The sequence below is a fragment of the Lissotriton vulgaris genome, chromosome 12 (genome assembly GCF_964263255.1).
Source record: "Lissotriton vulgaris chromosome 12, aLisVul1.2, whole genome shotgun sequence".
In the NCBI taxonomy this organism is placed as follows: domain Eukaryota; kingdom Metazoa; phylum Chordata; class Amphibia; order Caudata; family Salamandridae; genus Lissotriton; species Lissotriton vulgaris.
Window position 1 is genome coordinate 752836283 of NC_141700.1, and position 72089 is coordinate 752908371.

Consider the following 72089-nt stretch of genomic DNA (forward strand, 5'->3'; position numbering starts at 1 on the left):
TTTCAAGCATTACGCTCTTCATCAGGGGAATATACATCTGAAATCATAATACATATGTTTAAGTACTGAGGTCTATTCTTACCCAACAATCTAAAACTAAATTTAGTACATGTATGCCTTATCTCGATATACACATTGTTTGTGGCTCGTGTACTCATGCGCTTTTTACACCTTATAACCCGTGGTTGCATATTCATTTAAATCACATTATTCTGAAATGTCTCACTTGGTGTTTCAACCTTGTAAACCCGCTAGTTCTTATTGACCGGAAAGACCGTGCATTAATTGCACTTTGTACCCATAACCACATTGTTTCATAGATCTCACTAACCTTAGAGCTTTCTCATAGCGTTTCAACACTGCAAAATCAAAAAACGGTAGAACGTAAGTTTCTCAATATTTTAAATATATGTGTTACGCGCTGACTTGTTTTATATTCTGAACCCGTGTTCTTACCCGGTGTGTGGTTCTGCTCGTCTCCCCTCGCTACTCTGGCGTGCGTCGCTCTAGCGCTACCTCGGCTTACTACTCTATGTTCCTGTTCCGATCACGTGACCAAGTCTACGTCCATGTTTACAATGAAATTTAAAGTGGCATCCTCACGAAAAAAGGATTATATACAACGTGTAAGGCGACGGTACTGTACCTCAATTACTGTGTGATCATTTCTTAATTGACAGATGAATACTGCATATCAAAATAAATGTATACATATCAAAAAAAATTTTTTATACATATCAAAGAATGCGGATCTCAAAGTCTTAATGTCGATTATAGGAAGCAATTAAGGTCCATCCTTTCATTGAGGCCCTTTGGCTGTGTGGTGCATAGAAAGTTTATCCAGAAGACTTCTCTCCTTAGTAACTGGTTATTGTTGTCTCTTCCTGGGATACTTTTCACAATCTCCAAAATGCAAAATTTAAGCTGGCTTACATTATGGTTGGCTTGGTTGAAGCGAGCAGCTACAGTCGATTTCAAGTTCTTCAATCGTATATTGCTCTTGTGCTCTATTACACGCGTTTTTATTTTTCTTTGCGTTTTTCCTACATAGGACAATCCACATGGGCACCGTAGCAAGTATATTACGTTTTCTGAGTCACATGTTCCAGATACCTTCAAATTGATAGGGGTGCCTTTAGTTGGATGGTTAATGACATTGCCCTTGATAATGGCTGAACAATTTCCACAATTGTGACATGGTAGTGTACCACTATATTTAGTAGATTTTTGCATTTTTGATTGTTTTAGCATTTCTTTCAGATTTCGAGTTCTTTCATACGCAAAGATTGGAGGTTTGGAAAAAATTCCTTTGAAGTCTTCCTCTAGTGCAAGTAGAGGCCAGTGATTGCGGATAATCTTTTTTATTTTTCCACTTCTTGTGGAAAATTTTGACACGAATACACTTCTCTTTTCATCCTGTTTTGTAGTAGATCTCAGTAGATGTTGACGTTGTAGTTTATCTGCTCTGTTAGCTGCAGATTCCAAAATGGGATCTGGATAGCCCCTATTTTTTAAACTTCTGTAGTGTTTCCTGTTTGTGTTTTGTGTATAGTTCATCCGTCGATGCTATCCTTTTTATGCGCAGAATTTGCGAAAATGGTAGATGATGTTTCAATGAAGGTTGGTGAAAGCTATTATAGTGTAACAAATTGTTTCTGTCCGTGTTTTTGATGTATACACTTGTTATGATTTTACCTTCAGTGTTAGTTAACAATACGTCCAAGAATGACAATTCTTTGTTGCTCATGGTACTTGTGAACTGTATTCTCTCATTTTTTTCATTTAGTTCCTGTATGGCTGCTTTCAACGTGGTTTCATTTCCTTTCCAAAGAACAAAGATGTCGTCAATGTATCTTTTGTATACAATTAGATTCTTCTTCCATGTTTCATTCTCTAGTATATGCTCCACCTCAAATTTATGCATAAAGATGTTCGCATAAGTCGGTGCGGCACAATTGCCCATAGAAGTTCCAGAGGCTTGTATGTAGAATTTTTCTTCCCATTTGAAATAGCTGTGAAACAGCGTAAAGTGTAACAACTCCATTATAAATATTTTCAAATCTTCTGTTTTGTCTTCCTGTATTAGCAAGCTTTCCACTGCTGATATACCTTGGTCATGCGGAATTGAAGTATATAAAGACTTTACGTCTATGCTTGCCATAATCATCTCTTTCGTGAACTTGTCTTTTTCTTCTTCCTAAATATTTAAAAAGTGTGTTGTATCCTTCAAATAGGTGCTTGTGTTTTGAACAATGTTCTGTAGATGTTTATCAATATACTTTCCAATGGGTTCATGTATCTATCCGATTGTGGATACAATTGGTCTTATAGGAGGATGATACAGATCTTTATGAATTTTTGGAGTCATATATATATAAGGGACCGTGGGATTCTCTTTAATAAGATATTCTTTTTCTTTTTGACCAATGGTTCCTTTGCTGATTGCATTCTCTATTATGTTCTTCAAAACTTTCATAAATTCTTTAGTTGGGTCTGTAGTCATGATGGTATAGGTGTTTGGATCTTGGACGTGTTCTTCCACCTTAGAAAGATAATAACCGGTATCCATAATAACAAGCGCTCCACCCTTATCTGCTTGCCTGATTGTGATTGATTGGTTGTTCGCTAATTTTTGCAAGATATTCTTCTCTTGATTGGTCAGATTTGAGTGTTTAGTCTTGGGTGATTTGAATGTTTCTTCAATTTCTTTAACTACCACCTTTTCAAATGCGTCTAATACTTTATGGCTCACTGGAGCCATGTATTTGCTTTTGCTTCTTAGACCTAACAATGTATTTTCTTTAGTCGGAGTGGTCATAGGTTCGATTACATTGTCAAAAAATGCCTTAGTCTCAAAGATCTTAAAAACTTGTATAGGCTAACTTTAGTCTCCAGAAAGTTTGAATGGTACGTTGGAGATTGTGAAAAGTATCCCAGGAAGAGACAACAATAACCAGTTACTAAGGAGAGAAGTCTTCTAGATAAACTTTCTATGCACCACACAGCCAAAGGGCCTCAATGAAAGGATGGACCTTAATTGCTTCCTATAATAGACATTAAGACTTTGAGATCCGCATTCTTTGATATGTATAAACAATTTTTTTTTGATATGTATACATTTATTTTGATATGCAGTATTCATCTGTCAATTAAGAAATGATCACACAGTAATTGAGGTACAGTACCGTCGCCTTACACGTTGTATATAATCCTTTTTTCGTGGGGATGCCACTTTAAATTTCATTGTAAACATGGATGTAGACTTGGTCACGTGATCGGAACAGGAACATAGAGTAGTAAGCCGAGGTAGCGCTAGAGCGACGCACGCCAGAGTAGCGAGGGGAGACGAGCAGAACCACACACCGGGTAAGAACACGGTTCAGAATATAAAACAAGTCAGCGCGTAACGCATATATTTAAAATATTGAGAAACTTACGTTCTACCGTTTTTTGATTTTGCAGTGTTGAAACGCTATGAGAAAGCTCTAAGGTTAGTGAGATCTATGAAACAATGTGGTTATAGGTACAAAGTGCAATTAATGCACGGTCTTTCCGGTCAATAAGAACTAGCGGGTTTACAAGGTTGAAACACCAAGTGAGACATTTCAGAATAATGTGATTTAAATGAATATGCAACCACAGGTTATAAGGTGTAAAAAGCGCATGAGTACACGAGCCACAAACAATGTGTATATCGAGATAAGGCATACATGTACTAAATTATTTTTAGATTGTTGGGTAAGAATAGACCTCAGTACTTAAACATATGTATTATGATTTCAGATGTATATTCCCCTGATGAAGAGCGTAATGCTTGAAATGCATTGGGAATAATTACAAGCATGTTAACGTCAATGAATGAAATATAAGCTATATGGATGAAAGACTCGCTACAATAATTAAGTTTGAAATGAATAAAATTTACAAACTGATATTTACACGCATGGAGTAAAATTTGTACGAAAATCAAAAGGAGTGCAAGGAAGGAGTGGGTCCTATGAACGCAGAACGCACATGTCAGTATTGTTTATGCATACCCTAAACTGCTCAGTAGGGTACCGACCTTTTGCACCAACGACAGTTATAAAAACAGTATAATACATACAAAAACTACCAAATATAAGAGTGCAATACCACATCTCCTGGGTAGAACTGATATCCCATAATCCATCCTTCATAACTCTTTTCCCTAATACTTTATTGATCAATTGTATTGGTAAATTTAATTGATCTGTTAACACGCTCCACCAATCGATTACTTTTGGAATGGTATGAGGAGGTTCTAACATACCTAATTCCTTGACACTATAGAAATTGTTCAATTTCTAGTGAAGTTAATTGTGTAACATTATCCGTCAGAGCAAATGTTTTTTTTGTCCACATTTTATCAACTAAGATGGAACACCCTCTCTCCTAAACAGTTCATCCAAAAAGTGAATAACAACATTGGTATTCATACTATTGGAAATCTTAATTTCAGGCCACTTGGATATACAGTCAATCAATTCAAAGGTTTGGGGTTTACTACCCAATACACCAAAAGGTACAGTAATATCAAAACCTAATCTATTCCATGGAATCATAGGCACTTTAAATTGAGTAATAGGAGATGGATGGACAACTTGTGGTCCATCACTTAAGAAGAGGAAATCACAATCGCCTACAATTCTTTCTACAGCTGTATGAATACTGGGCCATCAAAACTTCTTGTTTAACTCTATGTCTCATGGCCTAAATACCAATATGGCCTTCATGATCATGGTTTAGTACTCTATTTCTCAATGACTGTGGCACAACTAGTAAGTCATCACAATGTAACTATCCATTAGAATGACTTATCACTTGAGAAATTTGAGCAAGAGGTTAAACATCAGTAGACAATTTCTTGGAACTTGGCCACTCACCTTAAGCATACTGTTTTTCTTTTTTTGTGAAACAACATCTTCATCCAAAGCTTTTTTCCACTCAACTTCCTGTAAGGCACCATCAAACAACATCAAATGAACTTATACAGCTAACTTTTCCAACAAACTCAATATAATCTTCTGTGTTTAATATATCCAAATTATTACTGAGTGGCTGACTAGAAAGAAAATCAGCAGCAAATTTCTTCTTTCCTAGAATATATTTCAGATCCTATCCATATACAATATTACCGCTATACACGGAGTAGATCTGCTGGTATTACAGATCTTAAACAAATCTACTAAAGGTATATGATCTGTATGTAACTCAACTTACAGCCCCACACAAAATACTGGGTTCTCCACCACTAGTCTAAAGACTCTTTATCAATGGTTAAATAAGCTGGCTCTGCCTCAATAGTGCTCTAGACGCAAAAGCCACAATCTCTTCTTTGCCATTTGTTCTCTTTTTAAGTAAAATAGCTCCTAATCTATGGCAACTAGCATCAGTGATGATAAATGTATGGATCTTGTTATTACATGGTTTCAAGGAAAAGGCATTACCAATATCACGTTTCACATTCCTAAAGCATAAGTCACACTCTTCAGTCCATATTAACTTTTAATTGTTTTTTTAATAACTTCTGCATAAACACAGTTCTTTCTGAGACTCGTGACACAAATTTGGAATAATAATCTCTCTCCCTCTTTCTACCTTTCTCTCACTCTGTAGTAGACAACTCTGCAGAGAAAAAATAGGAGAGGAAGGTGCAGAGGTCTCTGCTGTAGGTTAATGAATAGCATTTGTTAATAAGTAAATAGTATTACTTTAGTACTTCTTCAGCTACTAAAAAATGCAGTTTGTTAATAGGACCCACTTTTTATCTGTAGGCTATTGGCTTTGTTATACTCCTGCAAGCACTTTAATTGTCTTTGTCAGCCCAATTGAGCCATGGATAAGACAATGGAATCGTCCACATATGATAAGTGACTAACCCCTTCAGCACCAAGCTTTGGGGCTAAGTTGTAAAGCTTATCTAGAAAGTCATTCAAGTCACTCATGTTAAAAGAAAAAAACACTGGAGCCAAAGCGCACCCCTATTTAAGACCCTTCGCCTTATCTTTACTTGCACTAAAGTTTCAGAATCGTGTTCAATTTAAAAATGAAATAGAGTGTCATTAATGCCTCGTAAATTAAATTCGGCCTGCAGATGATTCCTATTGACTTTATCAAAAGCTGTGGTGGAATAATTGATGAAACAAATAAAAAGGGGTATTCCTTTTCCTTACATGGCTTTCACTACCATGAGATTCAGAGTCACTAAGTTATCAACATTTGAGCAATTTACCTTGAGACCCAGTTGAGAAAATTGTAGTAGTTTCCTTTCTGATACTCACAAATAAATTGTTTTTGCTTACCATTTGAGTCCAGGAGAGAAATTAAGTGATAACTTCGGGGACCAGATGCCGGGCTTCATTTATATATGGGCTGTTGAACTGAAAATATTTATGTTAACAGAATACTCTCTGTGTAGTATATATTCGGAGATATTTTTAAGAGAAAGACTCAAAACCAAAAACAATTTGATGGAATGCATTTTAGTAAGGCATGGATTCTGGGGAGCAAGAGTATCAAGAGTATTTGATTAGTACCAAGACCTCCTGGGTAGGGATACAGGTTTCGTTAACTTCCCATTTCAAATTATCAAAAATGGGAGTGTGTCCAATCAAACAAGCTTTTATTACAATGCATTATAAACCCCACAATGTTCCAGAATCTTTGGATATGCCTAGGCTTGAGAGACTCAAATGATTCACACTGGATCTCTTCATGTTTATATAGCCAAATTTCAAAACCTTTTTTAACCATTCAGTTTCAATCACTTAATTAACACATCTTTAAGTTCAACATGCTCTAATTTTTCCCTGTGACACACAGATTTTCTGTATAGCCTTTTCTTTGCTGGATTTATTGTGTCATTTTCAAAATAGAATGCAGTAGATCCATAGACATGTTTACCATTTCTATCAAAAGATGTCAAAAAAAGTACGTTCAGCCAAAACATTTCACATATTTGGGAGCGAGATTGAGTAAATGAACAGCAGCTACCCTATGACATGTTTAAATATGCAAAAATCCCCCGAGAGCAAAATAATTCAGTTGAATCGATGACTAGGTGTTCTAACTGATTTCTTTGTATTAGTTATTACTACTGATTCATACATAGTCAAATGTATTCTCATGTGATATGTGTTCCCATTTTATTTTAATAGATTGTGGATGATGGTCGCTTTCAGGCCTAGATAATATTTTATAATCTTTACAAAAGCAAAAATCTGTAATGAGCACAAAGGTGTAATGAGCTACCAAGCTATGGCCCAGTGAAAAACGAGGATGCAGTGCTGGTCCATCTCGTTTTAACCTCTCAATGAAACACAAAATACCTAGTTTGTACTGAAATCCATAGCTTCGCCAGTAGCGCTGCATCCTTGACTTTGGTACGTCATTTGCAGAAAGCTATAATACAAATCCGGTGAATCATAGTACGACAATTGATCTATTTCATAAAACAAATTTGCATTAAATCACTAGTCATTGTCATAAAGATTTTTGGATGACTTTCTAACAGGTGTCCAATCTCCCTTAAAATTGAATCCAACATTAGATAAGGCCTCCTTCACCTTCGACCCACCATGAGATACTACCTGACTAATGTGATACTAGTTTTTCCTTGGGGAGCCTACTACACAGATTGTACTGGGTAGGATCCATACTACATGGGCATAATAACTTTAGACGTAAGACGCAGGTGTGACGAGGTGTCGCATGGTGATACATGGCTGGAATTGTGTAAAACAGTAATAATGCAAGAATAATGCAAGGATGATGCATTAGTGTTTATTACTTTGTTATCACCTGTTTTTTTTACAGATCAGGAATGATGTTTATTTTATTGTTTCGTTTACTTTACTTTCCTTATTTCATGTATCGTTTTATAAGTGCTTAACCATGCTTGATTTGGCATATCTCCAACATACTTGTACAATTACTGATGCTTTATTGCCGTTCCCATTTTTGTTATTGCTCAATAAAAAAGATTTGAACACAAAAAAAAATAGAATCCAACATCAGTTTGCACTTAAGGACTGTTGGACGCATGTAGCCATCATTTATTACTAGCCGGAAAGTTAAGCAGTGCTTACTATCCATCCTGATCAGTATTTAAGGTGAATAGGTTGAGTTATTTTTCCCTTTAAATCCTAGTTTAATACTGACCAGGGGAAGTAGCCTCCCACTTGGCTTACCCGTCAAACGTTTAGAAGCAAATGTTTCATAAGGGATCAAGTTACTAAGATGGAAATTGGTGAGTTTACATGATGCTCAAAGTATTAAAGAAACATGTCAAGTCATTATACCACAACCATAATTGTTTTCCAATGCTAACTATATACCAAGATAATAGGCACTTCTTAATCCCGTCTGCATCATCCCAAGCTATGAATTCCTGGATTTCTCCAACCCTACAAGCTTTAACATGTCTTTTGTTGTTCCATTATGCATAATTGTAATTCGTTCTGGTGTTAGCCAATACTTTTTGATTGAAAAAATATATATATAATATACTTATTGAAAGGGGTTTTCAGCCAGTTGTCGTCATCCATTCTTCTGTTGGTGTGTCTTTCACATTATGCTTCTGCCCACTAAGCTTACAGCATGGGGCAAGGGGTCTGCCCACTTCAGCCAGTGAACAACTTCCCTTGAAGTGTCTGCAATCGACTCTTTCACAAAGAGGACATCTACACCCAAGCTAATTCTCTTTAGTGCAAGTGCTTCCTTTCTTGACTTTATTGCTTTGGTGTTGCCTGTGTGCTTAGAGTCTGATGGAATAGCAGGAGGCTTTCTACCAGCTCTCCATAATGATCATACAGGGCACATTCCAGCTTTATCAGTCCCTGTCTCCTGCTGCTTGTGTTGTAAATTCCATTTGAAGTGGCATTTTAATTTGACTGCTGTTATTTCACAACATACCAAATTGTGCCCATTTGAAACTGTTCTTCATGAGGTTGGCATTTATTGTTTTATTATGCACACAGTAAAATGTGTTTCTAACTGCACTCATTATGTCATTCTGCAATGTTTTCCTTGAGGGCCAGGGTAATATTTATGAACTAATTCAGCCTGTATGTCCTTCTTCTATGGCTTTCTAAGTGCTCTTGTATGTCGTGTCTATATAGACAGTTAATTTTCATATTACTAATTTTAGCTCTGCCGTTTATCCCAGTTTTTGGACCTATCTATCTATCTATCTATCTAAATTCAATCTATCTATCTATCTATCTATCTATCTATCTATCTATCTATCTATCTATCTATCTTTGCAATTCTATGTACCTCTCTATCTGTCTACCTACCTACTGGTCTGTCTGTCTTCCTATCTACCTATCTACCCATCTAATCATCTACTGGTCAGTCTTTCTGTCTGTCCAGGTGCCTGACCTTTTTTATCTATCTATCTATCTATCTATCTATCTATCTATCTATCTATCTATCTATCTATCTATCTATCTATCTATCTATATTTGCAACCCTATCTGTCGATCTATATACCTGTCTATCTGTCTACCTATCTACTGGTCTGTCCATAAAATCACAAGGGCGGACAGGGGCGATGGCAGAGGTGGTGGGATTGCAGTGGTGCTCAGGGAATCGTGGCGCTTCACTAGTGAAGCCAATAGAGATGGGACGGGAGGAGAGGCCCTGGATTTCGCGTTAACCATCTCTCCCCACTGTACATTAGGGGGAACTCTGGTGTATCGCCCCCCAGGTCCTCCGGGAGCTTTCCTAAAAACCCTGGAAGACATTATTGTACCACGTTCCCTCCGCTACCCCAAATACCTTTTATTAGGCAATTTTAACATTCACCTTGACACGCCGTCTACCCCGGAGGCCAGGTCCCTTGCGGAGGCCCTGCTCCTCGCCCAGCTTACCCAACATGTGTCACTCCCGACCCATTCGGGAGGCCATCTCATCGATCTGGTTTGTTCCAATTTCCCTATTTCAATCTTAGACCCTGAGCCCACACCCTGGACAGACCACTTCCTGATCAGGTTCTCCTGGGAGGATACTTGATCTGATAGAGATGCTACACTGCCTTCTGGCCTATTGGCCAAGAAGGTTAATCTCCCTGCTTTCTCTGAGTTCCTGGGTCAGTCCCCCCCCCCCCTACTACATATCTAGAGGTGGCTGTGGCTAGCTTTGACCACTGGATTAGCCAGGGAGTTAAGTCCTGTGCCAATGGTAAACGGAGCCGCACTCAGCACTCCCTTTCCTCGCAGTCATGGTACTCCTCCACTCTTAGGGATCTGAAACTGGGCTGCAAAAGGTTGGAGCGCTGCTGGCGACAGAACTATGGTGCTTCTGCTAAGATGAAAAAGGAGCGATTCCCTTGAGCAGAACTAAATTAACTGAGCTAAAAAGTCAAAAACAATAACAAGATTCACATGGTTAAAAAGAATTCTTACAATTTATTGGTAATACAAACATTAAAAGAGTGGACAATTAAAGAACCACTCAACATAGGTTAAAACAAGTGAGTGACAGTAAAAAATAATTGACATTCAATATTGGCCAGCAAAATTGAAACACAAAGACAGAAAACAGTAAGACATTGAACTCGTACAATACTGGGTGTATGTTCATACTCTATTTCTGACACCTGAATTATGTACACCATAATACAGTATATCAACAAAGATGTCTGAGTCGTGAATTATACTAAATGGTGCGTCGACGCGTTTCGGGGGTTTTCCACAATATTATCCACCTTTGTCAAGACTATGTTTGATATCTGTCGTGGTATAGGTAAACCGAGAAGCAAGCAGTTCTTCGCGTTATATCAGGGAAACATCCCTTCACATCGCAAGAATATGATGCAAGCGCCCCAGGCTTTTTAATTAAAAGGGCTTTATGCAACCAGAGAAGCAAGCAGTCCTCTGCGCTTGAATAGTGAAACACGAGTTCACACCGCAAGGACATGGCACAGGCGCCTCTGGTTTTTTAACAAGTAAAGAAAAGAAGAAAAAACGCTTTATAGGGCTTAAATACTTCGGATTGCCCACATTCGACGTTTTCACGTCCTAGCACCAGGACTATTTTACCTTTAGCCAGATTTATATATACGATTTCAAAATGGACATATAAAGTCAGCATCTCTTTGTACATCGCATTCTGATATGGAAAACAATTGAAACCTAACTACGTCTAAAAGCGGATCCTAAGGGTGATTATATTGACCCCTATACCACGACAGATATCAAACATAGTTTTGACAAAGGTGGATAATATTGTTGAAAACCACCGAAACGCGTCGACGCACCATTTAGTATAATTCACGACTCAGACATCTTTGTTGATATACTGTATTATGGTGTACATAATTCAGGTGTCAGAAATAGAGTACGAATATACACCCAGTATTGTACGAGTTCAATGTCTTACTGTTTTCTGTCTTTGTGTTTCAATTTTGCTGGCCAATATTGAATGTCAATTATTTTTTACTGTCACTCACTTGTTTTAACCTATGTTGAGTGGTTCTTTAATCGGCCACTCTTTTAATTTTTGTATTACCAATAAATTGTAAGAATTCTTTTTATACACGTGAATCTTGTTATTGTTTTTGACTTTTTAGCTCAGTTAATTTAGTTCTGCTCAAGGGAATCTCTCCTTTTTCTTCGGTTGGCTAACCCTACTTCCCTTGACTGTTGTTAAGGGGTACCTCCCACATTTACCTCCGCTTCTGCTAAGATGGCCCTACGATCAGCACAGACTGAATACTACACAGCCATTCGTAAGGCTAAGAGCGAGTACGTCACCGGGAGGATTATGATGGCCCGGAACAATAGCAAGGAAATCTTTGCAATTGTGCGGAGCTTTCTCTCCCCCTGTGCGGAACAAAGCACACTACCATTATCGAACGAGTGGTGTGAAGAGCGCTCACCTTTTTTTATCGACAAAATTGCTAAGATTCAAGAGAGTGTAGGTTCGGTGGCGAGGCCCAAAGTGATCTCCCCCCTGAATCCCCTGTCAACTCCCCGAGTCGGCTCGGAGATGTTTTCATCTTTTTTACCTACCACTGAAGCAGATATACTGGCCCTATTACAGGCCCTCAAGTCGGGCTCCCCAGCGGACCCTTGCCCGGCGCGGGTCCTAGCGGGTGTAGCTGATGTAGTCTGCCCAATAGTAGTGAATCTGGTCACTTCCTCACTTCAGCTAGGTCACGTTCCCTCTAAATGGAAACGTGCTAAACTTCTGGCCCTCCTGAAGAAACCTACCCTTGACCCCTTGCAGCCAGTTAACTATCGACCAATATCACTGCTGCCGGCACTTGCTAAGGTATGTGAAAAGGTGGTATTCCGGCAGCTTGAGGCTTTTGTTGAGACTTCGGGAGCTCTCCACCCAGCGCAGTCAGGCTTTAGAGCCTCCTATAGTATGGAGACCGCCCTGGTGGAGATATCGGAGGCTATTAGAGAGTGCCTGGACGGGGGCGGCAGAGCGGCCTTGATTTTACTGGACCTCTCTGCCGCCTTCGATACGGTACCCCACCAGAGGCTGCTTGAAAAACTCTCCGCTATAGGAGTTTCGGGTCTGGTCTGGCAATGGATTAAATCCTTTTAGGACTCCCGCTCTCAACAGGTCTGCTTGGCCCCATGCTCCTCTTCAGTCAGGAATCTGGAGACAGGGGTGCCACAGGGCTCGACCCTCAGCCCCCTTCTTTTTAATATCTACCTGACGCCACTTGTCTACCTGGCTGAGGAATTGGGGGCCAAGGTAATTGCGTACGCAGATGATACGCAATTACTCTTTACCTGGAATGATGCCGCCCTGAACACCGGCATGGCTCAACGGTGCTTAGCCTCGGTCTTTCAAAGGATGACCGAGGCTTCCCTCAAATGCAATGAGGATAAGTCAGAAGTCCTTCTCTACGGCCAGTTTCCGGAGGACTTTAGGACTTGATTGTGGCCTCCAGGCTTCCCTTGCCCGGTTGCTAAACCTGGGCCAGCAAAGAACCTGGGCATTTGGTTAAGTGAGGATCTTGGCTTCTCCGACCATATAAAAAAGCTCACAGGCACATGTTTCGGGACCCTCAAAATGCTCAGGAAGCTTTTCCCTCTGCTTCCGAGGGCAGCAAAAGAGATGGTAACCCACGCCCTGATTGTTTCCAGATTAGATTATGCTAATGCTCTGTTTCTGGGGCTGCCAGCCTGTCTGCTGCACAGGCTTCAAATTATTCAAAATGCGGCAGCTAGGCTCCTGTTCAATGCCCCTGGGCGCTCTAGTGCGCGCACATATCTGCGGGAGCTACATTGGCTTCCAGTAGTTCAGAGGGTGCAATTTAAAGTGCTTATACTGGCCCACAGACCGCTGCATGGTGTAGGCCCTCTCTACCTTAGGAAGCGCTTTGTCTTCCATGTCCCCAAACACCTCATGCGTTCAGCGGCCCAACGCCGGATGGTGATTTCTCGCTTCCGCAGAGTCCGACTGGGTGGCAGCTCTCTCTCGGTCAAAGCGTCAGTTGCCTGGAACTCACTTCCCGTTGCTCTCCAACACAGCATTTTGTCTAACGCACTTTCATTATCTATCAGTTGTGTTCTTCCGCCTCCAAAAGAATTAATGAAAGACTATTTCACATGTGAAATCAGTCAGTGATTGGCCCTTTAACACTAGTGAGGAAGTGAAGACAAAAGCACCTGAAAATTGGTTGCTACAGATAATAAAGGGATGTTTTATTTTCTGTAGTATCTGTTTTTCAGATTCTTTTGTCTGAATATGAATATACATCTGTAGTCTGCGTGCATGCCTGAGCAAACGACATCCAAACGTCAAATCTCCTGGCTTTGCCAGTGCTTGTTTCTGATGTTTCCCACTTTTAATTTATAGCATAAAGGGAGGGCCAGAGCTTTGGAGGGTTTGATTTCTTGTCTTTTAGACCTTCTGGATCCCGGGTGTCCATGACTGATTTGATGTCAGGTAGAATGAGTTCAAGGATGTCTTTGACTGATTTCAGATTGGTCCAGCTTTAGTAACCTAAACTTGGGAGAGGATGTTGGGCAGCGGCCAGAGTTGCCAACTCAGAAGCTGGACATCTGGGTTCGCGTTTCGGCGTCGGCTCAACATCCAGTGATTCTGGGGAAATCGCTTCATCTCCCCCCTGCTCATGGACAGGGCCTGAATATCCTCACAGGTGATAAGCTTTGATTTATTCATCTTCTAATTATTAACCATGGAGAGAGATTTCCTTTCAACAGATTTTTACAGTCTTTTTCAATGAAATGTAGTTATTGTTTTTTTCTTTAGAGACAAGTATTGAAGTTGGGGTGTGCCAGGGGTTCCTGGGAACTCGGGGTAGGTACCAATATGGCCAGATAAATCTTGAATTATGGGAGAGCTGGGTCGGCCTTCATTGAGTTTCACCTGGGAGGGAACAGGGTCCTTTTACAACCTTGTAATGATCCATTCTTTGGAACACATGATCCGGGGGTGGGGGGTATGGGTTCTATATCTGCTTCACCAAACCAGAGGAGATAGGCTGAGCAGGCGTCAAGCAGCCCCTCTCCATGCCCGCTATAAAACATGCCTGCAACCTCCAATGTCACAATATTATTATGCAATAAGCTGTGAGTCGCTAAAGAAGCTGACTTATTATTGTCATCTCCAGCACTGGCAGCAGCATATGAACCATATAATATTCCACATACATCTGAGTCTTTGAGGGCTCTGGCAGCGCTGTGGAAGACTGTCTACTGTACTGTGATGGGTTTTCATGGTTCCCAATACAAATCTTCCCTCCCCTGGGATGCTGCTCATGTGGATTGACGGACGACAGAAGAAACCCCGGGGCATCCCAGGCCGGTGGGCCATGTAAATGGTAGACTTTTCCCTTTACAAGACACGTGTCAGTTACATGCACATTGCACTCACGCGATGATATCGGCCTAGGGGTCCTGTGGGAGATATGAAGACAGCTCATTGGCTGTGTGAGGAAAGCAAGGCTCGGGAGGGGGTAGGAGGGCGGTGGTGAAAGAGTGTCGTGCGGGGTCCTGAGAAGGGGATCACTCACACCCAGCCCTATCGGCCTCCCAGAGGCGCCAAACATTCTTTTTTTCTGAAGCATGAGATGGAGGGGGGGGGGTGAAGATCGCGGGGCCCTTCTCGAGGGGCGGGTGTGATCGATTGACTGAAGTCTTTGATGTCGCCACTGCTCTTTCAGGCTTTATCGGGCTCCGCCGTCGAGGGATGGGAGCTCGGAGGTGACCTTCAGCGTCCTCCTGAAGTAGCTTCAGCCTCCTGTCCTACAGAAGGTGGACGGGGGTGGAGGTCCAGGCCCGGGGTACTCAGAGGGGCTGCAACAATAAAAAGGAGCGAGCTCCTTGTCGTGCAGCCAGAAGTATAGAGGAGCTGGAGTGCTCTGGAAGCGCGCAGCAGCCAGCCACCGTTCAGGAGGATCCCCTGCAGAACGAGTGAGTGGGGGATTCTCCATTTGTGCCAATGAAGGCACAGTGTCAATGTTTATTTCCTGAGCGGACACGCCATTGCGGGCTGCTCCAATGATGGGAGGAAAGTGAAACTGCATGCTGGCTTGCGAGGACGGACGTGGGGCAGGAGATGTGCACACCGCGTGGCTGTATAAAAGCCCTGCGCGTGGCCATCCCTGTCCCACTTCCTAGGCAAGTCAGCAACAATAGTTTCGCTGGCAACAGCGCTTTCGCGCTGCATCGCCAGGCGAGACCTAAAAAAGACAGGTACCTAGACAGACAGAAAGACTAACAAGTAAATGATTAGACAGGTAGATAGGAAGACAGACAGGCCAGTAGACAGGTAGACTGATTGACAGCTACATAGCTCGACAGATAGGGTTATGATAGTTAGATAGATAGATAGATAGATAGATAGATAGATAGATAGATAGATAGATAGATAGATAGATAGATAGATAGATAGATAGATAGATAGATAGATAGATAGATAGATAGATAGATAGATAGATAGATAGAGATAGATAGATGGATGGATGGATGGATGGATGGATAGATAGATAGATAGATAGATAGACAGACGGACGGACGGACGGACGGACGGACGGACGGACGGACGGACGGACGGACGGACGGACGGACGGACGGACAGACAGACAGACAGACAGACAGACAGACAGACAGACAGACAGACAGACAGACAGACAGACAATGCTTTTTTCATGGTTTGTAAATGTCACCAGTGTCCTGAGATGGGTTTTTTGGGCCATGGTACACATGTTGCACCTTTTGTGTTTTTATATGATTTACTTTATTTTTCTGCTGTCACCAAGAAAAATAGTTTGAAACTGAAAAATAGGGGGTATTGAGAGACCTTGGAATCCCCACTTTCTTTTGGACATGTTGAGAAGACTGCATGATGGCAACTATGCCCAAATTACGTATGGGAGACTTGGGGAACTTACCCCACCTATCCCAATCAACAGGGGAGTCAGAAAGGGCTGTGTGTTCGCCACTACCTTGTTCTGTATTTACATTAACTGACTGGTAGGTACGTTGAGTGGACTGAAAGACAACAGATGCCCCCAAGTTAGCACATAAATTAATTCCTGTAATGATGTTTGCAGATGATACCCTTCTGCTTTCTAAATCTCCGAAGGGTATTCAGAGAATCCATGACGGGTTCTGTTAGGTTTGTAGACTCAGGGGGTTGAAGAGCCACATTCAAAAGACAAAGTACATGGTTTTCAACCCCGCTAGCTCTACCCACCCCATCCCACACATGAATGGTATCCAACTGGAGCGGGTATCTGTTTTTGACTACCTAGGCCTTACCCTAAAGAAAAAATTGACTAGGGGCCACAAATAGACAAGTCAAGCCTCAAGCTGGCTCAGACCACTGGTGATCCGGCCAGGCTGTCCAGAAACTCTTTTCACAAGCCTGTGGGCCCGGCCATTGAGATTTACAAAACCCAAGTAAGGAGTGTTGCCTTGTATGGGGCCAAACTCTGGGGCCATCGTCAACCTAAGACCATCCCCAAAACCGAGAACAGTTCCTCAGACAGTTGTTTGTTCTACCAGTAGGCTCCACAGTACTTCCACTTCGACTGGGTTTAGGGGTGAGACCGATTGCAGAGGAAATTGGATGTAGACCCCTACTATTCTGGCGGCGCCTATGGGTGACCCCTGAACTGGCAGAATATAGGTCCGTGCTTCAAGAAATGCTAGGTCTCCATGACACTGGTAAATTGGCTTGGTTCGCACATATCAAGGAAGGCCTCTGTATCATAAGTAGAGACAATCTATGGAACAACCCGAAGTCGGCTTGTGCGGCAATTTCGCGCAATCAACTAGTCAGCAGCTACAGGGAGGGAAAACTCGCCCCACTTTATGAAAATTCTGTCATTGACTACCTCACAGCTAATTTTTTTGCAATAAAGATTATGTACAATCTAGAGCCATGCCTAGATGAAATACAACCGGCTCTAGCCAGGAAACTGTACGTACAATTTAGGCACAGCTCCCCTGCACGCATTTACAAACAAATGGTTCTGCAGCTCTGCTCTGGGCTGCCAAGCCTGCAACAGGGGAGAGGAGAACAAACTGCATGCTTTTTTAATGTCACAGGTATCAACAAAATAGACGCATATGGCTGTTTCACTGATGCAGAAATCTAGGTACACAACACAGTGAAGAAGCATTTAGGCTCCTAAATTATAACACTCAAATGTCAATTGTTTATGCTGTATCCCGTTTTTTAAGTTCTATGTGGTGGGTGAGAAAGGTGTTTTTAGGAACCAGCAATAAATCTAATGTTGACTGATTTTTAACTTTTATGTATAATCATATTTTGTCTTATCTGTGTTTTAGCTTTGCAACCTGTTTTTATGCATTGTTTACATCTGTGGATGTTCTTTTATGGTTTAAGGACCGAAAAAAAGAAAGAAAGAAAGAAAAATGTATACTGAAAACAAACAGGTAAATACAGAAGTTATTGTTTGGCTGTCTGTAGTAAAAAAAAAAAAATAAGAGACGTGTTTAATGTTGTTGTTCAAAGATAGTTCGTGAATTCGTGTTTTGCTGTTTTAATATAGCCCCTCTCTCTGTAAGGGTAAGAGGTGCTTGGAGATGCTGTTTGCAAAGTTTACTTAGGAACAGGCTCTGGCTGCAGGTAGATGCTCAGGTTTACTTTGCCCTTCATGAAATGGCCGCTGGTGAAACAAAGGGCAGTGGACAGGCCCTGCAGAGCGGGCTGCCGCGGTCATTATGTAAATGGGCTCTAATGCTCCGAGTTTAATTTGCTGACAGGAAGGAAGTCAGATTTAGGCTTAGCCTCCTATTGGATAAAATCCATTGGATTTGTGTTATTTGCGCAAATTGTGGAAATCGGTTCACAAGGCCGACCTCGTCCCAGTAAAATGTTGCTTTGGGAACCGCTGCTTTTAAGGGGATGAAAGTGGCCACACGATTTGCATATGTGGCTTTGTTTAACCCAATCACACCCCTTGTTCTAAACATGTTAGAGCATTTCATGCTTCGGCGCTTTCTATGAGAGAAACCTTTATATTCAAATCAACAAATTGACGCACCATTTTCTCTATTTTTTTCCGAACGTGGCCCGGCGCAGGTGCACGTGAAGAGCGGATTACGGATTACTGGGCACGTGCAGGTCCCCGCACGCTCGCGGTGCACGCTGGGCGCAGACAGCCCCGCCCTGGACGGATGGCGAGGCCTGTTTATGGGTGTGCCAGGCAGAGAGAGCTTCATGCCAGGCGTGATGCCCGGCCCGGCCGGAAATGTCTCAGTTGAATCTGGATCCTGCACAAACTGGCGTCACTGCGCTGCCTACACCCTCGCCCTCTGGAGATGGCCCTGGCTGGCAGCGCTGTAACTGGCACATACTCTGGAAATGGCCCTGGCTGGCAGCGCTGTAATTTACACAAACTCTGGAGATGGCCCTGGTTGGCAGTTCTGTAACTTACACATACTCTGGAGATGGCCCTGGCTGCCAGCGCTGTAATTTACACAAACTCTGGAGATGGCCCTGGCTGGCAGCGCTGTAACTTACACATACTCTGGAGATGGCCCTGGCTGCCAGCGCTGTACCTTACACATACTCTCGAGATGGCCCTGGCTGGCAGCGCTGTAATTTACACAAACTCTGGAGATGGCCCTGGTTGGCAGTTCTGTAACTTACACATACTCTGGAGATGGCCCTGGCTGGCAGCGCTGTAATTTACACAAACTCTGGAGATGGCCCTGGCTGGCAGCGCTGTAACTTACACATACTCTGGAGATGGCCCTGGCTGGCAGCGCTGTACCTTACACATACTCTGGAGATGGCCCTGGCTGGCAGCGCTGTAATTTACACAAACTCTGGAGATGGCCCTGGTTGGCAGTTCTGTAACTTACACATACTCTGGAGATGGCCCTGGCTGGCAGCGCTGTAATTTACACAAACTCTGGAGATGGCCCTGGTTGGCAGTTCTGTAACTTACACATACTCTGGAGATGGCCCTGGCTGGCAGCACTGTAACTTACACATACTCTGGAGATGGCACTGGCTGGCAGCACTGTAACTTACACATACTCTGGAGATGGTCCAGACTGGCAGCGCTGTAATTTGCACATACTCTGGAGATGGCACTGGCTGGCAGTGCTGTAACATATGCAAACTCTGGAGATGGATCCGGCTGGCAGTGCTGTAACTTAAACAAAATGGAATCCACTCAGAAAGTGGTGGTGATCCCTAAAGTGATGGGGAGACACACAGTGTTGTTTAAATGCCCCTCACACACCAACAGGCCCCTTGATGTCATGCTTCATCATCGGGGCCTTCGCACCCCTCTACGGAATGCGGCGTGCTGCGACTTACGGCTACGTAGGAGCACTTGGTAGTGAACTATGTGAAGGTGTGTGTTTAGGGAAGAAATGTGAGCTAGTGAGGTGAGGTGAAAAAAGTGAGGTTTAATTAAAAAATACCTGGCTCGTAGGAAAAAATTATTTATTATGTCCTCGGCTGGTATTATTAAAAAGTGCAAAGTGAGGTTGATAATATACGTATTAGGGTATATCAACCATTAAAAGTGTCAACATGTTTCGGAGTACAGCGACTCCTTCTTCAGGACAAGGATATGCACGTTATCCTCACCTTACTCACATGGGATGTAGAATGTCAAAGTGTATTCTACAAAAATATAAACTAGGTGAAATGTACCTATCAATGTTAGTTTATGAATAAGCTCAGTTGCAGAACTTATAGTTCAAGGTTTGATGACCTCGTGAGCCTAAGCGCTTAGGCTCATGAGGTCATCAAACCTTGAACTATAAGTAAGCCTTTATTTAACAACTCCTCCCTCCCCTCCACAGCCATACCTGGGAGAATGCAATTTATACTATAGATGTATGTCTATGTCTACTGTGTGTCTTTTTCAATGTTTTAGTTTACAGGGTCCCTGAACCTTATTTTTGGTTCTTTTTTACCCTTCATTGACTGGAAAGCATTGTTCTTTTCCCTGGTTCCTGGACGTCCGACTGTGATGTTTATTATGACTTTTTACTCCACAGGTTTCCTCTAACGTCAATTGGGCGCAACTGAGCTTATTCATAAACTATCATTGATAGGTACATTTCACCTTGTTTATATTTTTGTAGAATACACTTTGACATTCTACATCCCATGTGAGTAAGGTGAGGATAACGTGCATATCCTTGTCCTGAAGAAGTAGTCGCTGTACTCCGAAACATGTTGACACTTTTAATGGTTGATATACCCTAATACGTATACTATTAACCTCACTTTGCACTTTTTAATAATACCAGCCGAGGACATAATAAATAATTTTTTCCTACGAGCCAGGTATTTTTTAATTAAACCTCACTTTTTTCACCTCACCTCACTAGCTCACATTTCTTCCCTAAACACACACCTTCACACAGTTCACTACCAAGTGCTCCTACGTAGCCGTAAGTCGCAGCACGCCGCATTCTGTAGAGGGGTGCGAAGGCCCCGATGATGAAGCATGACACCAAGGGGCCTGTTGGTGTGTGAGGGGCATTTAAACAACACTGTGTGCTCCCCATCACTTTAGGGATCACCACCACTTTCTGAGTGGATTCCATTTTGTTTAACCATATTGCCAAGGGAGACCGAATCCACTTGTCTCTCTCTCTCTCCCCTTTTTTGTTGTATTTAAGCGCTGTAACTTGCACATACTCTGGAGATGGCACTGGCTGGCAGCGCTGTAACTTAACCCTTTCCATGCTCATGACGAGCTCAGCTCGTCATGAGGCACAGTGGAGCTGTGCTGATGACGAGCTGAGCTCGTCATGAAACTATGTAAATCTGAAATCTTCAGCACCGGAGGGGAAAATGTGCAGCAGCGATGTGGTTAAGAAGGTAAAATGCTCTCGCTTGCTGAAAGCAGAACATGTCTGTTTCCCTGCCCAGCACTAGGATTACTAGCAGATTGTAATAGTAGTTCAGGGACATTTCACAAAAATAGAAGAAGGACTATAATTTTACGTCAAGCGAGCGCACAGAATGACAGCGCTCCTCAACAGAGAATTACAAAACAGGCAGTAAGAACATACATAAAATGCTATTTTTAAACCCAGTAGCTTGCCTGTGAATTAAATTTCTTTCTTGGAACAACTGCTAACTATCCCCGCTTTGTAAAACATAAAAAAACACCTCCACCCGTTTTTAGTCGACCCTCTCCAAAAACCGGGACATGAGCTAAATTTCTCGAAATCTGCCCGGACAGCTGGTGTAAAACGGGGACCGTCCTGGCAAATCCGGGAAGCCTGGTCACACTACACTAGGAAAACCGTCTACTTATTCCTTGCAGTATGCCCCACCTTTTTCTTTGCACACTGTGAACTTTGTAACTGTTTATTTTCATGTCATTATTTAGCGGTGTACTTTCATTGATAAAAAGGTAAGAAAAAAACTGCAACACATTTGGGAAAAAGAAAGCAGTAATGTTGACAACTAAGATCAGTTTTCATGTCTAAGAAGCCTAAAATTAGTAATTGCAGTCAAACAGGTAACCTTCTGGGGCCCTGGTTACAGAAAGGACCGCAAATGCTTGTGCAGGACATTTTGTAATACTGACAGCACTGGCATGCATCTATAGCCAGTGCTATATATTCAGAGGATGTTCCCTTATTTGCATGGAAAGTTTCGGAGGAACCATCATGCGGCGGCCAAGAAAAAAGGGGGTCCCAAAATGATTTTTCCCCATGTTAAGTCTATGGGGATTTTCACGATATCACTACGGGCTGAAATGTTGAACGGAAGTACACCAAATTTGGCAGAAAGCTAGATTTTGGGTCAGAAAATGTGCTTTCTGTGATTTGGTGTAATTCCGTTCTGTAGTTTTTGAGATATCTCACTTAAAAAATAGATATCTGGGGACTAAGTCCTTGCAGTGAACTCGCGGATCCTACTAAAATTGGATTGGCTACTAAAATTTCAACCAGGAAGTGTTGGCAGTCATCTTGGGTCTGGACTTGAAGCAGAGTCCCATAAAAAAATAAAAAAATAAAGAAAAGGGGGCAGGGTAGGAATACCCTGACCCCCAGATTTGGTGGGGGGTGTCCCTCAGCAACTATGCTGGGGTTAAAAGCTTTTTTTTTTATTTGAAGTGTACTCACAGGTAGATTGGTGAATCTACGGCAAAATTAAATAAAGCAAGTTCCGGCTCCTGCGCTTGCTTTTGAATGACCCCCAGTTGGGATAGGCCCCAGGGGCATATGATAAATATAGGAGTGGGGTACAAGGGGCTCCCCACCTACGGCATTTCAAAGCCTAGTGGGCTGTCACCTTCCTTGGGAACTTTTAATTGTTTATATGGATGGGCCCACTGGGCCTGCCCTCAACCCAGGGGACCTCAACCTCCTGGGGGCTAATGCCATATTGTGTTGGGGGCCTCGCGTACCCCCCTGTCCTGGGGACCACCACCTCCCTGGGGCTATTTACAATAATATCAGGGGGCCTCACGGACCACCCTGCCCCTGGGGCCACTGCCATTTTTTATATTTGGGTTGGGGGTCCTCACGGACACCCGGGGACCAACACCTCTCCTAGGGCCAAACTCTAAAATGGGAGAGGGGCCACGTGGCCCCTCCTGCCGGGCCGTTCTCTGCCCCTGGGACTGCCACCTCTGGCCCTAAAAAAAATGGGTGGGGCTGCAGCCCCTCTCCTGGGGCCTTACATGGACCTGGGTACTGCCACCCCCCAGGGCTGGCTCAAGCATTGTCCCTGGGTGTCCACTCACGGGACATTGCAGTTTGCTATGACTTGGTGGGAGCACCTCTCCATCCAAGCCACAGCAAACGCTCTGCTTTCAGCAAATGAGAGCATTTTAACCCCTTCGATGCGTGTGACAAGGTCAGCTCGTCATGGGCGTTACCTGCGCTGTGCGTGTGACGAGTTGACCTTGTCACGTAACGCGGGATTTTCAAAATCACAGCGCTCGGCGGGAAAACGGCTAGCGCGCATGCGGTTAAGCAGAGCATGTATGTTTCCCTGCCCGCTGTCAAGCAAGCAGGAAAGCAGACATTCCTTTGAGATCCAGGTAGCTGCATGTTCAGCAGCTCCCTGGGTCTCAAAGCAATGTCGGCTTTAACACTCATAAACGTTTTTAAAAACACTCACTGTCACTGGATGATGTCATCAGTGATGTCATTTGAGATGTCATCAGTGGTGTCACTGACCATGTCATGAGTGATGTAATATGTGAGGTCATAAGTAGTGCATTGGAGGCATGAACTATAGTTAGCTCAGTGAACTATAACTGCTGAATTTTTCTGGTTTTGTATGAGTGAAACCTGAGCCTAAGTATGTCCCTGTAACCTTTGTTTTTTTCAGTGAATCTATATATCTATACTACTATTATAAAGAGAGAACTGGGAACCTTTGAGGCGGGTACCAATCAGAACATACAATACACCGTTGGAAAGGGGAGTTTGAGGAGATGGACATAGGCTATACATCTGGCCACCATATACATTTACAAAGGTCAAACAACATTAGGGGTAAAGTAGTCCCTTGTGGGCGTGGGCGTTGGCGTGTAGGGGAGTGTGGGTGGGCGTGTGAGTTCAGAGACGCATGCAGCCTCACAACGTTGTCCGCGTAGAAAAAAGGTGGGCGTGTGCGTTCACAGGCGCATGCAGCCTGACAACGTTGTCCGGGTAAAAAACATTGAGGTGGGCGTGTGGGTGGGCGTGTGTTCAGAGACCACAATGCACACGCCCACACACAAGAACGCTAAACAGCATGCACACCTCACGATGTGCACTAACGCTAATCTCACTGTGATGAGATTCGCGTTCGTGCACTTTGTGACGTCTGCGTGCCCTTCAACGTTGTTGTGTGTGGACGTCTGCATTTTAAGACGCCTGCTTCATTGTAAAGCGCGGAGGGGGGGTCGTGATCGGTAACGTTTCACATCCTTCGCCTGCTTCATTGTAAAGCGCGGAGTGGGGGTGGGGGGGGGGTTAGCGCTCGGGAACGTTTGCAGTCGGCGTTTAGGCACTTCTCACTCGGCCAGTTCCTGACACTCACTGCTGCACAAGCGGACACACCAAAGGACAAGGCACAGATGAAGTACAAAGGTAAAAGACGACGTGCAATATCTTTGGTGAACAACACCTCTACCTCATTATACAATTTCTAGAAACAAACACCATTGCACACATTCTCTTTATTCCCCGGACAACGTCGGGACGGGCTGCTAGTATATATATATATATATATATATATATGTATATGTATATGTATATGTATATGTATATGTTCATTCAATTTGTTGATATCTGACAATGAACTATTAGAGGTCCTCCAAGATTTAGAAGGAGAAAGCTATCCAACCCCTAATCAGTAACTACGGGATGCTTGTCTGAACCAAGAAATGGCGATGATAGACACCGAGTCTGAAGGGGATACTCCTTTTCACCCAAAATCTATATATGTCCCACAAACTGCCAAAGTTAACTTTGATATCTTCTCAGAGAAAGTAATTAAAGATTTACGTCATATGAATCTGGCATCTACCAAGAAAAAAAACACAAAACCAACAAGGAGAAAGCATTCTTTGCAATGGTGGAGAAAGTTAAAAGCACTGAAAATGTGGTAGTGAAACCCTCAGACAAGGTCGGGCAATATTGTTTAATGGGACAAAGAAATGTACCTGAATGATGCTTTTAAGCAACTTGATGACACAGAGAGTTATTAATATGCTACCATGGATGAATAACACAGTGTCAAAGAGGAGTTTACAAAGAGACTGAAGTACTGGCAAGATCAAAAACTCCTGAGTTGTGACGAATTTATGTTTTTTATTCAATATTGAAGGTGCACAAAGATATAACAGCCCCCTCAGGGAGACCCATCATAGCTGCACAAAATAGTGTATTTAAAAATGTGTTGAGGCCTTTTCGATTACTATTAAAATCCGATTGTAACAACTCTTCTTATCTTATATAAATGTTTCTGCAGATTTTTGGAGAAACATATCTGACATCAAATGGGAACATGAAATACTTTTAATGGCATTAGATTTCTCCAAACTATACACTAGCATTAGACACCAGGAAGTTCTACGGGTGACACAGCATTATCTTAAAAGGAGACCTATCTTGTTTGTGGCACACAATAGAATGCTACTCAAGATGATGGAGATGTGCCTGAACAAAAATATTTTTGTCTTCAATGGTCAGTTATTCCTTCAAAAGAGAGGCACAGCTATGGGTACCTGCTTCACCCGAGCTATGCTAACTTACATATAGGCTGGTGGGAGGATCAGGTGCTCAGTGACACCATCATGGAACATTGGTCAGAGAAAATCACATCATGATATAGGTTTCTAGATGACATTTTCATCCTATGGAGGGTAACGGAGCATGAGGCAAACCTATTTATTTCAGAGATAAAAAACACTGATCGATTCATAGGAAAAAAATTATAATTTCCTCACTGAATTTTTGGATATACTGGTTCGAGTGGGAAAAGAAAAACTGGAAACCACTATTTTCAGAAAACCTATGGCGGGTTCTCCGTGTCTTTAGTAGTTTACCTGGTGCCTCTAATGAAGAACATCCCATTCTGGGAATTCCATAGAGCAAGGTGAGCCTGGAGCACAACTGAAGATTATGATCAGGTAGAAACACAAATGATGCAGTTGTTCCAACAAAGAGGATGCCTACAAACCATACTTAAAGCTGCCTCACAAAGACCTAGGGCTCAAAAGAGGGAGCTGCTTCTCTTTGATGTCATATCCCTGGGTAAAAGAAGAAAAAGAAAAATCAACCACAAAGATTCATCATAAAATATAATTCAGAACACTTGAGAGTTTGCCAGATGCTACAGAAGCACTAGTATTTAATTAGGACCCCATTTTGAGCTCATTGGTGACTAATCACCCTCAGATTACCTACAAGAAATCTAAGTAACTTACTGCCACAAGCATCAACCTATTTAGGAAGTGCAAACGTTGCGAATCGGTAAATTCGGCCGTTTGCGATTCCTAAATAAGTTTTTGGGATGCATCATGCATTTTTGTGAAATTCGCTATTTTTAGCGATTTCCAAAAATGCGATTGCTTTTAAGGAATCGCAAATTTGCGATTCCTTAAAAGCAATGCATGATTCTTTTTCAAATTGCGAATTCGCAGTTAGGGGGTGCAAATTACCACGAGGGTGAACCTCGTGGTAATTTGCGAAAAAGTATTAAAATGCTCAAAATTGCATTTTAAACACTGTCATGTTACAGATACACATGTCCTTAGGACATGTGTGTGTGAAACATGCACTTTAAAATTCATTTCAGGGGTGAAGGAGGGGGGTCCTTTGGACCCCCCCCTGCACCCATGGAATGCATTAACATTTTGCGAATCGCTAATTGAAATTCGCAAAATGTCAATGCCTTCCCATTGATTCCTATGGGCCTTTTGGCCCATAGGAATCAATGGGAATTGCAAAATCGCAAATTAGAATTCGCATAATATTTGCGATTCGGTAAAAATTGCGATTTTTACCGGATCGCAAATATTATGCGATTAAAATCATACATCCCATTTTGCGATTCCTTATTTGCGATTCCCTAAAAATCGCAAATAAGGAATCGCAAAACCATACAATGATGCATGTGGCCTTTAGAGACTACCTGGTCAGAATTGAGATTGACAAAGGTCCTGTTAAAAAATACCTGGCTGTCCCTTAAAGAAGGCTTTATATATATTTTAATTTGGATATTTATTATGTGTTTTCCATTGGCAGACCGATGCGGTTGAGTCATTAGCATCTTGACACACATTTACACGGAGCACTTGAAATAATGTATTGAAGTATTTTTGGCCCTTTCTCCTTTATGCTATCATGCCCATTGTTTTATTCAACATACTGACAAGATTAATTTCTGTTTATGTAATTTTCATGTAAGGAATCATGAATTACTGTTAAAGCCAAAGTATCCAGCAATTATGTTTAATAAGGAACTTAGGGGGATATTCTCAAGAACGTGTGATAATCATCGCAAAATTAGCTTAACGCAACTTTGCACATCGCACTCTATTGTGACAAAGTAACACCGTGTTAACGTTGTATTCCCAACCCGGCGGCACAATACGATAGTAGCAGGATAACGTGACAAATGACCACGTAAAAATCAACCCAATGCCAAAAAAATGTGAAACACGAACACGATAAAAGTTGCGATGCCCCAAATTGCGATACATAAATCAGCGACAACCAGCGACAGGCCTGCAATTCCCATGCATAATTTGGAAAAATGCCCTATAAAAGCAACAAAAAAAACACACCAAAACCAAATCAAACTGCGTAGCACCATGGATGCACCCAGACCGAGTGCAGAGGACAACCCGAACCCCACAAGCCCCACGGAGGACCAGCCAGGAATCACGTGTTCGGGGAAGGACAAGGAGAAGAGGAAGAGGAAGACGGGGTTCAGTCCGCAGGAAGAGCGGATCATCATAACGGAGGTGACAGAACACTACCAACAACTGTTCGACCTCCACTGCGTCATTGCAACACAAACGGTAATATGGCAGTTCATCATTAACAACGTGAATGCAGTCAGAGTGTTGAGGAGGTCAATGGAGGAGGTCAAGAGGCACTGGCATGATGTGCAAAGCCAAACCAAACAGAAATTTGCTGCCAACAGGAAGACAGCAAAAGGGACTGGAGGTGGGAGTCCTGCACCACAGGAGGAGCTGGATGAGCTGGAGGAAATGGTGGCCACAGTCATCAGTGTGGAGACGGTGCAAGGAGTCAGGAGCATAGACACAGCTCAATATGACCTGATCCAACAGCAACAGGGTAACAACCAGTGCTTGGGGGACGGAGGGAGATGGCCACAATGGCACACATGCACAACCATGTGTAGTACACTGCACACCCACAGTGATTGAGAAGCATGTCCCTGATACCCTTGGCACACTGCAGCACCCATAGAAACACCAAGTAGGTCCCCGTCCACTTCGTGCACGAAGTGGCCCCCCTCCCTATCACACATGTACTGAATCGAGCTCTGTGAGCCACACTGACAATGCAAGTGACACTGTATGACCGATAGCATGGCTGCAGACAAAATACATGACATGGTGCACAATACGACACTGAGGTGGCCCAGTGTGGATCACATCCTCAAAGTAGCAGGTCAAACTCTGGCACAGCCACGTGCACATACAACCCCTGACGTCAACAACACATCTGCAGACAAGCAATGCACAAGAGTACAAAAACCATCCAAGAGCACAAATGACCCAAGTCATCCACACCTCAGCACCCGAAAAGCACACAAGTCAAAGGCACACCGCCTCAAAGGGATAAGGGGCCGCTAAATCAGAGCTGCAGGGGCGACTCTCCCACAATGCTGCACACACACATAGCAATCACAGCACATCAACATTGACCACAATGTGGTACAAAGAGTAACACTTACACCACAGGACAGAGGACACATCTGGTGCTGCTTGTGTATAGAAACTGACGAATCACATCTGGCATTGCATGAAACTGTGAGATGATAATATGTGAGTACAACCGCATATCCGTCATGTAGTCGAAATGTCCACTGTCTACCATCAAATAGCCAGCTTTTCCAAAACAGTCACAATGTACATTGTCATGCTGTCTGTCTGTAAACATGTACAATGCGTCAATATACATGGGACACACTGTTAACCTGCAATCTCCCCTTTACATTGCAGAGGGACAATCAACACATCCTGCAGAGCAGACCAGACATCTCTACAGTGATGATGAAGTGGACACCCTCGTTTTCTGCTCCGACACCCTCCAACGGATTGTAGACAGCCTCAGCACCCCACCTCCAGGAGCAGGGCAGCCCAGCTGCATCAAGGTGACCCCACCCCCTGCACAGACCACGTAGCAGGAAGCACACACTACCACAGCTGTCTCCGAGGACCTCCACGACCAACACATGGCATTCCAACGCCGTGTGTTAGGGTGCCAGGAGAAGATGGCTGATCAGCTGCAGGTGGGGTTCGACCTCATGGCAGCCAAACTAGATGCCATACTTGGGTGTCTGAGTCCCACCAGGGACCACTTACAATACCTAATGGACACCCACTGTCCGCTCCTTGCTCTCCAACAATCCTGGGCTGAAACCGCTGGGGCCATTATTCGGATACAAGAACTGTCTAGTCAGACAGGCTTCAGCGATAACAGCGCAGAGTTGACACAGAGGCGGAGGACAATGGAGACCATGGAGCCGATACAGGCAGGAAGTATGCCTGCCACGGCTGGACACCAGCGAGATGTAGCTGGGATCTTCCAGGCCCTGCAGATCCTCATCTTGCCATTGCTGCCACAGAGCCTGTAGCAGCTGACTGCTGCAGGAACTTCAATACACACATCTCCGCCCCCTGATGTGTCATTGGCACACAGTGATGCAGCCCTACCACCTTCGCCCCCTGATGTGTCAGTGGCAAACAGTGATACAGCCATAACACCACATACACACCTGATACACCGGACACAGAAGACATTATCAGAGGAGTAAGATGTGGATGGTAATGACTGTGTGAGGAAGGAGGTAGGAGCATCTATCCCGCCATATGGCCTGTCCCTGCCTGGTTCAGCCCTATGCATCACGCCCTGGAACAACACCTCCCACTGTCCCACGAAACACTCTGCGACATTCACCTGGACCCCCGACATGGACTACCATATCTGCTCTGGTTACCAATGACACAGCAATCCGGCTGCAGACTGAACTCTTCTTCTTCCGATTAACTTTTCATTCCCCCAAGGACTCTGGTTGGCCCACCACTGGGAAACCATGTAATGTGGGCTTGGCATGGCCATGTAATGCTTCAGCTCCGACACTCCGCATTATGTGAATAAAACATTCAAAGTCCACACAGATGTGTCATGTCTATGTTCACTCACGTATAAAAGTATGGATGAATGTAGGGACATTGATTGCACTAAAAGGTACACCCTGGTAAATGACATCAATGTGCATGTTTGACCCTGACCCACATGGCCAATTAGATGACTGTGAAGGTGTGAACTAGATGTGGCCTCATTGCACATGAACAACAATCTCGCAACACCCTAACGCAGCCCTGTGTCCATGTTTTAAATAGGGCTGTGTGTAGAAATGTTAAAATCGGTAGCAGGCCTGAAGTAGTGTCCTCATCACATGTGGCAACAGAACATCTCGTTGCATACCTACTCACACACCTCAGTGTGGACACAGCCTGTTTTGATGGATCACATTGATCCACATGGCAAGAAGTTGGACACCATACTCACATTGCTGAAGACACGTAAGAGCACAGGTCTACCAGCAACTATCCCTATCAATAGGGACTCACCCCCAATGTACATGCTGCATTCAGCCCCTCCCTGTGTAGAGACAATGCTCATTGAGGCACACGATTTGTCATTCTAATCAACACTCATCACAGTTGAACAATGGTGAAGCTGCGTACACTTTATTAGCATGTGCGTGTCAGTACGGGCAAGGCAAGGGCCACAACATGCAGACAAATGCTTAAGACACTTACAGGCAGCGTAAGAGCATGTCAAAGTGCAAGAAATGGGGAGGCAAAAATGAACACAAATTATTACGGATGGCAACGCGCTCAGCACACCTTGCCTTGCTGGACGAGTCATATGATGTTTGTCGTCAGCTCATTGCCCCGTGTCAGGGGACACAACTCACAGCCCAGGGGATCTGCATAGTGCCGTACCACCGGACTGCGCTGACTGTGTGCTCTGCTGACAGTGAGCAGGTGAAAGGGTCCAACAAGGTCACATGTCGTACTACATTGCCATGTGTGTACCCTCCCTCCAGCAGTATGCTATATTTGAAAACGTTGCCAAACGATTTTATTTATTTATTTATTTATTTATTTTGAAGTTTTATAGAGCGCGAACTTGACCCGTGAGGGTATCAGAGCGCTTTACAGATTCAATAGAGTAATACAAGGTTACGGCAGGACATAACAAACAAAAAACAGGAAAAAAAAAGAAATCAGTACGTCGGAGAGGTTTCAGGAACAGGGGGTCGTAGGTGGGGCGGGGTAGCATACAAGCACTGTACATTGAGGAATAGGATAAGCTATAAAAGCAGGACAGAAATATTACAATAAACAAAAGAGTAATGTACAAGATCGCAAGACAAGGCAATAGTCTCTCAGGTGGCTGCTGGAACGAGTTTAGCCAAGGAATTTACCCACGAGAAAGGCCTTGGCCTCTTTTTTGAAGCGTGCAAAGGAAGTGATTTTTCTGATGTCGGGAGGGAGGGAGTTCCATATTCTTGGTGCAGTCCCGGTGAAAGCTCGATTGTAGGTTTTTATTTTCCTAAAGCGTGAAGGCCGGAGTAGGAAGGTCTTGGTCGATCTTGCGTTTCTGTTTCCTCCGGATAACACAAGCTTCTATGCAAGATACGCAGGGGAGTTCGAGTGAAGGGTTTTGTGCGTGATGCATGCCAGCTTGAGGTGAATCCTAGCCTCGAAGGGGAGCCAGTTTAACGCTTTCAAGTGAGGAGTGATGTGATCGAATTTTTTTGAGCCTGTAAGTAGTCTGGCGGCTGCGTTGAGGTAGGCTTTTTAAGGGTGCCAGCGAGATCTTGGGTAAACCAGAGAGGGTGGAGCAACCATATTTCAGTCGAGAGATGACTAATGATTGGACTGCGAGTTTTAGGTCCGGAGTGTCTAGAAAGGGTTTCAATTTCCATAGGTAACTCAGGTGGAATCTGGCCAATTTCGCCATTGTGTTGATGTGGTCATGCATATTTAGGTTATAGTCCAAGGTAATTCCCAGCGATTTGGCTGAATTCACAACGGTCGGGGAGCAGTTCAAGGCTGTGATGGCTTTAATCCAAGTCTGGATATCAGGGTTGTTCTTGGGCGGGGAGATTAGAAGGAACTCAGTTTTCTTAGCATTGAGTTTAAGTTGATTGGAGGGCAGCCATCTGACGGTCAGTTTTAGGGCCTCATTCAGGGTGAGGATCTCTGCAAGAGATTAGATTTTTATGTAGATCTGAGTGTCATCAGCGTACATATGGAAGGAGATATTTGCAGTGTGCAGGACTTCGGCAAGAGGTTCCAGATAGAGATTGAAAAGGGTGGGGGACAATGTTGAACCCTGAGGGACTCCCACTGTGACCACTGAGGGAGCGGACAGTTCGCCATTGACTAGGAATCTCTGGGATCGGTTTTGGAGGTAAGAACTAAACCAGTCGAGGACTGTGCCATCTAAACCCATCCTGAGATTGAGGCGCTCGAGTAGCATCTCATGGTTGACCGTGTCGAAGGCCGATGATAGATCAAGGAGGATCAGGAGACAGGTTTTGTCTTGGTCAAGGGCTTGAAGAGCGTCATCAATGATGTGGAGCATGGTGGTTTCGGTGCTGTGCCCCGGTCGGAAGCCTGATTGGCAGTCATGCAGCTCTGCCCATGGGACTGCATCACCTTGCACAGGTGTGTACCAACACGCGTAGGTGCACGCACACGCATTCTGAGTCCAGGTGAATGCAGACATGTGCACTGTTGTGGTGGGATATGTGACCATTCCTCCAAGATGCAACAAGGTGTTGGGACCTGTGCTCTGGGTGACAATCAGTTGTGGCTTCAGGAACGTGGTTACTCGTCCATAAATGTGAGCGCAGCTTCATGGGCAATCAGTTCCAAGAGTACGCCTTTGTCAAGTTCAACGAACACTAGGGAGAGCCAATCCATTAACTGGTCTGGACAGATGTACTCCATCCATGCCGTTTCACCAATCCGCAACACAGCCCAATAGGGGAGTGCCTTGATGTGGTCACTGCACACAATGACTTATGCAATCTCCCATCCCCTACTGCCAGCACATACGCCAAATATCAAGGCATCCAATGCACGGGTATCACGGTTACACTCCTGTTCGTAGGCCAACAGGGGGCGCACACACAAGTCATAATCCAGTTCAGCTACCGTTGTATTGGATAGGCAGACCTCCATGGGCCATTCGAATGTGCTTGATTGACAGTGGAACCAGGGCTGGATGCAGGTGACGTACGAAAGACGGAAACTCAGACGGTAACTGATGCGCAACACTGCCAGTGGCAGTGATACCAACAGATGCAGCATTCGTGCATGGTACAGTTCCGCGTGACAAGGGTTGTGCATGTGAATGAGTCCTATGTGTGTGCAATGTTTGGACGTATGTTTTGTTTTACTTATGTGTCAAAGGCATCCCACACAGGTGTACCTCAAGCAGGGACAACTGTGAGTGGGGTTTGGACACATTGGTCTTTCATTAGCGTAGTTCGTGGTGTGGGAGTCGTCAAAATCTGGTATGGTATCTCACTCAGGGGGTGCCAACCGCATTCAAGACCAAGGTCGGAGGTTCAGATGTCCTTCCGCCTTGTGTATTGAGACAAAGGAGCTTTCATACCTAATGTTAGTGTGACTACTGCTTGTATTTTTTAAATGTGATGTGGTATGTGCGCTGAAATTTTTGCCAGGCCTTAGACTTAGGGTGCACCAATAGCGGTACACACACAACAGTTGGCAAATATGGGCCAAGAGCCCAATTGGCCTTGAGCTCCTTGTTTAATCTTTCTCTTTCTTTCTTTCTTTCTTTCTTTCTCTCTCTCTCTCTCCCTCTCTCTCCCCCTCTCTATCTCCCTCTCTCTCCCTCTCTCTCCCCCTCTGTCTCTCTCCCCCTCCCTCTCTCTCTCTCCCTTTCTCTACCCCCTCTCTCCCCCCTCTCTTGCCCTCTCTTTCTCTCTCTCCCTCTCTCCCTCTCTCTTCCTCTCTCTCTTCCTCTCTCTCTCCCCCTCTCTATCGCCCTCTCTTTCTCTCTCCCCCTCTCTCCCTCTTTTTCCCTCTCTCTCTCTCTCTCTCTCTCTCTCACTCTCTCTCGCTCTCTTTCTCTCTCTCTCTCTGTTCTTTGGTGACTACCTGACACACCTTCTTATCTTGGATTTTGTCTTGCAGACTGTGACTTACAGATTGTCCAGGGTTGACCTGCCATGACTCTTCCAAATAGTTGTTTGGAGTCAAATTTGATTGTGATATTTTGTTTGGACTTTCAATGGTTAATGAATGATTCTCCTTTTTCTGACCATACATGAATGTTAAGTGTTGTGCGACATCAGGCGAATGATTTTGTTCATGATTCGTGAAGTTGATGTGCAATATCTTGGGGGTGGGGGGTGCCCAGGGTAGGGGCCCGGGGGGTGGGGGGAGGGGTATCCGGGGGGCTCCGGTGGGTGTTGTGGCCCTTTTGGGTGTCCAAGCTGCATAATCCTTGGCTCAATGGCATCTGTTGTTCTTCAGGTGTGGCTCTGGGCTGGGCGCTCTTTTCTGGTGCAGGTTGTCGTCCGGCTTTACACCAGGTAAGAGCAGGTGTTACATTTCTGCTGCTAAAGCGCCTTATTGCCTGTTTTGGGATCTTATCGCCGATCTGACTGCTCGTTGAGAATGTTGCGGACTGGTGTTCTTGCGGCTTTTTGCATGGGAATGCTTGCTCTGCATCTCATTAGCAATAGTTACAGGGATAATCTGTGGCGATGTTTTGTGTGACTGCTATCACAGGTAAACTGGTGTTATGGACTGTTAGCATCAGCTTGTGAATGGGGCTATACATTTATCGCCACTTTGGCTGCGATAAAGTGCCTATAACTCGGCGATAAGCCCTTGAGAATTTGCCCCTTGATTGTATATCCATCTCGATATTTTGCAACATATCAATTACCTTCAATCTTAAATGAACTTATGTATTACGGATTGCTTACAAATAGTTTTTGCTCCTAGGATGTTTATCAATGCACTTTAAGTTATAGCTGCGAAGATCATTGTATAGTGAACATGAAAATGTGTTTTTTAATATATTGGACTAGCTGTCAAGATTATTGTTTAGTGAACATGAAAATATATTGTTGAGTACATTGGAATAAAAGTGAAACAAGTTTACTTTACACTTAGAACATGGCCTGTGGATTGTTCTTTGGATTTAGGTAATTTAAGCAGTGATATATTGTATATACTGAGAAGACGCTCCTTTCTCTTTAATTATTACTTTGTTTCATGAAATAGTGGCCTATAGCGGTGGACCTCTGAGAGTTGAGCGCCAATACCACAAACATTTGAGTACTTTAGGTTTTGATCAGTGCACTGTGTAAAGCCCTCATCGCAGTTGTTGTATTATGTCGCAGTTTAAACTATGCAGGAATTACCACTAGCGATGTTCTTGAAAATAGTTAAAGATGGCGCTCAAATTGTCGAAAGCACATTGCAATTATTACTCACCCCTTTTTCTGGTTTTCACATTGTCCTGGGGCACTATTTAATCATGTAAAAAAATGGCTCTCACTGTGGTGAGCAAGGTTGTGAGTAAGCAACCAAAACTCATTGACTAGTTGTTTTTTGCAATAAACCACCTTTGGAATTCATTGTTTGGAGTCCTGCTCACTTTATTTATTGGTTTTAAGACTTTATTTATATGTATATACACACATAGGGACATATTTACAAAGCCATGCAAAAACCGGGACAGGCAAGATATAGAAGTAAAACTAAAGATTTTAGTCCTACTTTTGTTTCTGGCCTGTCCCGGTTTTTGGTTCTCAAAATCTGGTCCCCCTAAGGGGCATCAGGCGTTTCCCCGGATGGCTGGAGGTGTGGGGCTGGTTTTGTTAGAGGGGGCCGGTTTTGTAGCAGTGCAATAGCTTTAAAAGCACTGCAAAGTTCCTTGTATATCCAGCAGTTTTCGGGCAACAATAAAAGTGTCAAGATAACTCTGGGGATTAATGTACCTGCTGGAGAGAGATGGGAATTTTGTTGAGTGGCAGTTTTGACTCATCTAAGGTAAAATACAGATGGTTAATATGCCTGCTGCAAAGAATGTATACCATGTATATCAAAGAACAATGTTTTATGTCCATACCTCAGTAGGTAACTGCTTTTGTCACACAGATTCTTTTGTTATGGTGCAGTTCATAAATTACAAACGTAATCTAGCACTGTGGGCTACGAACTGCCATCAAAGAGCTGCATGCAAACTGCATGGTACAGCTTAGAAAGTTATCTTTTTTCCCAGTTATTCATTATCCTGATGTTGCTAAAAAAGGTTTGTTTGGGTAGAAATACATTCTTCGTATTAAAGTCAATCCTAACCATTGTGTTATGAATCCCGAGTTTGTGCTTCTCCATACCAAGCACTTAAAAAATCTTTACCAGTATAGATGACGTGAATCCTACACCTTGTAGTCCCCTTTTCCTAATGTAACATTTTCTATACACTAATTTACAAACGTATGATTCATTGTCGCTGAATGTGTGTGTGATGTAAAGTGCTATGACACCCTAGACTGGTATGAGAGGTGCTATATATGTGAAGAGGGGCTATGGATAGATGAGAGACACTGTTGGAGGGTGATAGTGAGGGAACCATTGAAGAGTCCCAATAAAGACTTCTGTATCCTTGTGCACTGTAAGGTAATCATTTACTATGCTTTAAAAGCCAATACATTGTAATATATAATGACAAATATGCTATAGACTGCACCATTTTCCCTAAGTTTTTTTGGGGGGAGAACCCCGAAGCCCCCCTTTGAGTTGGGCAGGTTCACTCGCTCTACCCACTATGCATTTTACGCAGACTGGTCTAAAAAAATGTGCAAGGACTGATTAGGTTCCCAGTCCGGCCCTGCCGGCTCCCATGGACCTTACTTCAGTCTCACACTAAGGTTATGGCATAGGCTGGCAGGAATGGACCTTACTACTGTCTCACTAAGGTTATAGCCTGAGCTGCCAGCCATGGACCTTACTACTGTCTCACACTAAGGTTATAGCGTAGGCTGCCAGCCATGGACCTTACTACTGTCTCACACTAAGGTTATGGCATAGGCTGGCAGCCATGGACCTTACTTCTGTCTCATACTAAGGTTATGGCATAGGCAGCTAGCCATGGACCTTACTACTGTCTCACACTAAGGTTATAGCATAGGCAGCTAGCCATGGACCTTACGTCTGTCTCATACTAAGGTTATGGCATAGGCAGCTAGCCATGGACCTTACTACTGTCTCACACTAAGGTTATGGCATAGGCTGGCAGCCATGGACCTTACTACTGTCTCACACTAAAGTTATGGCATAGGCAGCTAGCCATGGACCTTACTACTGTCTCACACCAAGGTTAAAGCTAAGCAGCTAGCCATGGACCTTACTACTGTCTCACACTAAGGTTATAGCGTAGGCAGCTAGCCATGGAACTTACTACTGTCTCACACTAAGGTTATGGCATAGGCTGGCAGCCATGGACCTTACTTCTGTCTCATATTAAGGTTATGGCATAGGCTGGCAGCCATGGACCTTACTACTGTCTCACACTAAGGTTATGGCATAGGCAGCTAGCCATGGAACTTACTACTGTCTCACACTAAGGTTATGGCAGCTAGCCATGGACCTTACCACTGTCTCACACCAAGGTTAAAGCTAAGCAGCTAGCCATGGACCTTACTACTGTCTCACACTAAGGTTATAGCGTAGGCAGCTAGCCATGGAACTTACTACTGTCTCATACTAAGGTTATGGCATAGGCAGCTAGCCATGGAACTTACTACTGTCTCACACTAAGGTTATTGCATAGGCAGCTAGCCATGGACCTTACTACTGTCTCACACCAAGGTTAAAGCTAAGCAGCTAGCCATGGAACTTACTACTGTCTCACACTAAGGTTATAGTGTAGGCAGCTAGCCATGGAACTTACTACTGTCTCACACTAAGGTTATGGCATAGGCTGGCAGCCATGGACCTTACTTCTGTTTCATACTAAGGTTATGGAATAGGCTGGCAGCCATGGACCTTACTACTGTCTCACACTAAGGTTAAGGCCTTGGCCTCTTTTTTGAAGCGTGCAAAGGAAGTGATTTTTCTGATGTCGGGAGGGAGGGAGTTCCATATTCTTGGTGCAGTCCCGGTGAAAGCTCGATTGTAGGTTTTTATTTTCCTAAAGCGTGAAGGCCGGAGTAGGAAGGTCTTGGTCGATCTTGCGTTTCTGTTTCCTCCGGATAACACAAGCTTCTATGCAAGATACGCAGGGGAGTTCGAGTGAAGGGTTTTGTGCGTGATGCATGCCAGCTTGAGGTGAATCCTAGCCTCGAAGGGGAGCCAGTTTAACGCTTTCAAGTGAGGAGTGATGTGATCGAATTTTTTTGAGCCTGTAAGTAGTCTGGCGGCTGCGTTGAGGTAGGCTTTTTAAGGGTGCCAGCGAGATCTTGGGTAAACCAGAGAGGGTGGAGCAACCATATTTCAGTCGAGAGATGACTAATGATTGGACTGCGAGTTTTAGGTCCGGAGTGTCTAGAAAGGGTTTCAATTTCCATAGGTAACTCAGGTGGAATCTGGCCAATTTCGCCATTGTGTTGATGTGGTCATGCATATTTAGGTTATAGTCCAAGGTAATTCCCAGCGATTTGGCTGAATTCACAACGGTCGGGGAGCAGTTCAAGGCTGTGATGGCTTTAATCCAAGTCTGGATATCAGGGTTGTTCTTGGGCGGGGAGATTAGAAGGAACTCAGTTTTCTTAGCATTGAGTTTAAGTTGATTGGAGGGCAGCCATCTGACGGTCAGTTTTAGGGCCTCATTCAGGGTGAGGATCTCTGCAAGAGATTAGATTTTTATGTAGATCTGAGTGTCATCAGCGTACATATGGAAGGAGATATTTGCAGTGTGCAGGACTTCGGCAAGAGGTTCCAGATAGAGATTGAAAAGGGTGGGGGACAATGTTGAACCCTGAGGGACTCCCACTGTGACCACTGAGGGAGCGGACAGTTCGCCATTGACTAGGAATCTCTGGGATCGGTTTTGGAGGTAAGAACTAAACCAGTCGAGGACTGTGCCATCTAAACCCATCCTGAGATTGAGGCGCTCGAGTAGCATCTCATGGTTGACCGTGTCGAAGGCCGATGATAGATCAAGGAGGATCAGGAGACAGGTTTTGTCTTGGTCAAGGGCTTGAAGAGCGTCATCAATGATGTGGAGCATGGTGGTTTCGGTGCTGTGCCCCGGTCGGAAGCCTGATTGGCAGTCATGCAGCTCTGCCCATGGGACTGCATCACCTTGCACAGGTGTGTACCAACACGCGTAGGTGCACGCACACGCATTCTGAGTCCAGGCGAATGCAGACATGTGCACTGTTGTGGTGGGATATGTGACCATTCCTCCAAGATGCAACAAGGTGTTGGGACCTGTGCTCTGGGTGACAATCAGTTGTGGCTTCAGGAACGTGGTTACTCGTCCATAAATGTGAGCGCAGCTTCATGGGCAATCAGTTCCAAGAGTACGCCTTTGTCAAGTTCAACGAACACTAGGGAGAGCCAATCCATTAACTGGTCTGGACAGATGTACTCCATCCATGCCGTTTCACCAATCCGCAACACAGCCCAATAGGGGAGTGCCTTGATGTGGTCACTGCACACAATGACTTATGCAATCTCCCATCCCCTACTGCCAGCACATACGCCAAATATCAAGGCATCCAATGCACGGGTATCACGGTTACACTCCTGTTCGTAGGCCAACAGGGGGCGCACACACAAGTCATAATCCAGTTCAGCTACCGTTGTATTGGATAGGCAGACCTCCATGGGCCATTCGAATGTGCTTGATTGACAGTGGAACCAGGGCTGGATGCAGGTGACGTACGAAAGACGGAAACTCAGACGGTAACTGATGCGCAACACTGCCAGTGGCAGTGATACCAACAGATGCAGCATTCGTGCATGGTACAGTTCCGCGTGACAAGGGTTGTGCATGTGAATGAGTCCTATGTGTGTGCAATGTTTGGACGTATGTTTTGTTTTACTTATGTGTCAAAGGCATCCCACACAGGTGTACCTCAAGCAGGGACAACTGTGAGTGGGGTTTGGACACATTGGTCTTTCATTAGCGTAGTTCGTGGTGTGGGAGTCGTCAAAATCTGGTATGGTATCTCACTCAGGGGGTGCCAACCGCATTCAAGACCAAGGTCGGAGGTTCAGATGTCCTTCCGCCTTGTGTATTGAGACAAAGGAGCTTTCATACCTAATGTTAGTGTGACTACTGCTTGTATTTTTTAAATGTGATGTGGTATGTGCGCTGAAATTTTTGCCAGGCCTTAGACTTAGGGTGCACCAATAGCGGTACACACACAACAGTTGGCAAATATGGGCCAAGAGCCCAATTGGCCTTGAGCTCCTTGTTTAATCTTTCTCTTTCTTTCTTTCTTTCTTTCTTTCTCTCTCTCTCTCTCCCTCTCTCTCCCCCTCTCTATCTCCCTCTCTCTCCCTCTCTCTCCCCCTCTGTCTCTCTCCCCCTCCCTCTCTCTCTCTCCCTTTCTCTACCCCCTCTCTCCCCCCTCTCTTGCCCTCTCTTTCTCTCTCTCCCTCTCTCCCTCTCTCTTCCTCTCTCTCTTCCTCTCTCTCTCCCCCTCTCTATCGCCCTCTCTTTCTCTCTCCCCCTCTCTCCCTCTTTTTCCCTCTCTCTCTCTCTCTCTCTCTCTCTCTCTCACTCTCTCTCGCTCTCTTTCTCTCTCTCTCTCTGTTCTTTGGTGACTACCTGACACACCTTCTTATCTTGGATTTTGTCTTGCAGACTGTGACTTACAGATTGTCCAGGGTTGACCTGCCATGACTCTTCCAAATAGTTGTTTGGAGTCAAATTTGATTGTGATATTTTGTTTGGACTTTCAATGGTTAATGAATGATTCTCCTTTTTCTGACCATACATGAATGTTAAGTGTTGTGCGACATCAGGCGAATGATTTTGTTCATGATTCGTGAAGTTGATGTGCAATATCTTGGGGGTGGGGGGTGCCCAGGGTAGGGGCCCGGGGGGTGGGGGGAGGGGTATCCGGGGGGCTCCGGTGGGTGTTGTGGCCCTTTTGGGTGTCCAAGCTGCATAATCCTTGGCTCAATGGCATCTGTTGTTCTTCAGGTGTGGCTCTGGGCTGGGCGCTCTTTTCTGGTGCAGGTTGTCGTCCGGCTTTACACCAGGTAAGAGCAGGTGTTACATTTCTGCTGCTAAAGCGCCTTATTGCCTGTTTTGGGATCTTATCGCCGATCTGACTGCTCGTTGAGAATGTTGCGGACTGGTGTTCTTGCGGCTTTTTGCATGGGAATGCTTGCTCTGCATCTCATTAGCAATAGTTACAGGGATAATCTGTGGCGATGTTTTTTGTGACTGCTATCACAGGTAAACTGGTGTTATGGACTGTTAGCATCAGCTTGTGAATGGGGCTATACATTTATCGCCACTTTGGCTGCGATAAAGTGCCTATAACTCGGCGATAAGCCCTTGAGAATTTGCCCCTTGATTGTATATCCATCTCGATATTTTGCAACATATCAATTACCTTCAATCTTAAATGAACTTATGTATTACGGATTGCTTACAAATAGTTTTTGCTCCTAGGATGTTTATCAATGCACTTTAAGTTATAGCTGCGAAGATCATTGTATAGTGAACATGAAAATGTGTTTTTTAATATATTGGACTAGCTGTCAAGATTATTGTTTAGTGAACATGAAAATATATTGTTGAGTACATTGGAATAAAAGTGAAACAAGTTTACTTTACACTTAGAACATGGCCTGTGGATTGTTCTTTGGATTTAGGTAATTTAAGCAGTGATATATTGTATATACTGAGAAGACGCTCCTTTCTCTTTAATTATTACTTTGTTTCATGAAATAGTGGCCTATAGCGGTGGACCTCTGAGAGTTGAGCGCCAATACCACAAACATTTGAGTACTTTAGGTTTTGATCAGTGCACTGTGTAAAGCCCTCATCGCAGTTGTTGTATTATGTCACAGTTTAAACTATGCAGGAATTACCACTAGCGATGTTCTTGAAAATAGTTAAAGATGGCGCTCAAATTGTCGAAAGCACATTGCAATTATTACTCACCCCTTTTTCTGGTTTTCACATTGTCCTGGGGCACTATTTAATCATGTAAAAAAATGGCTCTCACTGTGGTGAGCAAGGTTGTGAGTAAGCAACCAAAACTCATTGACTAGTTGTTTTTTGCAATAAACCACCTTTGGAATTCATTGTTTGGAGTCCTGCTCACTTTATTTATTGGTTTTAAGACTTTATTTATATGTATATACACACATAGGGACATATTTACAAAGCCATGCAAAAACCGGGACAGGCAAGATATAGAAGTAAAACTAAAGATTTTAGTCCTACTTTTGTTTCTGGCCTGTCCCGGTTTTTGGTTCTCAAAATCTGGTCCCCCTAAGGGGCATCAGGCGTTTCCCCGGATGGCTGGAGGTGTGGGGCTGGTTTTGTTAGAGGGGGCCGGTTTTGTAGCAGTGCAATAGCTTTAAAAGCACTGCAAAGTTCCTTGTATATCCAGCAGTTTTCGGGCAACAATAAAAGTGTCAAGATAACTCTGGGGATTAATGTACCTGCTGGAGAGAGATGGGAATTTTGTTGAGTGGCAGTTTTGACTCATCTAAGGTAAAATACAGATGGTTAATATGCCTGCTGCAAAGAATGTATACCATGTATATCAAAGAACAATGTTTTATGTCCATACCTCAGTAGGTAACTGCTTTTGTCACACAGATTCTTTTGTTATGGTGCAGTTCATAAATTACAAACGTAATCTAGCACTGTGGGCTACGAACTGCCATCAAAGAGCTGCATGCAAACTGCATGGTACAGCTTAGAAAGTTATCTTTTTTCCCAGTTATTCATTATCCTGATGTTGCTAAAAAAGGTTTGTTTGGGTAGAAATACATTCTTCGTATTAAAGTCAATCCTAACCATTGTGTTATGAATCCCGAGTTTGTGCTTCTCCATACCAAGCACTTAAAAAATCTTTACCAGTATAGATGACGTGAATCCTACACCTTGTAGTCCCCTTTTCCTAATGTAACATTTTCTATACACTAATTTACAAACGTATGATTCATTGTCGCTGAATGTGTGTGTGATGTAAAGTGCTATGACACCCTAGACTGGTATGAGAGGTGCTATATATGTGAAGAGGGGCTATGGATAGATGAGAGACACTGTTGGAGGGTGATAGTGAGGGAACCATTGAAGAGTCCCAATAAAGACTTCTGTATCCTTGTGCACTGTAAGGTAATCATTTACTATGCTTTAAAAGCCAATACATTGTAATATATAATGACAAATATGCTATAGACTGCACCATTTTCCCTAAGTTTTTTTGGGGGGAGAACCCCGAAGCCCCCCTTTGAGTTGGGCAGGTTCACTCGCTCTACCCACTATGCATTTTACGCAGACTGGTCTAAAAAAATGTGCAAGGACTGATTAGGTTCCCAGTCCGGCCCTGCCGGCTCCCATGGACCTTACTTCAGTCTCACACTAAGGTTATGGCATAGGCTGGCAGGAATGGACCTTACTACTGTCTCACTAAGGTTATAGCCTGAGCTGCCAGCCATGGACCTTACTACTGTCTCACACTAAGGTTATAGCGTAGGCTGCCAGCCATGGACCTTACTACTGTCTCACACTAAGGTTATGGCATAGGCTGGCAGCCATGGACCTTACTTCTGTCTCATACTAAGGTTATGGCATAGGCAGCTAGCCATGGACCTTACTACTGTCTCACACTAAGGTTATAGCATAGGCAGCTAGCCATGGACCTTACGTCTGTCTCATACTAAGGTTATGGCATAGGCAGCTAGCCATGGACCTTACTACTGTCTCACACTAAGGTTATGGCATAGGCTGGCAGCCATGGACCTTACTACTGTCTCACACTAAAGTTATGGCATAGGCAGCTAGCCATGGACCTTACTACTGTCTCACACCAAGGTTAAAGCTAAGCAGCTAGCCATGGACCTTACTACTGTCTCACACTAAGGTTATAGCGTAGGCAGCTAGCCATGGAACTTACTACTGTCTCACACTAAGGTTATGGCATAGGCTGGCAGCCATGGACCTTACTTCTGTCTCATATTAAGGTTATGGCATAGGCTGGCAGCCATGGACCTTACTACTGTCTCACACTAAGGTTATGGCATAGGCAGCTAGCCATGGAACTTACTACTGTCTCACACTAAGGTTATGGCAGCTAGCCATGGACCTTACCACTGTCTCACACCAAGGTTAAAGCTAAGCAGCTAGCCATGGACCTTACTACTGTCTCACACTAAGGTTATAGCGTAGGCAGCTAGCCATGGAACTTACTACTGTCTCATACTAAGGTTATGGCATAGGCAGCTAGCCATGGAACTTACTACTGTCTCACACTAAGGTTATTGCATAGGCAGCTAGCCATGGACCTTACTACTGTCTCACACCAAGGTTAAAGCTAAGCAGCTAGCCATGGAACTTACTACTGTCTCACACTAAGGTTATAGTGTAGGCAGCTAGCCATGGAACTTACTACTGTCTCACACTAAGGTTATGGCATAGGCTGGCAGCCATGGACCTTACTTCTGTTTCATACTAAGGTTATGGAATAGGCTGGCAGCCATGGACCTTACTACTGTCTCACACTAAGGTTATGGCATAGGCAGCTAGCCATGGACCTTACTACTGTCTCATACTAAGGTTATGGCATAGGCAGCTAGCCATGGAACTTACTACTGTCTCACACTAAGGTTATGGCAGCTAGCCATGGAACTTACTACTGTCTCACACTAAGGTTATGGCATAGGCAGCTAGCCATGGACCTTACTACTGTCTCACACCAAGGTTAAAGCTAAGCAGCTAGCCATGGACCTTACTACTGTCTCACACTAAGGTTATAGCGTAGGCAGCTAGCCATGGAACTTACTACTGTCTCATACTAAGGTTATGGCATAGGCAGCTAGCCATGGAACTTACTACTGTCTCACACTAAGGTTATGGCATAGGCAGCTAGCCATGGAACTTACTACTGTCTCATACTAAGGTTATGGCATAGGCAGCTAGCCATGGAACTTACTACTGTCTCATACTAAGGTTATGGTATAGGCAGCTAGCCATGGAACTTACTACTGTCTCATACTAAGGTTATGGCATAGGCAGCTAGCCATGGAACTTACTACTGTCTCACACTAAGGTTATAGCGTAGGCAGCTAGCCATGGACCTTACTACTGTCTCACACTAAGGTTATGGCATAGGCAGCTAGCCATGGAACTTACTACTGTCTCACACTAAGGTTATGGCATAGGCAGCTAGCCATGGAACTTACTACTGTCTCATACTAAGGTTATGGCATAGGCAGCTAGCCATGGAACTTACTACTGTCTCATACTAAGGTTATGGCATAGGCAGCTAGCCATGGAACTTACTACTGTCTCATACTAAGGTTATGGCATAGGCAGCTAGCCATGGAACTTACTACTGTATCATACTAAGGTTATGGCATAGGCAGCTAGCCATGGAACTTACTACTGTCTCACACTAAGGTTATGGCATAGGCAGCTAGCCATGGACCTTACTACTGTCTCACACTAAGTTTATGGCATAGGCTGGCAGCCATGGACCTTACTTCTGTCCCATACTAAGGTTATGGCATAGGCTGGCAGCCATGGACCTTACTACTGTCTCACACTAAGGTTATGGCATAGGCAGCTAGCCATGGACCTTACTACTGTCTCACACCAAGGTTAAAGCTAAGCAGCTAGCCATGGTCCTTACTACTGTCTCACACTAAGGTTATAGCGTAGGCAGCTAGCCATGGAACTTACTACTGTCTCATACTAAGGTTATGGCATAGGCAGCTAGCCATGGAACTTACTACTGTCTCACACTAAGGTTTTGGCATAGGCAGCTAGCCATGGAACTTACTACTGTCGCATACTAAGGTTATGGCATAGGCAGCTAGCCATGGAACTTACTACTGTCTCATACTTAGGTTATGGCATAGGCAGCTAGCCATGGAACTTACTACTGTCTCATACTTAGGTTATGGCATAGGCAGCTAGCCATGGAACTTACTACTGTCTCATACTAAGGTTATGGCATAGGCAGCTAGCCATGGACCTTACTACTGTCTCACACTAAGGTTATAGCGTAGGCAGCTAGCCATGGACCTTACTACTGTCTCACACTAAGGTTATAGCGTAGGCAGCTAGCCATGGACCTTACTACTGTATCATACTAAGGTTATGGCATAGGATGCTAGCCATGGACTTTATTACTGTCTCATGCTAAGGATATAACATAGGCTGTCAGCCATGAAACGTACTACTGCCTCACCCAAAGGGTATACCGTAGGCTGCCATACATGGATCCTACAACTGTCCTACTCTAAGTTTATAGTGTAGGCTAGCAGCCATGGACCTTACTACTGTCTCACACTAAGGTTATGGCATAGGCTGGCAGCCATGGACCTTACTACTGTCTCACACTAAGGTTATGGCATAGCCAGCTAGCCATGGAACTTACTACTGTCTCACACTAAGGTTATAGTGTAGGCAGCTAGCCATGGAACTTACTACTGTCTCACACTAAGGTTATGGCATAGGCTGGCAGCCATGGACCTTACTTCTGTCTCATACTAAGGTTATGGCATAGGCTGGCAGCCATGGACCTTACTACTGTCTCACACTAAGGTTATGGCATAGGCAGCTAGCCATGGACCTTACTACTGTCTCACACCAAGGTTAAAGCTAAGCAGCTAGCCATGGACCTTACTACTGTCTCACACTAAGGTTATAGCGAAGGCAGCTAGCCATGGAACTTACTACTGTCTCACACTAAGGTTATAGCATAGGCAGCTAGCCATGGACCTTACTACTGTCTCACACTAAGGTTATAGCGTAGGCAGCTAGCCATGGAACTTACTACTGTCTCATACTAAGGTTATGGCATAGGCAGCTAGCCATGGAACTTACTACTGTCTCACACTAAGGTTATGGCATAGGCAGCTAGCCATGGAACTTACTACTGTCTCATACTAAGGTTATGGCATAGGCAGCTAGCCATGGAACTTACTACTGTCTCATACTAAGGTTATGGCATAGGCAGCTAGCCATGGAACTTACTACTGTCTCATACTAAGGTTATGGCATAGGCAGCTAGCCATGGAACTTACTACTGTCTCATACTAAGGTTATGGCATAGGCAGCTAGCCATGGAACTTACTACTGTCTCACACTAAGGTTATAGCATAGGCAGCTAGCCATAGAACTTACTACTGTCTCACACTAAGGTTATGGCATAGGCAGCTAGCCATGGACCTTACTACTGTCTCACACCAAGGTTAAAGCTAAGCAGCTAGCCATGGACCTTACTACTGTCTCACACTAAGGTTATAGCGTAGACAGCTAGCCATGGAACTTACTACTGTCTCACACTAAGGTTATAGCATAGGCAGCTAGCCATGGACCTTACTACTGTCTCACACTAAGGTTATAGCGTAGGCAGCTAGCCATGGAACTTACTACTGTCTCATACTAAGGTTATGGCGTAGGCAGCTAGCCATGGAACTTACTACTGTCTCATACTAAGGTTATGGCATAGGCAGCTAGCCATGGAACTTACTACTGTCTCACACTAAGGTTATGGCATAGGCAGCTAGCCATGGAACTTACTACTGTCTCATACTAAGGTTATGGCATAGGCAGCTAGCCATGGAACTTACTACTGTCTCATACTAAGGTTATGGCATAGGCAGCTAGCCATGGAACTTACTACTGTCTCATACTAAGGTTATGGCATAGGCAGCTAGCCATGGAACTTACTACTGTCTCATACTAAGGTTATGGCATAGGCAGCTAGCCATGGAACTTACTACAGTCTCATACTAAGGTTATGGCATAGGCAGCTAGCCATGGAACTTACTACTGTCTCATACTAAGGTTATGGCATAGGCAGCTAGCCATGGACCTTACTACTGTCTCATGCTAAGGATATAGCATAGGCTGTCAGCCATGAAACGTACTACTGCCTCACCCAAAGGGTATACCGTAGGCTGCCATACATGGATCCTACAACTGTCCTACTCTAAGTTTATAGTGTAGGCTGGCAGCCATGGACCTTACTACTGTCTCACACTAAGGGTATAGCGTAGGCTGGCAGCCATGGACCTTACTACTGTCTCACACTAAGGTTACAGCGTAGACATGCAGCGATGGACCTTACTACTCTCTCACACTAAGGTTACAGCGTAGGCTGCCAGCCATGGACCTTACAATATTTACAAACAGTAGCGGTGGTCTCACTCTTTGTATGCATTCAAAATAGACATTACAGTAATGTGCCCCTCAAGTTCAAAAGCCTACACCCCACTACCTAAGGTGTCACTCCACTATGGTCCTAAAAGAACCCAGTGTAAATGTCAAACATACAAGTAAACCTCGGCACTCTAATCAGTTCAGTATTGATGCATAGATAGTTCTTTTGTTTTTACACAGCTTAATTTCGAGAAACAAAAAAATTAGGTTTTGACTTGTTGTTCAATTTAATAAAGATGTAGAACATACAAGTTTAACAATGTAATAAATAAAGCAAGTAATTTCAATAGCATTATATTTCATAGATGGAGGGCACAATTCAGTAATCCACCTGTAGGGCGTTGGACCAGCACCCGACACGTGTTTCGTTACAGAGTAACTTTTTCAAGGCTTAGATGAGTATTGAATAAGACTCAGAAGTGTTCCGTAGACATTCATGGTCATGGGCCTTACTTATGTCTCACACATTGGATGTAACATAGGCCGTCTGCCATGTAATTTCCCAGACAATGCATAGCCTGGCACCCCTTTAATGTATTAGAATCATACAATGGGTGTAGCACAGGCTGGGAACCATGTTACTTATAGCTGTCTCGCTCACTGGTGGCACAGAGGTGAACAGCAGTGTAGGTTTATACAGTCTCTCTTACTGGAGATGCCGCGGGGTGGACCACTTAAGATTTTTCTGCAAATCATAAAAAATTAGATTTATTCAGTCAACTTCAGATTTGCAAAACAGATAATTATGTAAAATTTCTCATTCGGAAACATTGCAATATATGTTGTTTTCGGTTTTTCGGTTAGAGTTTTAGGGCCAGATGTACAACTCTTTTTTGCGGCCCAAGGGCGACATCCGCCCTTCTGCGACCGTAAAAAAGGTTCCAGGCATGTACAAATACTATTTTGTGAGTCACTGACACGCAAAATAACATTTGCGACTCTCGTTATTAGGAAGGGGTGTCCCGTCCTAACAGCAAGTCACCATACCATGTACTGTTGTTTTGCGACCGCAACCCTTGCAGTTTACCACCCTTTTCAAAGAGGTGGTAAGCCACTCGCAGACTGCAAAGGGTCCCAAGGGCACCCCTTCCCCTTTGTGGATATTTTTTCAAAGAACAGGGACCACCGCCAGCCCTTAAAAAATCAAACTGGAAAGTTTAATTTCTATTTTTTTAAACGCATCCCGTTTTCCTTTAAGGAAAACAGGCTGCATTTTTTTTAATGCTTTATCAAACAAGCATTGGCATAGCCAATAGGTCTCGCCTTTGAGACCTTATAAGTGTTTAGTTATCCAGCACAATATCCTTGGTGCAACAAAATCAACTGTTGCATGGCTAAACACTTATAAGTTCCCAAAGGCGAGACATATTGGCTATGCCAAGTCATTTGCCCAGAATCACAAGATGTTTGGGTTCCCGTAAGACTCGAACACCTGGGTCCCGAGCTTCCAGGTCGGCCGCTCTTGCGGTTAAGCCACATCCTCTGCCTTCAGCTTCGCTCAACTAGGCGAGCACTTCCTCTCTCTCGCAAGGACAGGCTACGTTGTCATCTTTAAAACGCACATTGCCATTTACAATACTGGCACAGTTCACAAATTCAACTGAATAAAATCTTGTTTGATTATATTTGAATGAGCAATGGGTGCCACGGTATTAGTCAAAAGTTTAGAAAGTAAAACACAATGATGTCAGACCATGCTTACGAGGGAGCACAGACTGGTATGGAATACTTGCACCGCTCCCTGTTTTAGGAATGAAGGGCAGGTCCTTAAGAATTTAAAATGGCCCATGGAGTTGGTGGGGGTCCATGGAGGGCTGGCAGAGTCACAGGGGGGCAGTGAGGAGTCCAGTGTGACAACAGGAGAGATGACGTCAGTGCTTGCTGTGTCCAGCGATTCCGTTTTCCAGCTAGATTTCAACAAACGATGTAAAGATGTTATTGTCATGCACACTTTTTTGTTTTTTGCCAATTGATGTTTGATTTGAGAATGCATATGTCCTGACAACGCGCTCTCAAACACCTGGCTTCCATGGTCTCAGGTCGGGTGTCATGGATGGTTCCTTGCCCTTGGGGGGGTGGGGGGGGCACTAGGCTCAGAGGGCTCCCACCTACAAATAGGTACTTTAGACCACAGGACGAGTGAAGCGCGGATTCACTCTGCGCTGGTTTTAAAACCTGCGCCTATGAGGACCCAAGCGCCTTGGGTGCTGGCTCTGGTTTTAGTTAAGGTGTTTCCCACCAGGTTTAATTTGTTGTGCCGACCCAAGCTACACTGAAAAGCAGAGCACCGTGTTTGCCAAACATCCTCGAAAACGTGTGTGGGTCTTAAGTGTCCTAATGCTTTTTCGCCTCACCAACCACTGTTTCCCCCTCACTCTTCTTTTGACGCCCACCCTCCCAAAAAAGGAACATTTGCTCTTTGTTCTGCTCCGCCTCCTGTACCTTGTACATGCATCTCTCAATATTTCTCCCCACCGTTTAAGCTGCATTTTTTTGCACCCCCTCTCTGCATTATATCTACAATCACTGTTTCCATCCATCGGCTCTTACTTTTTTTTTTTTTTTTTGATTTCTGTAATTTTTTATTGTATAAAAAATATATATTTACATGGAGCATAGGATATACATAAGTGGAAGAGAAAGAGGAAGAAGAGAGAAAAAAGGCGCCAGGGGGGGGGGGGAGGCCAGCATGCCTTTGCGATAGTTCGAGTGTCCAAGTTCTGTTAGTCGTTGTCTTCTGCCGCCTCCTTTGCGATGCTTCGTTGTTCGTTGGTATCCCTTTCCCACGCCCCGAGCGATAGAGAGGATAGAGAAGGATAAAGGTCGAGGTCGAGAGAGAAAGTGCGCGGGTACGCACAGTGTGTCTCCTCTATTGTTGTCTGGATTCCGCGCCTATGGGGGTTTATGTGAGGTTAGGTAGTGGTCTAGGGGTCCCCACATGTTCGACTGCCTGTGAGTTTTCGGTGAGTGTTTCGCTGTGATGTTATCTGCCCCCCTTAAGAACGTGACCCAGTTGAGCCATGCTTGGGGAGCAGCTTTCAAGGAATCTTTCCAATTACTTAGGACTGTTTTGACTGCCGCCGTCACCCCCTGATTTGACCACTGGATTTATTTTCATTTTTCTCTGTACGCTGGTGCGATACTCGTATGTAAAGCACTTGGCACCGCCAGGCCTTGTGTAGGCACTATATTACAATATCTCTCAAACATAAAAAAGTTATTTTTGACAGAGGAATCAATTTGGTGAAACGGTCCGACCTACATCTGACGTAAATGTCATTTGCGCTAGCTTTTTTTGCACTGATAATATCTCGCATGTCTGAATTACGAGGTTTGTGGTAAAAACAAAACTCCATCATGTCAAAAACAATGGTAACGTTGGAGCTCAAATGCAACTCTACGAGTGGAAAAGAAAAAATCCAAACAAATATACATGCAACAGGAAGGTGAAAAAAAGAACAGAAGAGGAACAAAGGAAACTCACGCCAGAGGCATTGAACACAAGGCTGCACCTTCCAATGCAGGCAGTAATTATATTTTTAAAAGCAAAACAAATGTTATCCAATGAAACTATAAAAGTTTTAAAAGTTAATGGGCCCTTCAACTGAACTTCCCAAATCTTTGACAAAGTAAACATGCAGAAGGGTGCAAGGATGGGTGGAAAGCAATAATGAACAAGCGTGCCCACGCTGATAAAAAACAGATTGCCTCTGCGTGCCACTGCTGGCTCCCGAGAGCAAAACGCTGTGGGAGTAAACCTTTTAAAAGAAGCCGGGACATCCACACGCCTTTGGCCAATTGCGTAATAAAGCCAGACACGAAGGCCAATGGCGTGTGAGCCCCACATGCACCAGCTTTTACGAAAGCTGAAGTGATTCTAAGAGGTCGTTTTCCTAGTGCAGCGCATAAAAAGCAGTCACAGACATGTTGGTCTGCTGATCCCAGCAGGCCACCGTCCCTGGGAGCGCTAGCTAGTCCCAATGGGGTCGCAAATTGCGACAGCCTCATTAATATTCATGAGACATGCAATTTGCAACCCTATTGGGAATCGCAAACAGTGTCAGAGACACTGTTCTACATTAAGTTTAGCAAGTCGCAAATTACGAGTCGCAATTTTGCGCAATTTGCGACTTGCTAAACTTAATGGTCGTACATCTGGCCCTTAGGCCTTAAACCTAGAAAAGTGTTCCTTGCTAGAATGGAAACCCTGTGTCATGAAAGGTCAGATGCTGCTGGCATTTCCGTCCCTAGTGCAGTCTCATCAGAGGTGCCACGCAGTCTCGCTCTCTGCAGATGGCACAGGCTTGCAGGCCTAACTCTTTTCTGCAGCTTCACTTCAGATTGCACAGGCGGGGAAGTCTAGAAGTGCAGCTTCCCTCGGCTGGCACTGACTGGCAGTCCTTCAACTCAGAACAGTCTCCTCACTGCCAAAGCACAGGCTGGCACTGGCAGCCCTACAGTCCCGCTCTGGAAATGATAAGCATTGGCGCTTATGCCGCCTGCAGCCTACTACTACGCCTGCGTGTGACTGTGACCAAACAAGCTTACACTGCCACCTAGTGGATTAGTGGTTGATCGACGACCCAGGTTTCAAGGTGTTCCCACAAGTTAAATAAACAACACACGAAGCATTCGGCTGTTTTTCGTCTCCTAGGAAGAATTCACCCACCGAAGAGAATCATGGGGGTTATACCATAAATAAAAAGATAGAAGCCGCTTTTGAGGCGTCAGTGGATGCCTTACGTCACGTTTACAAGTGTCAAGTGTTGTGTGTCCCATCTCCTGTTCAGCGTTATCGACAAGTAAAAGGATTGATGAAAAACAAATCATACCTCCAGAATGCCCGTTGCCTGCGCCGAAAATTCCGCCCTAGTGCGGAACGTTCCATTGAGCTAATGAGATAGGAACGTTCAGCGGACGTGCGCAGCACTGGCGAGGTAGTGCACGCGACGACCGCTGAACGTTCCCCGCACTTAAACATTTAAATACGCTAATGAAGAAACACCTTTGTTATATGGAAGTTTGTCTATTTACACATAGCGTTCACGCTCCTCATCGTAAATCTCTAAACATTATAAAAGTGTGTTGTTATTACAGCTGTTTGTTTGAACGCTGATTTTATAAACTCACTGACTGACTACTGGAACGAGAGGACACTTTTTACCCAACTAGCACGTGGTCATTAATAATCACTGCTTTGCTTTGATATCCTGACTCTGCCTTTTTCCTAAAAGTTCACTTTTAACATATAATGTTTACAAGTACGGATGATATGTGATTCCTACACCTTATAACACTTATGTTCTTAAGTAACATTTCGTGTGCATTGATTTACACACATATATGATTTATTGTGTCTATGATGTAAAGCGCTATGACACCCTACATGCTATAAAATAACTAAATAAAAAATAAATGAAGAGGTGCCAATTACATCTTTATTAGTGTTGATTATTCACACACAGAGATACATCTTGCACTCTTACAGGGCATGCACATCTTGTTCATAGGGGCAGGGGGTTGGTCAAAGCCAAAAAGCTGTTTCCAAGTCATAGTTTCTCTAAAGTACTTGTGAAGTAACAGCTGTGTGTCTTTTTTTCCCTCCGTTGCATTGATCTCTACGTGTCGGGCTCCTGGTAGCCAGAATGATACTTGAACAAAAGGAGGGCTGATGTCCCTTTAAATCAAGCCTTTGTTTGTGCCCAGCTGTATGTTAAAATAACAATGCATCCTCACTGCCTGCAAGTTGCAGCACTGAGCAGAATGCAGACAACATGGGGGCATTGCTGAACTGTGTCCCGGTATCGGAAAATGACACTAGGACAAATTCAGCATATTCCATAGGGGCCAGGCGAATACCAGTTCTGGCCCAGAAATAGCTGCAGGAACCCGGACCCGGCTTTACCCTACTTTCCATCACTGTTTCTTGTGTGACACTTTAAGTGACACTTTCTCACAAAATGTTCATTGTTTTAAACAGAGAAGTTTTATCCACTAGCATTAAACGCATCAGAGGCATGAGCACAGACCCATAGCAGAGCAGTTACCTTCGCAACAGGAATCCTCAGCAGCATATATTGACTACATTGAGACCTTAACCACATCAGGATTCTGCTGCCAGCAATAATATCCTGAAGGCCCCCTGCTCCCATCACCTTTCTAATACAAATGTGTGCACAGTCCCCTGACACAAGGGCCACAGGTCCCTGTGTGATTTAGTATTACAAACAACTTTGTCAAAATTGAGGGTAGAAAGCGGATGGTGGGAAACAAACATGTAAACTAACCTGTGCTGTTGCACATTTATGCATTGTGGTTGCTACAAATATGCACACCCAGATATTCCTAAGCGACACATTCAAAGGAAGGCTCACATAGACCAAATGTGTACAAGAGATCCTTCATTATATTTTTGCAATCAGACCTTATAGTGTTCTCAATGAGTGCCGGTGGCGTTTATTAATTGCCTCATGGTACTTGCAGTTCTATACCTATTAAGGGAAAATCACAACTACAAGTCCCAGAACGTAAAGAAACATCGGTCTCACCTTTGGGACCTTAGATGCATTTAGCTATGCAGCACATTAGCCTGGGTGCTGAAACATCTACTGTTCTTTAACATGGAGGGAAAGTAACCACCAAACTGCGTGACACGCCAGGTATGGGAACACATGGAGAGAAATAGTGCATTTTAGCGGGAAATGGTATAGTCCAAAGCTCTGTTTTTAATATAAAATCAGGGTCTTCAGTGGTCATATCACTGAAAATACAAGATTTGAAAAAAATATTATTGTCTACGGGTGCTCGTGGAAGACAATGTCTATGGACTGGAATATAGAGAATGCTAAAGTGATTATGGAATTTTACTAACATCTGCTGGCTGTTTTCTATCAAGAAAGTTAAATAGAGGCAGTTGCCAGAAAAAAAAAATAAAGTCTCTCAGCAGAAAGCAATTCTGATATTTTACTGACCTCTACTGGTCGTTTTCTGTCAAGACAGTTAAATAGAGGCAGTTGAACAAGCAGAAAGCAGTTCTGGTATTTTACTGACTTCTACTGGTCATTTCTATCAAGACAGTGAAATAGAGACAGTTGAACAGAAAAAAGTCCCTAAGCGGAAGTAGACAAGTCCTAGTGTAGTGTAGTTCCTATAGTACCCCTGAAGGACCTGCACTCTTGGATAATATACACTGTGGCCTGGTGGCAGACTGACTCTGAGCACCCCCACCGCGTATGTTAGCCGTGTTTGCATTAGCTAGCTCACAGTGCCACTAGAATCTCCTTTTTATCAGAGAGATTAGTTTTAGGCAACATCGGAACACAACAACCCAACTCGTGGAAACAATGTACTACTTTCCGCCCAGTCACTCGTGCTTGCTTATTTGGTCTCAGAGAGTTACACAGAAGAAACAGTTGAGCGTGTTTAAAATAAGAATTTATTGCACAGTTGTTCTTCTAGTGTAAAATATATGTGCTGTGACAACTGTTATACAGTAGCAGAGATATATGATCAGCAGCACAGTGAATAAAAAGGAATAGTACAGTTCTACCATTTTGCAATAGCCATGAACACATGCATGAATATAAAATGCATTTATAAAATAAAGTGCATACTCCTACGATGCCTGTCTAGATGTACCGAGGTGTACCTAGCATGTGAGTAGGAGCGAAAGAGCCAAGAATCCCGCTTGGAATTAGTCAAACCCCATTACCTGAATAATTTATTTATTTATTTATTTATTTTTTGTATGTTCTTATATAGCGCTCGACTACCCGGAGGCATCTCGGCGCTTGCCTTGGGAACCCGTCCTGGCTTTTCCCTGTGAGATAGCCCCTAACGGGCATCCCCAAGGTGAAAGCCAGGCATCCCGCCGCGGAGGGCCGATGTGGAGATTAAGCAAGCTTAATGCCCAGAGTTGCAGAGTGTGAACCCATGATTAGGTCAAGCACCGAAGCGAGAATTATCGAGTCCGTGGACCTTGTCCTGGTCTCGAGTTGGACACTCCACTAGGGATGGTTAAACCACTGCCAGTAGGAGCGACTGCATGCAGGAACCTCAGCGTCTCTGGTCAGTGTGTCGGCCTGAAAGTCTCGGTTCCCTCTAACTACTGATAGCAAGAGGTGCTGTATTTATACAGATAAGTATAGAGTCCCTTTGTCCCTTGTGACTTGTGTTAGCCATTGTTGGGTATGAAGATGACTTATGGGATGAACCGTTTACGTAGATGTTTATGCAGGTAGATTCTAGCCCCTGCCTGGTTTCCTAGAACTCTTATGAATATTTAATAATACTAGATGAGCACATCGAAGATTGTACGGGAGGCCATTGTTTGGGAAAATCCCTCCTTCTGTACCCAAACTACAGTCTAGATAAGGTTCAGCCCTCAGTGCCCATTATTGTGGAGAATAGGGAACTAATGTAGGTGAAAGATTATGCCTATAAAAGGGCATCTCAAACCATGCCTATATTAGGGCATCTCTATGAAACATAACCTAGGGATGATCTCCAGAACCCACAAAGTAGTACATACACATATAAGTATACACTAAAGTATGTACAAGATCTCTTAAATGCTCGACCTAAAAAGGTACGACTCACACCTGTCGCAAGACAACTTGATATTGCTGCTGTGCAATAGAGAAGCTTTAATTTAGGACCTTGAATATATAATTTACTTAGGATTTTTCTGCAAATCAGAAACTATTTACTTTCATCTCTTAACTTCAGGTTTGGAAAAAAATGCAGTGCTCCCAGATAATTATGTAAAACATCTCATAGGGAAGCATAATTGCAATATCAGTTGATTGAGGTTTTTCGGTTAGGGTTTTAGATTTAAATATCTCTATATCCAGGGTGATGCTGACTGCAAAGCGGCACTCAGCAGTGGCTGAAGGTGTCAAATAAGGATACTATGATACTACAAACGTCAACTCAAATCAGGCAGCAAAAACGCTTCCTGGTTCAACGATGATCTTAAGAAATCCAAGAAACTCTGTCGCTCCCTTGAGAAGGCCTGGAAAAAAGACCCAAACACCAGCACCAAGGACTCCTTCAAAAACGCCACCCGCACACACCACCAACTGATCCAGACTGCCAAGAAAGCTGCACTTAAAGACCGACTAGACAACGACGCCCACAACAGTAAGGAATTATTCAACATCGTCAAAGAATTTACCAACCCCTCAGCCAACTCCAACGACATCACTCCCTCCCAAACCCTTTGCGACTCCCTAGCCTCGTTCTTCCACAACAAAATCGCAGACATCCACAACAGCTTCGACAACCAACCCGAAGACCAACCCCCCCAACCTTCTGCCGTACCCTCACCCCCCTTGAACATCCTTAATGAATGGAACCCTATCTCCACTGAGGACACCACCCGCCTGATGAACTCCATTCACTCAGGATCCCCTACAGACCCATGCCCTCACCATATCTTCAACAAAGCAGACTCCATCATAGCACCACACCTCCGAGACGTCATCAACTGCTCCCTCAACTCCGCCACCTTCCCGGAAAGCTGGAAATACGCCGAACTCAGCGCCCTTCTGAAAAAACCCACAGCTGACCCCACCAAACTCAAAAACTACCGCCCCATCTCGTTCCTACCATTCCCGGCCAAAGTCATCGAGAAAGCTGTCAACAACCAGCTTGCCGCCTTCCTCGAAACCAACAAATCCCTCGACTCCTCACAGTCCGGCTTCCGAGCCAAACACAGCACTGAGACCGCACTCATCGCAGCAACAGACGACATTCGAACTCTACTGGACAATGGAGATACAGTCGCCCTCATCCTCCTTGACCTCTCCGCAGCCTTTGACACAGTCTGTCATAGCACCCTCCTACAACGCCTCAGAAACATCGGAATCCAAGGAAAAGCACTGGAATGGATCACCTCGTTCCTTGCCGGAAGAACTCAGAGAGTCCGCCTTCCACCATTCAAGTCAGAGGCCACTGAAGTCATTTGCGGCGTACCACAAGGATCTTCACTCAGCCCCACCCTCTTCAACGTATACATGAGCCCCCTCGCGACCATCGCACGCCAACACAACCTCAACATCATCTCCTATGCTGATGACACTCAACTGATCCTCTCACTAGTCAAAGACCCGAACACCGCCAAAACCAACCTACATGAAGGAATGAAAGAAGTAGCCGAGTGGATGAAGCACAGCCGTCTGAAACTGAACTCAGATAAAACAGAAGTCCTTATCTTAGGTACCTCCCCATCCGCCTGGGATGACTCTTGGTGGCCAGAGGCCCTTGGAAAAGCACCCATCCCGACGGACCACGCACGGAACCTGGGCGTCATCCTGGACTCCTCACTCTCGATGAACAGACAAGTCAACGCCGTTTCATCATCTTGCTTCAACATTCTTCGCATGCTCAAAAAAACATTTCACTGGCTCCCCACCAAAACTAGAAAAACGGTCACCCACGCACTGGTCATGAGCCGCCTAGACTACGGTAACACCCTATACGCCGGTACCACCGCAAAACGTCAGAAAAAACTCCAACGCATCCAGAACGCATCAGCCAGACTCATACTAGACATCCCGCGTAAAGACCACATTTCTAGTCACCTGAAAAACCTCCACTTGCTCCCCGTCAATAAGAGGATAACATTCCGCCTCCTAACCCACGCACACAAAGCACTCTACGAACTTGGACCCGAATGCCTCAACACACGACTTTCCTTCTACACCCCCTCCCGTCAGCTACGCTCCTCCAACCAAGCCCTCGCCACCGTACCTCGCATCAACAAAACCACCATCGGAGGAAGATCCTTCTCCTACCTGGCAGCTAAAACCTGGAACTCACTTCCCATTCACCTTCGCCTCACTCAGAACCACCTAGCATTCAGAAAGCAACTTAAAACTTGGATATTCGACAAGTAATGCCCCACCCTTCCTCAAGCGTCTTGAGACCCTCTGGGTATGTAGCGCGCTATATAAATCACTTGACTTGACTTGACTTGACTTTATTGTTAGAGAGCTCCTGAGCGCCTCTTGATGCTGAAGGTGGTCCATGCAACGCATCGACAGCTCATCACATCAGCCGCAGCAAACTACCATAACAACACCATCAATAAAGTCACCACCAGCAGCAGAATGATGTTCAAGACAATCAGGCACTGCACCAACCCCCTGCAGATCCACCTGTTCCTTATACCCCAGTGCATTCAACCTCTCCTACGGTGAAATAATAGATAAGACCGGGCTGCAAATCGATGATGCCAAGTCTGCTTCATCTCCTACACTCACGTCATCCCATTAAATCGTTCAATGGTCAGCCTTCAAAGCCCTAGCTCCCCCACCTCCGGCTGACATGCTCAAGCCCCCCTAAGACACTTATTATAAAGATGATGTCTTTTCATCGCCCTTCATCAAAGCTGTCTCTCGATATGGTTTCTCACCCATCGTCAATGCCTTCCTCACTCAAGGCATCTTTCCAGAAGCTCCCAAGACTGGCCATATCCTCACATTCCTAAAGAAACCTACACTGGACCCTGATGGCCTCACCAACTACCGGCCCATCACTCATCCCTCACTCATCAGCAACATCAATGAAAAAAGCAGTCTGTGTTTGTTGGACCTAGATTACCCAAGCCTACATATGGTAGCTTGGCACAGTAGTGGTCTACAGCTAACTCCAGGCGTTGGCTAAGTACTTACAAATCTTACCCACAGTAACACAGTGATGAACCACTAAAATAAAGACACAACACCTCTGTTTGGAAAAATACCGTTACCTTTTATAAAAATAATATACTTTCTTGTTCTTGTTTTGAATAAAAGCAGTGTATACTTAATTTATACAGTTCTCATAGCTTTCCAATCACATTCAATACTTTTCCCGGTCAATATATGAGATTCAAAGGTACATTACATTTGTGATAAGTGGCTGTCTATAGTACAACACACTACTCCACTAGGAGGTTACAGATAGGAAATTGCACTCTACAGTTTCAATATGTTATTTAACCACTCTTAGGCAGGTACATTACCCCTCAGTTCTTAGCCTTTTTCTCAACTCAACAGACCTCTACCACAGGGTTGGATCTTCTCAGCATAAACCCCCAGCCATGTGACTAAAAGAAGACAAAGCAGAATCAACAAGGTTCCCCCCTGGTCAATTCACAAGCTGCACCTTACTGGTGGAGGTTCTACTTCCTCAATTAATAGCAGGCTATAAGGGTTTTTACTAATGAGCCTTGTAATTTTCCCTGCACACCGCTCTCCCCCTCTTATCTAGTTAGGTGATAGATTTTAAATGGTCTGGGCAGTTCTGTAACTCAGTTCCTCGTATGTAGTTCTGGCGGCTTTCAAGTCAATTGCCTTGTTTTGAAATTCCCCGCTTTGATGTCTTTAGACACACGATGTTTCCGCCTCCCGCTCCCTCTCTACCCGGCTTACTTTTAGGTTCTGGTCAATGCAGCCGGTGTTGTCCGGGTCACGCGGTGCCAGGGAAGTCTTCCCGCAGTTGTCGAGGCGTCAGGGAAGCCTACCTCAGACCGAGGCGCTTCACCGAGGTGACCGATGCGGCGCTTCTGCCTCTTCGATCTTACCGCTGGCTGGAGCTCTGCCTTGACGCACCTCCGATGACGCGACCGGCCTCTTCTGACTCCGCCTAGCGCCCGCCTCTTTCGACGCGCTGGGTCCTCCTTGCCGGTTCCGGCTCTGCGCACCTCGTCCGATGAGACGGCGTTCCTCACCACCTTACAGGCGATCAGCTGGGCTCTGCTTCGCTTCCCGCCTCTTCCGGCGCCTCAACGGAGCTCTTCGAATGACGAAGCAAGTCAGCTGGGCTCTTCCTCTTCCGATGCCCTCACGTCAGGAAATGCTCTCGGCGGCAGCGTCGCTTCCAGGTAGGGACGACAGCTGGTTCTGCCGCTTTCACCCACAGGGGAGGTTGTTGAACAGGAGCGCTGCAGTCACGCGTATCCTTGTCTGTTACCCCCTGATTTTAGGGTCAATTAACTTGGGCTGGGTCTCAATTGTACTCTATACCCACGACCTTCAGGATGGGTCGAACAGATCCCAGGTAGCCACACTTCAGGGATGTCAGTCCTTAACAGACTCGTCGCAGGGTCTCTGATAACTTGAAGATGCTTGCTGAAACAGTGGGGTTTGGTCAGCCAAGGTGGGGGCACTTCCCAGTAAAGCGACAGCCGGCCCCGCAGGTCGATCTCGTCACAACTAGTGTACAATCCTCCTCCTTCAGTCGCCTCTCTCCGCACTGGTCATTCCAAGAAATGCACAAAATGGCTGTTGGTCACTGGCCTTTTATAGGGTGGCCTGGGACCTGCAGAAATCACTGGTTGCTTCTAGAAAATTCCCTATGTTAGCCTATGGCCTGTTTTCCAGTAGTGTCCGTTATGGCAGTTGGTGGACACCATTTTAGGTCTCTGGAGATCCCTAAGGTTTCAAGGGGGTGACTAGGCCTCACAAGTGATGAGGGAAAAATGGCGTCATCGCCAAGGAACACCTAGCCCCCTGACAGCATAAAAAACTCCTGATGGACACATGTAAAAATAAAAATAGAAACTCTGGGAGGCTAAGGGGGACAAAAATAAATCATGGTGGTTAGAGTCTTCCCAGAAGCAGACAGGTCTAACAGTGTTCAACTCCAAGAGCACATCTGTGCTAATATCCCATGCACGGCTACCAGACCTGGCTTTAGATCACGCTGCACCACAGAGACCGCCGCCTTATACAATGTAGAGGATACCCTCTTGACCACAAATGAAGATGACCCCTGCCAGCTGATATTGCTGGACCAATCACCTGCCTTCGACATAGTCGACCATCCTACCCTCATATGCACCCTCGTGCCATGAATGGGATTCACCAGCAATGTCCTTCAGTGGTTCTCCTTTTACCTTTCCAACAGACACCAGTTTATTCACATGGACACCTCTAGGTCACAAAAGATACTTATCCCATGTTGAGTCCCCCAGAGTTCTATGATGTCACCTGTGATCTTCAACCTTTCCACAGAGATGCTTGGTTCTCTCGTCACAGATAACAGCATCAGGATTCACTAATATGCAGATGATGCTCTACTTCAAAGTCTCTGTTGCTTCAGACATCCAACACCTCAAACACTGCCTGCACATCATTCAGACCTGGATGTCCAATGCCTACCTGAAGTTCAACCCAACCAAGACAGAATTCATATTATTTGACAAGAACAACAAACAAGATACAGTACAAACCTGGCTCAATGACATGAATCTTGGCGGCTTTGAACCCTAACTTTCATCAAATGTCAAATCACTTGCATTCATCCGCCACACCAACCTCTCCCTCAATGAAAACACCCCCAAAAAATGGAAACGGCCTGGTACCAGCTATCTTCCAAAGAAAGTCAAACTGATTCTTCCAAAACTTTTCATTCCCTTGTACTCTCACATCTGGAAGGTGGTAATGGCCTTCCAGACTACACACCCGTAGGGACAAATGCAAAAACCACAGTTGATGGACAGAATGCAGAACAATGTCATACATTCACCCCAGTACAGAGATCTGGGCCAAAATCCATCGTTTTTTTGCACTCCACACCACCCCAAGTTCAGACATGGCCATATGCAAATCCGTCTGACCCTGTGCCTCATGGGAACAGTCCAGCCCGAACTGCCAAGCCATGCATTCCCTGGATCGGAAACAAGCTTCCGAGGACCGGTTTCTGGCATTCCAGCCGTCTTCAGCCCGGCTTGCTTGAATCCAGTGATGTGGAGAGCATGGGACTCAGGTCTGAGCATACCCATCCCACTCGGGGTGACAAATGCAAAAACCACAGTTGATGGACAGAATGCAGAACAATGACATACATTCACCCCAGTACAGAGATCTGGGCCCAAATCCATCGTTTTCTTGCACTCCACACCACCCCAGTTCAGACATGGCCATATGCAAATCAGTCTGACCCTGTGCCTCATGGGAACAGTCCAGCCCGAACTGCCAAGCCATGCCTTCCCTGGACCGGAAACAAGCTTCCGAGGACCGGTTTCTGGCATTTCAGCCGTCTTCAGCCCGGCTTGCTTGATTCCAGTGATGTGGAGAGCATCAGACTCAGGTCTGAGCATACCCATTCCACTCGGGGTGACAAATGCAAAAACCACAGTTGATGGACAGAATGCAGAACAATGTCATACATTCACCCCAGTACAGAGATCTGGGCCCAAATCCATCGTTTTCTTGCACTCCACACCACCCCAGTTCAGACATGGCCATATGCAAATCAGTCTGACCCTGTGCCTCATGGGAACAGTTCAGCCCGAACTGCCAAGCCATGCCTTCCCTGAACCGGAAACAAGCTTCCGAGGACCGGTTTCTGGCATTCAGGCCGTCTTCAGCCCGGCTTGCTTGAATCCAGTGATGTGGAGAGCATGGGACTCACGTCTGAGCATACCCATCCCACTCGGGGTGACAAATGCAAAAACCACAGTTGATGGACAGAATGCAGAACAATGTCATACATTCACCCCAGTACAGAGATCTGGGCCCAAATCCATCGTTTTCTTGCACTCCACACCACCCCAGTTCAGACATGGCCATATGCAAATCAGTCTGACCCTGTGCCTCATGGGAACAGTTCAGCCCGAACTGCCAAGCCATGCCTTCCCTGAACCCGGAAACAAGCTTCCGAGGACCGGTTTCTGGCATTCAGGCCGTCTTCAGCCCGGCTTGCTTGAATCCAGTGATGTGGAGAGCATGGGACTCACGTCTGAGCATACCCATCCCACTCGGGGTGACAAATGCAAAAACCACAGTTGATGAACAGAATGCAGAACAATGTCATACATTCACCCCAGTACAGAGATCTGGGCCCAAATCCATTGTTTTTTTGCACTCCACACCACCCCAGTTTTGACATGGCCATATGCAAATCAGTCTGACCCTGTGCCTCATGGGAACAGTCCAGCCCGAACTGCCAAGCCATGCCTTCCCTGGACCGGAAACAAGCTTTCGAGGACCGGTTTCTGGCATTCTACATGCTGAGGCACGTCTCGTTCAGGGCCTGAAGAAATATGAACACATCACCCCCACCCTAATGGAACTCCATTGGCTTCTCTTGCCAGCTTGCACCATCTTCAAAACCAGCTGCATCATTTACAAGGCCATCACAGCCGGCTTTGCCACTTATCTTGCTGACAAGCTCAAGATCTCTGGTGGTTCTTGGCATACCATTAGGTAGAACACCATAAAACTACAGACTAAGCAGTGTAAAAAACAAAAAAACAGGGCAGCAATCCTTTTCCAGCCATGCACCCAGGATCTGGGACAACATCTGTATTCATCAGGAACGCTTCTCCAGTTTAGGAAAAAGTTGATAAACACTGCTACACAATCCATTTACCGTCCACAACTCTGCTTCCTTTCTAATTACTCACCGTCTTTAAGCTTGTCTTTGACCATGTACAGTGCTGTGCTGCCTTTTGGCTCAGTTTACGTAACCAAAAGACCATATACATGCATACATACATACATACATCAAGAGATCAGCTGAGCTGCTTACTCTGCACTGCAATCTCCCCTGGTCTCAGCTATTTACCCTGCACTGCAGTCAGGCATGGTCTAGTTTGAGCTCTTTAACCTGCCCCTGAACTCACCTCTTTAACTTGCACTGCAGCTGCCCTTGGACTCGGATCCTTCCACTGAGCTGCACCCCTCCCCCCTGTCTGATCTCCTGATACTGTACTGCGGCCACCCTTAGTCTCTACGTAATGCCATGCACTGCAGCTGCACCTGGTCCCAACTCTTTACCATGCACAGCTTCTCATTTCTTGATAATGCACTGCGGCTCCCCTTAGCCTCTGCTCCTTACCCTGCACTGCAGCTGCTCCTGGTCTCAGCTTTTTACCCTGCACTGCAGCCACACTTAGTCTTGGCTCCTTACGCTGCACTGCAGCAGCACCTGGTCTTAGCTCCTTATACTGCACTGCAGCCACACCTAGGCCCAGATTGAAAAAGCTTTTGCGTTGCTATTGCACCACGTAGGGTGATTCAAAGCAATGCAAGGGATTAAGCCAGATTTGCTAAGCCACCTTGAGTGGCCATGTATGGCTTAGTAAATGTGGAGTAATGCAAGGTGTTAGACCTTGTATCACTCTCGTGGGTCCCCCTTCCATTTTTTTTCCTGATTGCCTCCTTTGTTTTTGATATGTTTTGCTGGTTTAGATGATTTTGGCACTGTGCCACTGCTATTCAGTGCCACATTGCAAGTGCTCCCTGGGTTAAATTGATGTTTTGATTAGTGACTCTATGATTGACTTATTTGATTTACTGTCAGACCCTCGTATGATGCACCGCGTGTGCCCGGGGCTTGTAAATCAAATGCTGCTGGTGGGCTTGCAGCATCAATTGTGCCACCCACCGAAGCAGCCCCTAAAGTGTAACTCGGGCCTGCCACTGAAGAGCCTGTACGCAGTCTGGGAATGTTGTGTCAACTAGGCGAGTGCACCCACTCGCCAGTCCTTAAACCTTCCCTTTTCTGCATATCAGTCACCCCTACGGTAGGCCTACGGGCAGGGTGCATTTTATGTAAAAGGTAGGACATGCCCTGATGTGTGTGGCATGACCTGATAGTGAATTACAACCTATTTCATTTTCACTATTGCAAGGCTACCTGTCCCCATAGGCCAGAATGGGTGGTTTGATTATAACATCTTATAATCCTAGCTGAACCAGGGAACGAGGTATAGAATCGAGTTTAGTATGCCTGAACTCAGAATGATAAAAAGCATCTTTTAGTAAAGTTGGTTTTAACATTCTGCGTTTGAAAATACCCCTTTTAGAAAGTCTGTATTTTCTTACCTTACCATCCAGCCTGCATCTGCTAGCGTGTGTATTGTGTGTCTGGTTTCGCGAGTGACAGGCTCTAGGATGCAGGGTGAGTCAGCACTAGGCTGAATAGGCTGATCTACCTGAGGAGTGGTGGCAGTAGTAGCACCTGGGCCTGAATAGAGCTGTGCCTGCCTTATACAATGCTGGCTCCACCTCTTGTGGTGTGTCTGATGAACTCGGCCTACTCTGACAAAGGAAGAAGTCGTGCACTGGCAGAATGCACCCAGAACTGGGTTGGTCTAGGTACAGGACCCTCTGCCTTCAGAGGACAAAGAATTTCTGAGTATAAATATGGTGACCCAGACCTCAAGAAGTTAGATCACTTGACAAACCTTTGCCAAGGAGAAGAACCAAAGGAAGCTGCAGGAGATTCGACTGCCCCTTTGCCAGTGTGCTGTTGTTGGGTTGTCCTGCAGTGGTGTCTTCATTGCTGAGGAAAGGAGAAGGATTTTTTTCAGAACTATCATCATCGTGCAGAATATTTCTCCAAGGACTTAAACTGAGATTGCCTCCTGTCTGAAGTCTCAGGGGTACAAAATACTTCACCCCTTCTGTTGGCTTGCCTCTGGAACTTGCTGTTTCTGTCGCTGCGGAAGGAATCTGTAACACCAACGTCAGCAAACGTCGCCGTAATCTGCACCGAAGTCGTGAGAGCTCCTCCGACTAGACCGATGCTTGCTGCTGGGCTGTATCGACTCCGAAGCCGACATCATCGCAGAGCCAATCCTCAATGAAGGTGGCCAAGAACTCAACGACACCGTGACATCATAAGGAACTGTGGTTTTGGCACCAACGTAACGTCACCTCCTCTTCGGTCAGCAACAGACGCCTCCCCTGCCTCTGCAAGCATCCAGGACACAGACGCATCATCTACCCCGAAGCAAGGAACCGACACTGCAACACTCCAACTGCACCACAGCTCTCTGACACCATGAGCTGTCTTTGTTTTGCTTTCCAAGGTACTGTTCTGTGGGGGTCAGTTTTGACTTTGGGCCCGACGCTGCGCACCTCGCGGTCGGCGCCGTAATTTGGTAACTCTTTGACCTCGACGCCATGATAACTCCCATTGGGGTTATCTGTTGCTAAGGACTGATTAAGTGAATTGCCTATTTTTTAATTACTTCTATTATCGTGAAGTATTACTTGTGATTACAGTATTGTGAATTTTTGTTGTTTGTGGTCTTGTGATAAGTCTATATAAAGAATACTTACTTTTATATAAGCCGGTGTGGTGTCCATCTGTAATATTTTCACTGTATTACTGTATGTGTTCACAAATGCTAAACACGTGCCTCTGAGATAAACCGGCCTGCTCGTGCTAAGCTACCAAGGGGGTGAGCAGGGGTTATCCAGCAGTGTAATCCCCTTTCCCTGACTTAGAAGCCTGTTTTCTATCAAGAAAGTTAAATTGAGGCATTTGCTATAAAAAAAATAAAGTCTCTCAGCAGAAAGCAATTCTGATATTTTACTGACCTCTACTGGTCGTTTTCTATCAAGACAGTTAAATAGAGACAGTTGACCAGAAAAAAAAGTCCCTAAGCGGAAGAAGACAAGTCCTAGTGTAGTGTAGTTCCTGTAGTACCCCTGCAGGACCTGCACTCTTGGATAATATACACTGTGGTCTGGTGGCAGACTGACTCTGAGCACCCCCACTGCTTATGTTAGCCATGTTTGCATTAGCTACCTCACAGTGCCACTAGAATCTCATTTTTATCAGAGAGGTTAGTTTTAGGCAACCTCAGAACACAACAACCCTGATTCCTCAGACTCGTGGAAACAATGCACTACTTTCCGCCCAGTCACTCGTGCTTTCTCATTTGGTCGCAGAGAGTTACACAGAAGAAACAGTTGAGCGTGTTTACAATAGGAATTCATTGCACAGTTGTTCTTCTAGTGTAAAATATATGTGCTGTGACAACTGTTATACAGTAGCAGAGATATATGATCAGCAGCACAGTGAATAAAAAGGAACAGTAAAGTTCTACCATTTTGCAATAGCCATGAACACATGCATGAATATAAAATGCATTTATAAAATAAAGTGAATACTCCGACAATGCCTGTCTAGATGTACCTAGGTGTACCTAGCATGTGAGTAGGAGCGAAAGAGCCAAGAATTCCGCTAGGATTTAGTCAAACCCCATTGCCTGAATAATGAGAATGTGGGACATCGTCCTGGTCTTGAGTTGGACACTTCGCAAGGGATGGTTAAACCACTGCCAGTAGGAGCGACTGCATGCAGGAACCTCAGCGTCTCTGGCCAGTGTGTCGGCCTGGAAGTCTTGTTTCCCTCTAACTACTGATAGCAAGAGGTGCTGTATTTATACAGAAAAGTATAGGGTCTGTTGTTTCTTGTGTTAGCCATTGTTGGGTATGAAGATAACGGATGGGATGAACCGTTTACGTAGATGTTTATGCAGGTGGGTTCTAGCCCCTGCCTGGTTTCCTAGAACTCTTATGAATATTTATTCATACTGGATGAACACATCGAGGATGGTATAGTAGGCCATTGTTCGGGAAAAACCCTCCTTCTGTACCCAAACTACAGTCTAGATAAGGTTCAGCCCTCAGTGCCCGTTATTGTGGAAGATGGGGAACTAGGGGGCAGATGTATCAAACGATTTCTTTGTCGCAAACGCTGCGATTCGGTAAAAAGCAGCGTTTACGACCAAAAAATCGGAAAATGCTATGTATCATCTAAAACGCATCGCAATATTAAGGAATCGCAAATTTTGCGATTCCTTAATATTGCATAAGCATTTAAGGAATCGCAAATTGCGATTCCTTAAATGCTATGTAAGAATCAATCAAGTTTTGCGAATTTACACTAAGAAATCGCAAATTACCCCCAACTTGGAGTTGGTGGTAATTTGCGAATCCTTTTACTAATGCACTTTTTGCCATTTGTAAAGGTGCCATGTGGCGCTCATACATGCCCTTAGGGCATGTATGTGCTCCATACGCGCACACATGTAAATTTCAGGGGTGCAGCAGGGTGTCCTTAAGACACCCTTGCACCCTTGAAATTATTCTCAATTTGCGATTAGCAAATTGAGAATCGCAAATTGAGAATAACTTTCCCTTCCTTCCTATGGGCCTCCTGGCCCATAGAAATGAATGGGAAACTATTCCTTAATTGCAATTAGTAATTTGCTAATCGCAATTAAGGCATTTTAAGAAATCGCTAAAAAATAGCACATTTTTATATACATACCATTTTGCAATTCTCAAATAGCGATTCTCAAAAAATCGCTATTTGAGAATCGCAAATAGGTATTTTGATACATCTGCCCCTAAACTAGGTGAAAGATTAGGCCTATATTAGGACATCTCAAACCATGCCTATATTAGGCCATCTATATGAAACATAACACTAGGGATGATCTCCAGAGCCCACAAAGTACATACACATATAAGTATACACTAAAGTATATACAAGAGGTCTTAAATGCTCGACCTAAAAAGGTATGACTCACACCTGTCGCAAGACAAATTGATATCGCTGCTGTGCAATAGAGAAGCTTTAATTTAGGACCTTAAATATATAATTGCAATATCAGTTGATTGAGGTTTTTTGGTTCGGGTTTTAGATTTAAATATCTCCATATCCAGGGTGACGCTGACTGCAAAGCGGCACTCGGCACTGGCTGAAGGTGTCAAATAAGGATGCTATGATACTGCAGGGCTCTTTATTGGTAGAGAGCTCCTGAGGGCCTCTTGATGCTGAAGGTGGTCCATGCAACGCATCGACAGCTCATCACATCAGCCACAGCAAACTACTATAACAACACCATCAATAAAGTCACCACCAGCAGCAGAATGATGTTCAAGACAATCAGGCACTGCACCAACCCCCTGCAGATCCACCTGTTCCTTATACCCCAGTGCATTCAACCTCTCCTACGGTGAAATAATAGATAAGACCGGGCTGCAAATCGATGATACCAAGTCTGCTTCATCTCCTACACTCACGTCATCCCATTAAATCGTTCAATGGTCAGCCTTCAAAGCCCTAGCTCCCCCACCTCCGGCTGACATGCTCAAGCCCCCCTAAGACACTTATTATAAAGATGATGTCTTTTCATCGCCCTTCATCAAAGCTGTCTCTCGATATGGTTTCTCACCCATCGTCAATGCCTTCCTCACTCAAGGCATCTTTCCAGAAATTCTCAAGAATGGCCATATCCTCACATTCCTAAAGAAACCTACACTGGACCCTGATGGCCTCACCAACTACCGGCCCATCACTCATCCCTCATTCGTCAGCAACATCAACGAAAAAAGCAGTCTGTGTTCAACTCCAAGAGCACATCTGTGCTAATCATCCCGTGCACGGCTACCAGACCTGGGTTTAGATCACGCTGCAGCACAGAGACTGCCGCCTTATACAATGTAGAGGATACCCACTTGACCACAAATGAAGATGACCCCTGCCAGCTGATATTGCTGGACCAATCACCTGCCTTCGACATAGTCGACCATCCTACCCTCATATGCACCCTCGAGCCATGAATGGGATTCACCAGCAATGTCCTTCCGTGGTTCTCCTCTTATCTTTCCAACAGATACCAGTTAATTCACATGGACACCTCTAGGTCACAAAAGATCCTTATCCCATGTTGAGTCCCCCAGAGTTCTATGATGTCACCTGTGATCTTCAACCTTTCCACAGAGATGCTTGGTGCTCTACTCACAGATAACAGCATCAGGATTCACTAATATGCAGAGGATGCACTACTTCAAAGTCTCTGTTGCTTCAGATATCCAACACCTCAAACACTGCCTGCACATCATCCAGACCTGGATGTCCAATGCCTACCTGAAGTTCAACCCAACCAAGACAGAATTCATATTATTTGACAAGAACAACAAACAAGATACAGTACAAACCTGGCTCAATGACATGAATCTTGGCGGCTTTGAACCCTAACTTTCATCAAATGCCAAATCACTTTCTTTCATCCTCTACACCAACCTCTCCCGCAATGAAAATCCCCCCAAAAAACAGAAACGGCCTGGTACCAGCTATCTTACAAAGAAAGTCAAACTGATTCTTCCAAAACTTTTCATTCCCTTTTACTCTCACATCTGGAAGGTGGCAATGGCCTTCCAGACTACACACTGACACCCTGTAGGGACATCCTAAATGCTGAGGCACGTCTCGTTCAGGGCCTGAAGAAATATGAACACATCACCCCCACCCTAATGGAACTCCATTGGCTTCCCTTGCCAGCTTGCACCATCTTCAAAACCAGCTGCATCATTTACAAGCCCATCACAGCCGGCTTTGCCACTTAACTTGCTGACAAGCTCAAGATCTCTGGTGGTTCTCGGCATACCAGCAGGTAGAACACCATAAAACTACAGACTAAGAAGTGTAAAAAAGAAAAAACAGGGCAGCAATTCTTTTCCAGCCATGTACCCAGGATCTGGGACAAAATCTGTATTCATTAGGAATGCTTCTCCAGTTTAGGAAAAAGTTGATAAACACTGCTACACAATCCATTTACCATCCACAACTCTGCTTCCTTTCTAATTACTCGCCGAATTTAAGCTTGTCTTTGACCATGTACAGTGCTGTGCTGCCTTTTGGCTCAGTTTACGTAACTAAAACACCATATACATG